The following is a 72,089-nucleotide window of genomic DNA, read 5'->3' on the forward strand; positions in this document are numbered from 1 at the left end:
AGTGAAATGGATTGCTCTTTATCATACTAACATATCTCATGAAGTTCCGTTAAGTTTTGTGTGATTGAAGTTTTCAAGTTTTGGGTGAGATGTCAATATGAGGAGAATAAGGAGTGACAAGACCCTAAGCTTGGGGATTCCCAAGGCACCCCAAGATTATATTCAAGGAAGATCCAAGCAACTAAGCTTGGGGATGCCCCGGAAGGCATCCCCTCTTTCGTCTCCAACATTATCGGTAACCTCACTTGGAACTATGTTTTCATTCATCACATGATATCTGTTTTGCTTGGAGCATCATTTAATTTTGTTAGGATTTGCTTGATGTTATTTAGAATAATTTTTTCATCTTTTATTTCAATAAAAGTGGCATTTATAGCCTTTACTATGCTTATTTTACAAGTGTACATGTTGCTGTTTGAAAACAGAAAGTTTATGGATGTTGCAAAAATTCCCTAGAAAAGTAAGAATGTGATAAAATGCTGAAATTTTTGCAAAATAAGCTCTGGTAAATTTTCTAAAGTTTGGTAATTTTTTTCAGAATTTTCGGAGTTAGGGAAGTATGATGAATATTGCATTCTTTACAGACTGTACTGTTTTGGCAGATTGCTGTTATGTTTGCATATGTTTGCTTGTTTAATGATTCTATTTGAGGATAGGAGTATTAATATGCAGAGGCATTTAGTATGCAATGTTGAATTATAATTTTAGTGATTTGCTACAGTACAGAATGATAATGTTTTTGCATTGGTTTATACTAACTTATCTCACGAGTTCTTGTTGAGTTTTGTGTGGATGAAGTTTTTAAGATTTAGGAAAACCGTGATATAAAAGGAATTAAGGAGACACAAAAGCTCAAGCTTGGGGATGCCCAAGGCACCCCAAAATAATATTTCAAGAAGTCTGAAGCATCTAAGCTTGGGGATACCCCGGTAAGCATCCCACCTTTCTTCTTCAACAATTATCGGTTAGTATCGGTTGAGCCTAAGTTTTTGCTTCTTCACATGAGTTGTGCTATCCTTGAAATGTCATTTTATTTTCATTTTGCTTGCTTTTTTAATATAATACTTAGATCTGAAAGTTTTAAATAAGAGAGAGTCCTCACATAGCTATCTATTTACTTAACTACTCATTTGATCTTCACTTATATCTTTTTGGAGTAGCTTGTCATTTACTCTTGTGCTTCACTTATATCCTACGAGTAAATTGTTGAATAAATTGAATGTCATGAAGTTGAAATCTGTCACGCCCGGATAATCATGCTACAGTAATCCCACGCTAATCATGCCACGTCACTTTGGTTACTGTTGCTAACCTCGCAATGATTCGAAAACGTTTCAAAATTTAAATTCAAAATAAGTCAAACAATTAAAGTTTTCAGAAGTGGAAACAAAAATGCTCGGGCGGTGCCGAATATTACAAAAATAATTATAGTAAAGAAAACACAAATTTATAAAATTCTTAAGTGCTGTAAAATTAAATAAAACAGAAAAGGAAAATAAACAAAAGAAATAAAAACAGAAAACAAGCAAATGCAAAAAAATAAAAAAGGGAACCCCCCGCCCCCCGCTAGGCCCTTTGGCCCAGCTGGCCATCCACGCGGGCCCCAGCCGCCCGAGTGGGCCGGCCCACCCCGCGCCCCCCACTCCCCTTATCCACTCCACCGACACCCCGTCGTCCCCCCCCCCACGTTCCCCACTCCTCTCCTCTCCTCCCCGCTGGATCTGGATCGAGAGGAGGCCGATCCCCTCGCCCCTCCACCACCGACGCCGCCTGGACCACGCCGGACCCCGCCGCTCGCCGGACCTCCCTCACCGGCCTGCCCCCCACTACGCACGTCGTCCCCGCCTTCCACCCCGAGCCCCGCTGCCCCAGACCCCGCCCCCCCCCCCCCGTGAGGACCCCCCTCCTTCTCCTCTTCCCCACGCCCCGCCAGTGCGTGCCCGCACGTGCCCGCCGTGGACGCGTCCGGCCACTGCACTCCGCCCCGCCCCTCCATCCCGTGCTCGCCCGCGACCGCCGTCGCCTCTGCCACTTTGCCCCGCCGCTCGCCCCGCCTCCGCCCGCCGTGGCCCTCGTGCCCCGCTACGGCAACCCCCCCCCCGCCATGGCCACGGCCCCGCCCTGCCCCGGGCAGGCTACGGGCGCCCGTCGCCCACGCCCACGCTTGTGCGCCCGCGCCCGCGCCGCACACACGCGTCGCGCCCGTGCCCGCCTGTGGCCCTTGGGCCACTGCCAGGTGGGGCCCCGCGCCCCTGAGCCACTGCCCCTGGGCCCGAACCCCCTATGGGCCACAGACAGGTGGGCCCCGCACCCAGAACGTAATTAAAAAAAGAAAAAAGGGAATTAAAAAGAATAATAATATATAAAGAAATAAAGAAATAAAGAAAATAAAAATAAAAATAATTAGTTAATTAGTTAATTAACCCTGTTTAGATTAATCTAATTTAATTAATTAGTTTAATTAATAGTTAATTAATTAGTTAACCCTAATTACCCTAATCAGTCTATGACATGTGGGGCCCACGTGTCAGATAACTGCTAACGTCAGCATGATGTCATGCTGATGTCATCGCAACACTGTTTCGGATAATGTATATATTAAATAATTAAATAAATTCTAGAAATTAATAAATTCTTTTAAAATCAATATAAAATAAACCGTTGCTCAGATGAAAATACTTTGTACATGAAAGTTGCTTAGAACGACGAGACGAATCCGGATCCGCAGCCCGTTCGTCCACCACACATCCCTAGCATAGCAAACGTGGAACATTTCACCTCCGGTTCATCTGTCCGAAAATGTGAAACACCGGGAATACTTTCCCGGATGTTTCCCCCCTTCGCCGGTATCACTTACTACCGCGTTAGGGCATACCTAGTACTGCGTATTGCCTCGTTATGTTTTGTGATGCTATGGTTGCTCTGTTATTTATTGTGTTCCCCCTCCGTTACTTCTTTCCAGTAGACCCCGAGACTGCCGGCGACCCCCGATCGACTACGGTGTTGACGAACCCTCATTCTCGGCTGAGCTTCCAGGCAAGGCCCCCCTTGATCACCAGATATCGCCTATTCTTCTCTATACTGCTTGCATTAGAGTAGTGTAGCATGTTACTGCTTTCCGTTAATCCTATCCTGATGCATAACCTGTCATTGTTGCTACAGTTGTTACCCTTACCTGCTATCCTACTGCTTAGTATAGGATGCTAGTGTTCCATCAGAGGCCCTACACTCTTGTCCGTCTGCCATGCTATACTACTGGGCCGTGATCACTTCGGGAGGTGATCACGGGTATATACTTATATACTCTATACATGACACATGTGGTGACTAAAGTCGGGTCGGCTCGTTGAGTACCCGCACGATGAGGGGGCTGAAAGGACAGGTGGCTCCATCCCGGTAGAGGTGGGCCTGGGTTCCTGACGGCCCCCGACTGTTACTTTGTGGCGGAGCGACAGGGCAGGTTGAGACCACTTAGGAGAGAGCTGGGCCTGGCCCTGGTCGGCGTTTGCGGATACTTAACACGCTTAACGAGATCTTGGTATTTGATCTGAGTCTGGCCATTTGGTCTATACGCACTAACCAACTACGCGGGAACAGTTATGGGCACTCGACGTCGTGGTATCAGCCGAAGCCTTCGTGACGTCAGCGAGTGAGTGGCGCGCGCCGGATTGGACTGGAACGCCACTAGGCTAGGTCTGCTTCCGGCCGCGTTCGCAACGTGCAGGTGTGCAATGGGCGATGGGCCCAGACCCCTGCGCCATAGGATTTAGACCGGCGTGCTGACCTCTCTGTTGTGCCTAGGTGGGGCTGTGACGTGTTGATCTTCCGCGGCCGGGCATGACCCAGAAAAGTGTGTCCGGCCAAATGGGATCGAGCGTGTTGGGTTATGTGGTGCACCCCTGCAGGGAAGTTTATCTATTCGAATAGCCGTGTCCCTCGGTAAAAGGACGACCCGGAGTTGTACCTTGACCTTATGACAACTAGAACTGGATACTTAATAAAACACACCCTTCCAAGTGCCAGATACAACCCGGTGATCGCTCTCTAACAGGGCGACGAGGAGGGGATCGCCGGGTAGGATTATGCTATACGATGCTACTTGGTGAACTTACCATCTACTCTCTCCTACATGCTGCAAGATGGAGGTGGCCAGAAGCGTAGTCTTCGACAGGATTAGCTATCCCCCTCTTATTCTGGCATTCTGCAGTTCAGTCCACCGATATGGCCCTTTACACATATACTCATGCATATGTAGTGTAGCTCCTTGCTTGCGAGTACTTTGGATCAGTACTCACGGTTGCTTTTCTCCCTCTTTTCCCCTTTCCATTCTACCTGGTTGTCGCAACCAGATGCTGGAGTCCAGGAGCTAGAGATCTCGAGGATGATTCTACATGGAGTTCGGCTTCGAGGAGTAGTTAGGAGGTCCCAGGCAGGAGGCCTTGCCTTTTCGATCGTTGTTACTTTTGTGCTAACCTTCTTAAGGCAAACTTGTTTAACTTATGTCTGTACTCAGATATTGTTGCTTCCGCTGACTCGTCTATGATCGAGCACTTGTATTCGAGCCCTCGAGGCCCCTGGCTTGTATTATGATGCTTGTATGACTTATTTATGTTGTAGAGTTGTGTTGTGATATCTTCCCGTGAGTCTCTGATCTTGATCGTACACATTTGCGTGCATGATTAGTGTACGGTCAAATCGGGGGGGGGGTCACAAAATCATACCATGCCTAGTGGTGGCTTCACATTGGATTTAGAAAGTGAAATCTTTTGAGGCTTGACAATCACAATATTGGTCATACAAGCAATTCACGAATGATAAGTATAAGAAGAGAACTTTCTTATGCAAATACAATATCTTGGAAATCTTTTGTGATTGTGAGCCCCCATCGAAATATTATATGCCAAAATTGTTGACGTTGGACAAGGAAGACAACATAATGATTTATGTTTGTTCATATTCACATAGAAGTTATATTGTCATAGATCCTTCAACATGTGGTGCTTACCCCCCATCTTTGCTAGCCAAAAAATCCGCACCAAGTAGAGATACTACTTGTGCATCCAAAAACCCTTAAACCCAATTCTTATTTTCAAGAGTCCACCATACCTACCTACGGATTGAATAAGATCCTTCAGGTAAGTTGTCATCGGTGCAATAAGGCAATAAAAATTGCTTCTAAAAGTATTAGATCATTTAGTGTAAGAGAAAATTGAGCGTTGTACGAACTTGTGATGGCAAAGAATAAAAGCGACAGACTGCATAATAAAGGTTGCTATCATAAGGGGCAATATAACGTGACATTCTTTTGCACTAAGGGGTTGAGCATACAAACAAATAAGCGCATGGCAACCTCTGCTTCCCTCAGCGAAGGGCATGTCTTTTACTTTTATGTATTTACTTTCAGGCAAAGAGTCAAAGTATTTCTCTCTATTCCTTTTTATTTTTCTCTTTTGGCAAGCATCATGTGGTGAGGAAAGATCTAGGCACATATATCCAGTTGGATGTGGGTAGCATAAGTTATTATTGTTGACATCACCCTGGAGGTGAATACGTTGGGAGGCGAAATTATAAGCCCCTATCTTTCTATGTGTCCGGTTGAAACATTTTGCTCATGTGTATGCAGTGAGTGTTAGAAATCATATAAGACTATATGATGGTTGAGTATATGGAGCTCTTACTTAAAATTTGTTGAGTAAGTTGAATTACAATTGCTTGGTGACTGAGAACATAGGTTGTCGAGTTTGAAGAGAATTCATTGTTTGAACCTTAACATGTGAATTGGTTGCTAATTTAACATGAGAACTTTCATAAGAAAGAATTGATGTTATGATGCTCGGAAAAGTGATTGAAATTATCATTGATCAAATTTGTGCACTTTGCTAGCATTCACACTTCATAAAAATTATTTCTTTTATCATTTACCTACTTGAGGACGAGTAGGAATTAAGCTTGGGGATGCTGATACATCTCCAATGTATCTATAATTTTTGAAGTATTCATGCTGTTTTATTATCATTCTTGGATGTTTTACAATCATTTTATAGAAACTTTATATCATTTTTGGGATTAATCTATTGTCCCAGTGCCCAGTGCCAGTTGCTGTTTTTTGCTTGTTTTTTACATCGCAGGAAATCAATATCAAACGGAGTCCAAACACCGCGAAACTTTTTGTCTATTTTTTATGGACCAGAAGACTCCCGATGGACCAGAGCAGCACCTGGGGGGTGCCCCGAGGGGGGCACAACCCACCAGGGCGCGCCCAGGTGGGTTGTGCCCACCTCGGTGGCCTCCCGCACCCCCTCTTTACCCTGTAAATTCCCAAATATTCCAAAAACCCTCGGGGTTAAACTAGATCAAAAGTTCCGCCCCCGCAAGGCTCTGTAGCCACCGAAAACCAATCTAGAACCCGTTCCGGCACCCTGCCGGAGGGGGAATCATCTCCGGTGGCCATCTTCATCATCCCGGCGGCCACCACGATGAGGAGGGAGTAGTCCACCCTCAGGGCTGAGGGTTTGTACCAGTAGCTACGTGTTTAATCTCTATCTCTCTCGTGTTCTTGAGATGTCACGATCTTGATGTATCGCGGGCTTTGTTACTATAGTCGGATCATATGGTGTTTTCCCCTCTCTACCTTGTTGTGATGAATTGAGTTTTTCCCTTTGAGATTTCGTTGTTATCGGATTGAATACTTTTATGGATTTGAGAGCACTTGATATATGTCTTGCATATGAATACTCATGGTGACAATGGGGTATCGTATTGATTCACTTGATATATGTTTTGGCACTCAACTCGCGGATTCCCGAGGTGACATTGGGGTAATGTACGCATAGGGCTTGATGCACGTTCTTGTCTTTGTTTCTCCGGTAGAAATCTTGGGGCACTCTTTGAGGTTCCTTGTGTTGGATTGAGTATTGTGAATCTGAAATTATTTGGTGTTATTTTAGTACGAACTCTTGGATAGATCAATCGGAAAGAATAGCTTCGAGGTGGTTTCGTACACTACAAATGATTTCTTCTTATGTTCTCCGCTAGATAGGAACTTTGGAGTGATTCTTCATCGCACTTTGAGGGGTGGTTATATGATCCAATTATATTAGCATTGTTGAGAGATTGCCCTAGTGAAAGTACGGACCCTAGGCCTCATTTTCAAGCATTGCAATGTCGTTTTTGTGCCAGTTTACTATATGCTACCTTGCTATATTTATATATTCAGATTATAAAAATATATTTCTACCATCAATATTACACTTTTATCACCATCTCTTCGCCGAACTAGTGCACCTATACAATTTTCCATTGTATTGGGTGTGTTGGGGACACAAGAGATTTCTTGTATTTGGTTGCAGGGTTGTTTGAGAGAGACCATGTTCATCCTACACCTCCCAGGGATTGATAAACCTTAGGTCATCCACTTGAGGAAAAATTGCTACTGTCCTACAAAACTCTACGCTTGGAAGCCCAACACGAGTCTACAAGAATAAAGTTGCGTAGTAGACATCAGCGCCGGGGCGGCGGGCGGCCTTGGGAGTCGGGGCGGTGGGGGTCAGGGGCGGCGGCGGCTCGGGGACGAGGGCGGCGCGGGTGAGGTGAGGGGAGAGAGAGGGGTGGGGCGCGGCGCTGAACGTTTTTTAGTTAGGTCAAAGCTCTTTGCCGTCTGCTAGCAGACGGCGATGAGCCTAGCTAGTGGGGTGGGGCCGGGGGAAACGGCCGTTAGGTTGGCCACTTTCTTTGCCGTTTGCTAGCAGACGGCAAAAAAAGTGGCCGTTAGGTCGTTCTCGTTAGTGGGCCACCCTTCCTCTTTGCCATCAGCTAGCAGACGACAAAGCTTCTATGCCGTCAGCTAGCAGACGGCTAAGAGCCAGCGGACGGCAAACATGATCTTTGCCGTCAGCTCATTCTTTGCCGTCAGTTTTCTGTAAGCTGATGGCAAAGACCTTCTTTGTCGTCAGCTAGCAGACGGCAAAGAGCTGGTTGACGGCAAAGATCCTGACTCCAGTAGTGAGTAGTAAAATTTATTGGAGATTGACAAACATAGCATTCGTCAATGATGCAATTCATGAAAGAATTACTAAGTGAAGAGAAGATTCACATGCAAATACACTATCTTGGACATCTTTTATGATTGTGAGCCCCATCAAAATATTATATGCCAAAATTGTTGACGTTGGACAAGGAAGACAACATAATGATTTATGTTTGTTCATATTCACATAGAAGTTATATTGTCATAGATCCTTTAACATGTGGTGCTTGCCCCCCATCTTTGCTAGCCAAAAATTCCGCACTAAGTAGAGATACTACTTGCGCATCCAAAACCCTTAACCCAAATCTTGTTTTGAGAGTCCACCATACCTACCTGTGGATTGAGTAAGATCCCTCAAGTAAGTTGTCATCGGTGCAATAAGGCAATAAAAATTTGTTCTAAATGTGTTAGGTCATCTAGTGTAAGAGAAAATTGAGCGTTGTATGAACTTGTGATGGCAAAATAATAAAGGCGACAGACTGCATAATAAAGGTTGCTATCATAAGGGGCAATATAACGTAACGTTCTTTTGCACTAAGAGATTGAGCATACAACCAAAAAGCGCATGGCAACCTATGCTTCCCTCCGCGAAGGGCCTATCTTTTACTTTTATGCAAGAGTTAAAGTATCTCTCTCTATTCCTTTTTCTTTTCTTTTTTGGCAAGCACCATGTGGTGAGGAAAGGTATAGGCACATATATCCAGTTGGATATGGGTGGGCATGAGTTATTATTATTGACATCACCCTTGAGGTGAATACGTTGGAAGGCGAAACTATAAGCCCCTATCTTTCTATGTGTCCGATTGAAACTTTTTGCTCATGTGTATGCGGTGAGTGTTAGCAATTATAGAAGACTATATGATGGTTGAGTATGTGGACTTGCCAAAAGGCTCCGATACGTGACCCTTCATGAAAAGATGATGAATTGTAGTTGCAAAGTTGACTGAGAACATAGTTTATTGGTTTTCAATAGAGTTTATGCTTTATACTTCGATGTTGTGATGAATTGTTACTTGTTCATGAGAAGTTTATGATAAAAGTTATGTGATAAAAGTTTTATAATGAATTTTGTTGTTGTTATAATAATATACATGATGCTTCTATGCCCGTATTTTGTTTTTATCGACACCTCTCTCTAAGCATGTGGACTTGTTTTTCGATTTTGGTTTTCGCTTGAGGACAAGCGAGGTCTAAGCTTGTGGGAGTTGATACGTCCATTTTGCATCATGTTTTCCTACTGTTATTTATGATGTTTTTATGCATAATAATGCTTTATGGAGTAATTCTAATGATTTTTCCCTCATAATATGCAAGGTTCACAGAAAGAGGGAGAATACCGGCAGCTGGAATTCTGGACCTAAAAAAGCTAAGTCAGGCCACATATGCTGCACAACTCCAAATGAGCTGAAACTTCACGGAGAATTTTATGGAATATTTAAGAATTATTAGAGCAAATAACTACCGGAGGGGGCCCACCAGGTGGGCACAACCCACCTAGACGCGTCAGGGCCCCCAAGCGCGCCTTGGTAGGTTGTGCCCTCCTCGGCCCACCTCCGGTGCCCCTCTTCTGGTGTATAAGTCATTTTGACCTTGAAAAAAATGAGGCGAGGACTTTCGGGATGATGCACCACCGTCTCGAGGCGGGACTTGGGCAGGAGCACTTTTGCCCTCCGGTGGAGCGATTCCGCCGGGGGAACTTCCCTCCCAAAGGGGAAAATCATCGTCATCATCATCACCAAGAACTCTCCTATCTTGGGGAGGGCAATCTCCATCAACATCTTCAACAGCACCATATCCTCTCAAACCCTGGTTCATCTCTTGTGTTTAATCTTTGTACCGGAATCTTAGATTGGTGCTTGTGGGTGACTAGTAGTGTTGATTACATCTTGTAGTTGATTACTATATGGTTTATTTGGTGGAAGATTATATGTTCAGATCCATTATTCTATTTAATATACCTCTGATCTTGAGCATGATTATCATTTGTGAGTATTTACTTTCGTTCTTGAGGTCACGAGAGAAATCTTGTTGCAAGTAATCATGTGAACTTGATATGTGTTTGATATTTTGATGGTATATATGTTGTGATTCCCTTAGTGGTGTCATGTGAACGTCGACTACATGGCACTTCACCTTATTAGGGCCTAAGGGAATGCATTGTGGAGTGGTTATTAGATGATGGGCTCCGAGAGTGACAGAAGCTTAAACCCTAGTTTATGCGCTACTTCATAAGGGACTGATTTGGATCCAAAAGTTTAATGTTATGGTTAGATTTTATCTTAATACTTTTCTCATAGTTGTGGATACTTGCGAGGGGGTTAATCATAAGTAGGAGGTTTGTTCAAGTAAGAACAACACCTAAGCACCGGTCCACCCACATATCAAATTATTAAAGTAGCGAACACGAATCAAACGAACATGATGAAAGTGACTAGATGAAATTCCTGTGTACCCTCAAGAACACTTTGCTTACCATAAGAGACCGTTTTGGCATATCCTTTGCCACAAAAGGATTGGGCTACCTTGCTGCATATTATTTATCGTTACCATTACCTGCTCGTTACAAATTATCTTGCTATCAAATTACTCGCTACTTATAATTTCAGTGCCTCCACACCGCTCCAAATGGAGATTAGCATCCGCAAGGGTGTGAACTTCGGGATACATCATCGTCTCCGCGTGCCTCGGTTATCTCTTACCCGAGCCCTTTACTTTGTGATAGTTATAGTGTTTCATGCTATATATATATATATATATATATATATATATATATATATATATATATATCTTGCTATCACCTAGTTGTTTATCTTGCTTGGCATAAGTTGTTGGTGCACATAGTTGTGCCTAGTCGTTCCAGGTTTTGTGCTTGACAAATTAAACGCTAGTTTTATTCCGCATTTGTTCAAGCCTAAACCGTAATTATTTTAAAGCGCCTATTCACCCCCTCCAGGCGGCATCCATGATCTTTCAGCGGTTCGTCACAATTCGAAGCCTATGATCCGTTATGGTCCATTGTTACCATGAGATAGGGAGAGGATGTTGAATCTGAACTACATCCACAACAGTAACAATGCAGAGGTTGTGAACATGCTCTGAATGCAAAGAGCACATTTGTAAAGCTTGTGGACACGTTTAGGGAGAAGGGGTTGCTACAAGGTAGCATACTCACCTCTTTGAAGAGTAAATAGCAATGTTCCTTCACGTTGGAGGTCATAACTAGAGGTTCAATGTGATTCACAACATTCACGAGATCCAATAACACAATTTCTCAATATTTCAAGTATGTCTTGTATGCGACTGGGGAGCTCCAAGGAGAGATGATCAAGGCACCAAATGGGCAAACTCCTTCGAAGATTCACATGGGTCCTAGATGATACCCATATTTCAAGGTGAGTAGTACTCTTAGTTCATGCCATAACATGCTTGTATTGTTGTGAGTGAGCCATAACAGTTTTTCCCTGCCATCACAGGATTGTATTGGTGCAATAGATGATGCTCATGTCACTTATAGATTGTTGAGGTCACATGTTGCATCATACAAGAGTGGAATGCACTACACAAAGCAAAATGTGCATACAAGAGTTGTTGATTTCGATCACATATGCGTTAGCTGGCTGGGGTGGATCAACCGATGATGCTAACATTCTGGCTAACAACATGTCTCGGTCAATATCCCTGATGGTAAGTTCTACCCAGAGATGCTGGATATGCATGTCGGCCATGTGTTCTTCCACCCTTCAGGAAAAACAGGTATCATCTCAACGAGTTATCTTCCAGGAACTATCTATGACTGTTGTCCAAATTTTCAATCTCGGACACTCTAGACTTAAGTTACAACTGAGGGCATTTGGTGTTTCTCGAAGAATATATTTAAAATCCACTTTGACGTTTCTAGTCGACACCTTTTCCACTGTGACGTTTGGCGCCATGTTTCGTGTTACAAGGGAAAAGGGAAACATGTTTCATGCCACATTTGTTTAAGCAGCCCTACACCATGTGTAGTGGTATTATTTGACCGTTCTGGAGCTCGGAACTCACCAAACCACCAAGTCAAGAACATCCGTCCCCTTAATCCAGGGCCACGCCGATTCCGGGACAAGAATTTACCACCTCGCGTCGCATTTCCTTTCCTCCTCGTGCTCGCTCGCTCGGCCCCTCGAGTATACACTTCTCTAGCCTTCCACACGCTAGACAACAAACGCGAACCCGCGCCCCCCCTCTGCTCTGCCTGCGCCCGCCCGCCCGCCCGCTCACAGGCGCTGCCTGGCAGTGCCATTACTGCCCCCACCCGTCTCTCCAGGCCCGAGCAGAGCACGCCAGGGGAACCGGGTTCCTCGTCATGGCCGGTGACCGCCGCGGCGGGTCGCCCACGGTGGAGCGCCGGCGGGGGATCCGGCGCCTCCTGCTGCCACGAGGGGAGGCCTCCTCCTCCTCCTCCTCGGCGCCGCTGCCTCCGCCGGCCGCGCCCGAGGTGGGGCGGAGGAAGGGCTTCGCCTCCGCGGCGCTGCGCGGGCTGGGCTGCACGTCGGCCGCGGCCTCGCAGGCGTACGCGCCAGGGGCGGGCTCCGCGGCTGCGGCGGCCGTACGGTCGTCCGCCGACTGGCACGGGCGGAGGAAGAAAGGGAAGGACAGGAGGAAGGAGAGGGGAGGAGGTGGAGGAGGCGGCCTTGTGGGCGGAGGGATCGGCGGCGACGTGTGGTGCGCCCCGGGGATACCGTTCGCCGCGGAGGCGTCCTCCGTGGACTGCGTGGTGGCGCGCCACCAGATGCTGGGGAGGGGGCGCGGCGGCGACTCCGAGAGGCCGCACAGAGAGGTGAGTGGCAGATGCTTCTTGGCTTGTTCGGATCTGTTGGTGCTCATGGCGTGTCCATTTCGTAGGATTGCTGCTTGTTCTTGGTGGGTGGTTATTCTCATCAGTTTTCTCATTTCTCATGTGTGTCCGTTTTTGTGCTTTTTTTGAACTCGTTTTTTGTCTGTTGTTGAAAAGAAAGCGTGTGTTCTTCTAAGTATTCAGATTTTCTGGTGGCTGTTTTGCTCCGAAATCTTTCGTTTCAATTTCACATTTGCGCCCTTCAAAATCCCGCTTCGCTGTTACGATTACTCTTTTAGCGATTATGAGCAGCCTTGAATGCGATGTTCTGTTTAAGCATCTGAAACAGTGCTCTCCACTACCACGTTTGATGCTATGCCTTCGGGGCAATACCGAATTCTCCGTATGCAAGTGGAATCTTTTGACATGTTCTGCCAGCCAGCTGACGCTGCGTTTCTCATGTGATGTCCACAGCGGCCCTGCCTGTCCCGGAGGGCGAGCATGCAGGAGCAGATGTCCTCGTCGTTCATGGAGTCGCCGCCGCCGCCGCCGCTGCATCACCTGGACGGCCCCTTCTTCGGCGCCGACCTGCTCCCCTCCGCGCGCCTCCGCCGGATGCGCGGGTACCGCCCCTCCCCCGGCGGCCTCGAAGAAGAGGTACGATACAGCACACTAGTCTCAGCACCAGTATTAAATACACTGCATCATACCAGTATCGCCTTGCGTTTGCTTGCACGCTTGAGCCGCATCTATGCCTTCTCCGCCTCGGCGTCCAGCGGTCGGTGCGCGATTACGTTACCATAAGATTCCCGTGCGTATGACAATAATAGTGTAGCCAGGGTTGTCATTGTGTGTGATCTGACAAATGTTCGTGCTGTAACCCCTGGGCGTTGGAGGTGGTTGACTTGCTTCTTTCGTGCGCTAAACGTGACGTGAGATCGTGGCCTTCTCGTTGGTTAACGAACCCATAATTAAGTGGCTCCGGCCACGGAGCTCCGCTACGCTGTGTGGCCATGGAGAGAGACCTCTCAACCATGGCATGCAGACGCAGACTACCAACACTTGCGCTGAGCTGAGCTGGGCCGGGCAGCCACGGCGCTGCTGATGGAATGGCCAGTCAAATGGCGTCCAAACTAGATATGCTGTTTCGGAGCTGGGGAAGAGGTGGTAGATGTGGAACACCTGAGCATGACAACCCATAATGCCACTTTATTTGTTCATTCATTCTCTTTTTGGCATGCTGTTCTAGCGGATCGTACAGTAGGTAGGGAATGGGGATGGGCATTCTGGTGGGTGAATGATGGCTTTCAGACTTTGCCTCGGTGCCCAGCTCTTCTGCCTGACTCGACTGCTCTTTTGCTGCTCAGGGGGACCGGGCACCCTCATGATTTGCCTGTTGCTTCAGTCATAATCAGATCTCATGTTGTTTGTGTATTTCGTGATCACCTAGCTGGTGAGGGCTCTTATCTTATTGTTGGATGTGAATATTGAGGGTTTCCTTGTCCCTGTAGTAGGCAACTATCAAAGATATGCAGACGGTGGGTGGGGCAATTTAACATCTCAAGTTGTAGTCCTAATTGGTTGGTTGGAGGAAACCTATTTCCTGGTCTTGCCCTTGACCCATGGGTCTAAGCGTGATGCAAAATGAGCCACCCACCTGAAGTATAACCTTAAAACCTGCTGTATGTAGTCTGGAAAGAAAATCGTAGACGATACAAATAAAAGTATGAAATAATCAACATATTATCCGTGGGCCTAAAAGTGACAATTTTTATAAGATGTTTACACAGTGCTCACTTCTTTATTCGTTCATGCTTGTTCATCTAAGGTGAACATTTTTAATGGAAGCATGCCCATGCATGGGTGCGCAATGATTTCTGTCTAATGAAATGCCAGCAGGGTACCAGTTTCGAATGCTTACCTTCTTTATATGTATGGCAGATCATGATGTTTCAGACAAGAGTGTTGTTGGGAGGAATGAATATGTATGATCGGTACCAGGATTGGCGCCTCGATGTCGACAACATGACTTATGAGGTATGTCTTCCTCCCTCCCTCCCGTGTAACAACACTTGGCATTATCATCGTGATGGACCAACTTTGTCTTACAGGAGTTGCTTGAGCTTGGAGAAAGAATAGGGCATGTCAACACAGGGCTACGCGAGGATGAGATAATTCGCAACCTCAGGAAGGTCAAGCCTGATTCATCATTCCGGTTTCCGACGGAAGTGGAGAAGAAATGCAGTATTTGTCAAGTATGCCCTCTCCCTCCTTCCTTGATAGTTATCCCCCGCTTCTCTATATATCAATCGCGAGAGTTTAAACCAGGTCTGTCTATTCTGGTGGATGTTGCAGGAAGAGTTTGAAGCAAATGACGAGATGGGGAGGCTGGGCTGCGGCCACAGCTACCATGTTTACTGCATCAAGCAGTGGCTTTCTCAGAAGAACGTTTGCCCGGTTTGCAAGACTGCTGTCACAAAGACTTGAACAAGTCGGGACTCCAGGCTACACCTATTGTGTACCTGGGTGGACCTGAAAAGCCTCTCTTTGTTGTGTCTTGTACAGTCCGTTACATGTATTATTATTGTCTAAACACAACATCCATTCTTTTGCATTTCCAGATAGAAATGCCATATTGCGGCGATCTTTTATCAAACATATGGGTTCTGGTATGCTCTTTCAAGATGGTGATGTGATGTCCAAGCGTTTTGCAGAACTGACTTAGGCTCAGGTTGTTGAATTATGCTGTAGTGCTTATTTTATTATTGTAGTGAAAAATTAGCCACAAAAGCAGACAAAGCGGATCAAGCATACAATGAAAATAGACAACGGTTGCTAATCCACTGTATTTCATCAAGCTTTATGGGCTATCCGCAAGCAATAGCAAAATATTACTCCCTCCGTCCCATAATATAAGAACGTTTTTGGAACTACACTAGTGTCAAAAACGTTCTTATATTATGGGACAGAGGGAGTATTTCCTCTCTTGCATGAATGTAAGAGCATCTACAGCCGCAACCTACAAATTTGGACCCATGCACGTCGATTATATGATGTGTAGTCCATGTTAGGCTGGCGGGACTGTTAATAAACACCAAATAAATAGTTCATACTTGAGATTTTCACATCCGTATTGGGTCAGCAGGTTTCAGATGTTTAGTCCAACCTCGCCACATGAGGAGCTAGTCGACCGGCTTAGCCGGGTCGTCCAGAAGCGATAAGCTTCACTCATCATTGCACCCTTAGTTAAAAAGATGAATTGTTACCAATAATGTTCTCCGCTTATCACAAAGAAGATTTATAGTCATGGTTCACAAACGGAGCATTGATGTTTGCACGGCTCTTTTTGAATCACAATGTGTCGCCGCGCCGTCGTTGCTGCACCGCCTGCATCTGCTGTCTTGCTGGGCTCCGGCTCCTCCGGCGCGGACGCGGCCCGTGTCATGGAGATGCAGCCTCTGCCGACCTTGCCGCTGGAGGCTGAACGTGGGCGCAGCGTCGCGCGACACCCCTCACCACGCGCTGCCCGGCGTCGGTCTCAGGAGAGCCTCACGCCACCAGTCTCGCCTCCGCTGTCGCCAACTACCGTCCTTCCGCCGTCTCCGAGGTCCATGAGGAATGAAGCCCGGTCGGCTGCGCTTGTGCCGAACATGCCAAGCCCGGCGCTGCTCAAGCTTTGCTCGCCCCAGATGCTGCTGCTGCCTGTTCCGTCGCCTTCCAGGCCGCCGGGGTTTGAGGCCTCCCCAACGCCACCCCTGTTGTCCAGTGGGCTGCTGCGCCGAACTCCTTCGCCTGTGCGGCATCGTAGGGCTGTTGTCGGTGCGGTCGGCCTCCAGTGCCTTGCACCCCTGTTTGAAGATCGCCAGGAAGCCATCCTGCCCACACCCACCCCTGCTCCAACGCCACCCCGAGCCCCTGCTGCACGCAGGAAAACCATGGCTGGTGTGACCATCTCCAGGGTTGGCGGTGCTCTTTCGCTGCACAAGACGTGGGCGGCAAGCCGCCCCAGGGCCACGCCGGTGGCTACAGCGGCAGAAATTCTGGTCTGTCGCTCCCTCGGCATCGTCAAGGATGGTGAGGACGTGACTGCTGCAGCCCTTGATGCCTTCGCGGAGCGCTTCAAAGCGCACCTGTCGTCGGAGGTGATCACGGCCATGAGGGGGCTTTTTAAGCTGGACGACGCGAATGCGCATGCTGTGGAGGAGGCCCTCCTGTCGCATGGTGGGGGTGGCGCGCTGGACCTGGAGAGGGCCGATGAGGAGGCCGAGCTCCAGCAGGCTGCAACCTAAGCAGTTTTGCTCAAAACTGGGGTTGATCTTGTTAAATGTTAGTACAACCAAATGCATGTCCTGGGGTGTCTATGTACTGGGTCCAAGGTATCTCTAAAGTAGAAGTTTGTGTGCGTCCTGGCTACATGCCTAGTTTCAAGTCTGTGGAGTTGCTGTTGCATCTCAGGGAGTCTGCTATTGTAACCGGGTGCAAGCAGTCTGTTGCTGCTCCTGCCATTATGCCAAGCGCTATTGTGGTCGTCCCAGCTCATGATACGTGCATATGCTCCAGGGATCTCATGTTTAATCATGTTAGCTCAACCGATCAACTTCTTGAGCTGGAATGTTAGGGGCCTTAACTGCCCGGATAGGCGGTCCACAGTTAACGCAACCATTGCTTCCTCGTCCTGCCATGTGGTATGTCTCCAGGAGACGAAGCTTGACAATATCGACCAGTTCACGGCCGCGTTTTTTGGGGGGGGGGGGGGGGCATAGGTTATGCAGCTTTGCGCAACGCCCGGCAAATGGCACGAGGGGAGGCATCCTCCTGCTTTGGGATGATCTCTTGCTGGAGATGTCCAACATCACCTTTACAACCTATTGCCTCTCAGCCATGGGTCGTGTCAGGGATTCGGGCGTGCGATTTAAGATCACAACCGTCTACGGCCCGACCAACCCTTCGCTCAAAGATGCGTTCTTTGCCGAGCTCATTAGCCAGAAGCCGCCTGTTGGGGTCGCTTGGATCGCCTCCGGGGATTTCAACCAGATTTATCGGGCAAGGGATAAAAACAAGCGGAACGTTAACACCAGTCGAATCAACCGGTTCCGTGCAACTCTCAATAGTTGTGAGCTTAAAGAAATCCACCTCCAGAATAGGAGGTTCACCTGGAGCAACGAGAGGGCAAACCCAACCCTGAGCAAGCTTGACTCCTTCTTTTGCAATGCGGACTGGGACACCACCTTCAACGACCACGTGCTCCATGCACTTTCTTCATCCCTATCCGACCATTGCCCGCTCCTGCTCGCCGATGATAAGGGTCCTAGGAGGCCTAAGACTTTCAAATTTGAGAACTTTTGGACTTCTATGCCCGGCTTCAGTGAGGTGGTCCAAAAGGCCTGGGTCGAGCCCGTTGAGCACACCGTGCCACACATTATCCTTTTCCACAAGCTAAAGAAAACGGCGATGCGCCTCTCACAGTGGAGTAGGGGTCTCTTCTCTAAACCTAAGGCCCATCTCCATGCCGCCCTCTTGGTGATCCTACGCCTCAACATTGCTCAGGAGAGAAGGCTGCTCTCCCCCGAGGAGCTCGACCTTCGGGCTAGGCTCAAGAGAAGGGTCATAAGCCTGGCTGTGCTCGAGAAAGCACGCAAGAAGCAATGTGCCAGAATTGCAAACATCAAAGAAGGTGATGCCAACACAAAGTTCTTTCAGCGCCGGGTTAATGCGCGGAGGAAAAACCACATTCACCGTATCATGAATGATCAAGGGTGGGTGACCGAGCACAACGCCAAGGAAAAAATAATACACGACCATTTCTCGCATATAATGAAAAGGGGAAGTGCAATGTAGCGACCTGACCCGAATGGATCAAGTCTCTGTGCTTAAGTGTCATCCCTGGATCGGTATGCTGACACACACAGTACTCGAGGATTTATAACAGAGGTAAATCACATGTATAAAGTAACGTAAATACTATTACCTCAATCCAAATAGCGGAAGTAACAAGGTTGTGGATTCCCATCAACACCAACGGCAAAGTTGAGTGTAGAAATCGTAACCCTAACGAATCACTTACTCGTCGTAAGATATCCTGCAACATGAAACGTTGCAGCCCGAAAACGGGCCAGCACATGGAATATGCTGGCAAATTCACACCATAGAGAAATGATGAACAAAGGCTATCACTACATGCATATATGGCTGGTGGAAAAGCTCTATGGTTATAATGTTTTTGCGAAAAGCCAATTTTTCCCTACTGCAAAGGAATAAATTTTATTTAACTACCATTGTGGTTGTGAAACATTGAGATGGTTGACAGCATCTCAATCCCAATTAAGAACGTGATTTAACCCAAATCAAATTTAAATTAAGTAACATGATGAGATCAACGGGATAATCCAAGAACTAGATACTCAAGATGTCCATAACCGGGGACACGGCTAATCATGATTAGTTTGTACACTCTGCAGAGGTTTGCGCACTTTTCCCCACAAGACTCGATCTCCTCCGTTGGATTTCTCGCACTACATGGTGTTTGAGAAACGGATGATCGAGACACAGTCTTTCAGAAGCATTTACTCTCTACTCCGGGCAGACCGTTACACCTACAATCCCCCTACATCTGCTAGTCCACCTCTTCAAGAGCTCACACAACTTACTCAACTATGCCAGAGCCCATAATGGCTTGTGGCTGCACACGGAAGTTTCTAGCATGAATAATCTTATGATCCCTTTGAGTCTGGGTGGCGGTCCTTATACAAACAGACAACACTGGGTTCTCCAGGTGCCTCAATCCACCCAGATGTGAGTTTTAGTTGCCACCTTAAGTAAACCATTATTAACAATCTCACATCTGTCATGAATATCTCTCAAACCCAATCCACGTCTACGAGCATAGCATGACAATATAATAGCAACGTAGAAGTAACTCCCAAGGGTTTGATTGTAAACAGGGCAATAGGTACTACCTCATCAACTACTTCCCAATACCCACATGTTAATTAGATCCTAATCATGCAATTGTTTGAGGGTTGAATCTAGTGCATAAAAAAACTGGGTATGAAAGGGGTATGATCAAAGTGTGAACTTGCCTGCAATGTTGATGAAGATGATTCGCACTCAAAACTATTGATAGATCTACTCGTCACACTCCGGTCAATCTATCGTAAGCAAGCAATAGTAACCACACATAAGCAATCACTCAAAAGATCGAGAAGAACGAAGAAGACACTTCGGAAAACATCAAAACCAAGCAAATAACTCTTGCAACATAAAACAATTTCTAATAGTACCAAAATTATGTGAATTTGGCCTTATCAGAAAGTTTAGGTCAAGAGCTTCGCTTTGCAAAAAGAATCAACTCAAACGGAGTTACGGAACTTAAGTTATGAACAAAAGAAGTTTGAATATGAATTTGAACAAATTTCGAAATTTGAAAATTTCAAAAAGTTGACGTGACAGGTTAACTGGATAGGTGAAAACAAGACGAAGCTATAGGCGCTAGTTTCATCTAATTTGGATGAACGAGTAAAAAGTTATGGCTATTTAAAAAATCAGGGCCAAGCTGTTTTGCAGAAGAAAAAAATAGCTACGGATAAAAGAATTCTAGATCTAACGTATAAAGACAGAGAACGAATAAATATACCTTTATAAGGTATAGAAAAGACGACTTCGGAGTATGGAGACAACTTCCAAAAGTCCCGCCGGAGAGGAGAAATATATTTTTAGCTGGTCAAACCAAAATATTGATTTAACTCGCAATGGATAATTTTTGGAGGCTCTATGGGTCTATATTTATAGGTGGAAAAGAGGTTTAGGGGTTAAAGGCTAGGCAATGTGGGACTAAACGTAGACGAAAAGACAAAAAGGGAGCGGCTCGCATGGGCCTAAAGGGTTCGGCCGGCCGCGCGGCAGTTTTTTTTTTTAGCAATTGAAAAGAAAGAAAAGAAAGAAAAAAAAACTATAGAAAAGAAATATGGGGAGGAATATGGCCGGCTGGACCTGGCCTATTTAACAGAAAGAAAAACAATGGGGCGCCAAAAGCTACTATACTGCGCATGAGGGCGACATATAGTCACAGAGTACGCGCATGTAGTTTTTTTTTATAAATAGAGACAGGAAAGGAAAAACTGAATAAAGAAAATAAAAATAAAACTTTATATAGGCATATTATATATCAAAATTTGCAGAAAAAGATTTCCTACAGCATGAACATTTTTGTAAAGTCAAATAAAATCCTCACAAATTTAAATAAAGCAAAGAGTGCTACTGCCTTAATAAAATTCAATAAAAATCATTTTAAAAATACCAAAATGTTTTCAAATTTATTTCTCTCCAATTTTCTGATGTAGGGAATCATGTTACCCTATTTTCTGTATATTTTTATTTTGGAGAAAAATAATTTGAATAAAACTCAAATAAGTCCAATATTGGAAAATAATTTCAATGGGGCTTTGAATTTAATCCTTTGAAACTCCCAACTCCTATTTCATATGTTTTGAAGAAGTCATTTTATCTTCTCTCGTGAAAAATCATTGAGTTGCATAAAGTTTCAGAATTGGAAAATATTTTCAAATGAAATTCAAATATTTTCAACACCCCTTGTCATTTAAATAAATGGAAGAAGTCATGTCATCTTCTCTCTAGGGTTTTGTGGTGAAAAGAATTTGAATTTACGGAGATCATAAAAGCAAAAATGAAAGTTTGGGAAAGTCCTCTTATTCCCTCTCATTTAACCTTCAAAAGTTTCGAATTTCACTCACTTTCAGTCAATCAATCACACAACAATCCAACAAACAATCAAATCTATCTATTTATTATAACATTCCAAAATTTAGAATTTTGGGATGTTACATGCAAGCACAAAGGACTTCAATTGGGAGGAACTTAACCTGGAGTCGCATGACCTACAGGAGCTTGACTCTCCCTTCTCCGAGGAGGAGGTCATCGAGGCAATAAATAGCATGCCTAGCGACAAGGCGCCTGGGCCGGATGGCTTCACCGACCTCTTCTTCAAGAAGTGTTGGGGCATCATCAAGCACGACCTCATGAGGGTGATTCAATGCTTTGACTCCCTCCACACAACAAATCTTCACTGGCTCAATTCTGCGAATGTTGTGCTGCTTCCCAAGAAGGATGGGGCGGAGAGCATCGTCGATTATAGACCCATCAGTCTCATTCATGGAATCGCCAAGATCATTGCAAAAGTGCTCTCCATAAGGCTTGGACCGCATATGTCCACCCTTGTCTCCAACGCTCAAAGTGCTTTCATCAAAACACGGAGCATCCACGACAACTTCATGTATGTTCGAAACCTCGCGCGGCGCCTTCACAAGAGCAAGACCCCCTCCCTGCTATTCAAGTTGGACATTCGCAAGGCCTTTGACTCTGTCAAATGGGAGTATTTGCTTGACCTCCTTCGGAGACGAGGTTTCCCAAGCAAATTTCGAGACTGGATTGCGGCACTCCTATGTTCCTCATCTTCGAGGATCCTCTTGAATGGAGTACCTGGTGCTCCCATCAAGCACGGCCAGGGGCTACGCCAAGGGGACCCCGTCTCTCCACTCTTGTTTGTCATAGCTATTGACCCCCTACAGCGTATCCTCGACATAGCGACAAAAAAGGGGCTGCTTCATAAGCTCCGAGGGAGAGGTGTCATGGTGCGTACCTCCCTCTATGCGGACGACGCAGCCGTGTTTGTAGCTCCGATTAAAAGTGATGTGGACAACCTTGCGACTATTCTGAGAGGCTTTGGGGATGTCACCGGTCTGTGCACCAATTTCCACAAGAGCTCGATGGTTCCGATCGGTGCGGTAACCTTGACTTGGGGCAAATCACCCAAGGGCTGCCGGCTGTTAGGGCCTCCTTCCCACTACGATATTTGGGCCTACCACTCTCTGTGTGGAAGCTAAAGATCGTTGACTTGCAATTCCTTGTGGACAAGGTGGCAAGCAGATTGACAACATATGAGGGCCAGAACATCACCACCATTGGGCGCGCGGCTCTTGTCAAGTCGGTGCTCGCTTCCCAAGTGATCTACTTCATCACGCCGCTTGTCATACAGCCCACCATCCTCCAAAACATCGACAAGCTTGAGAGGGCCTTCCTGTGGTCTGGGTCAGATAAGACAACCGGGGCAAAATGCAAGGTCAATTGGGACATTGTTTGTCGGCCGCTTGCTTATGGTGGGCTTGGGGTCCTAAACACCAATAAGTTCGCGCGGGCCTTGAGACTGCGGTGGCCTTGGTATGAATGGAAGGAGCCAACAAAATTGTGGGTTGGGAGAGGTAACCCGTGTGATGAGGAAGATCTCAACTTCTTCTATGCTAGCACCACAATCAAGGTCGGGAATGGGGCGAAGACACCCTTCTGGGAATCCCCTTGGCTTCTTGGGCGCAAGCCCAAGGACATTGCTCCTCTCATCTACGAGTCTTCATCACGGAAACATTGGAAGGTACGGGAGGCCCTCAAGGAAAACGCGTGGATCCTCAAAATCAGGCCACCTGCGGTTGTTTCCACCGAACACGTAGCACAATTCTTCACCCTTTGGATGCTTCTGCATGAGGTGCATCTTGATGAGCTTGCTGAGGACGACATAGTATGGAAACACGCGGACTCTGGGCATTACTCTGCGGCCTCTGCTTACAGGGCACAATTTTTGGGTTTGGTCCTCTCCCCCATGGACCAAATGGTTTGGAAGCCTTGGGCCCTACCGAAGGTCAAGTTCTTTGCTTGGCTCGCACTGCAAGATAGAATTTGGACCGCCGATAGACTGGCTAAGCGGGGTTGGCCAAATTGTGGCCCTTGCCCCTTGTGCAGGGGAATGCAAGAATGTGGAACACATCTATTCTTCAGATGCCGCTTCACGTTGAGGCTTTGGCATTTGGTTATTCAGAAATTTCTCATACACGACATGGACACGTCGGCGTGGAGCTCCTTCGACTCAGTCAAGACATGGTGGGCGAGCATGAGCGCCGTGGGCACCACCAACCGAAAAGCGAAGGCCTCGATCACCATGCTTGTGTCGTGGGTCATTTGGAATGAGAGAAACGCAAGAGTGTTCCGGCATAAGAGCAAGCCTCTGCCAACTCTACTCAACACCATCATCGACGAGGCAAACCTTTGGATCACCGCCGGGGCAAAGAAGTTAGGGTCTTTTCTATTGCTAGAATAATTGTCATGCTGTATTCTGGGGTGTGTGTTGTAACAAACTCTCCTCTCCTTATTTAATATATGAGGCAAATCTTTTGCCTCCTTTTCAAAAAAAAAAAAATGTGCCGACCGTGCTATCAACGTATATGAAATTCTTTTAAATCTCTTTTAAATCTCCTTCATTGTAGTAGGGCTTAAAATCTCTTTCATTGCAGTTGGGCTACACATATATGAACGAGATGAACTTAACACTCGATGTACACCACCGTCGAAGCAGAAGCGCACCAGAGCTTGCAACTCCGTTGCATCCTTCACGCTGTGCAAAGATGAGGAAGGGGCTTCGGATGGCTGCAGCCTGCAGGTGAGACCGCTATGACCTGGAGCAGGGTTGCCTGGTCGCCCCTACGTTTGGTCCCGATTTGAGGAGGGGTGCAGATCAGTTGTCTGAACGTTTAGGGACTAAATGAGAGGTCTGGTTGGATCAACTTTTTGACCAGGCAGACGTTGTGGGGTTTAGGGACTAAGTGAGGGGCACTAAGTGAGGGGGTCAGGCCGTAGGTGCTCTTAAGTGAGGGGTCAGGCCGTAGGTGCTCTAAATTCCAGCTTATGGCAAAAGACTGACATTTACACAAAGCACGTATGCTCTTATGCAGAAACGTGAGTATCTCGTGGAAATTAAAGCATACCACGAAAGTAGAAGCCAATTTGCCATCAGATTCCTGCCTTACAGACTCCGTCATATCATCGCACTTTTGCCAAAATAAATAAATCGTCGCACTAAGTAAAGAGGGTCACACATGAAAGTGTTCTGAAGAGATATAGAGAAGTAAATCACGATGTTTCGATTGCATATCCCGCAGACATGTCAAAGGCGTAAGAAATGCAACAGATAGTATCAATCCTGCCAGTATTGTACAGTCTAACATATCTGGCCAAAACATCATACAATTTTACGTGCTTTCATCAATACAAACATGATCGACAACATACTTTTTATTTAATTTTGCTAACAATTATCAAGCAAATTTAGTTGAATCATCTTCAATCCCTCCTTTTGGTAATGTACATAGCATTTACAGGCGACACACTACACTAACGATCAACGGTTCTGAAGAAACAAACTAGAAGCTTGGTCTGCGCAAAGGAGACAGGAAAAAACACCTCTGCTACTCATCACTTCACTGACATTTTGGTGATTACCGTGTCATCCGGTTCCAGTGTAGGATGACCATCGTGCAATGGCGTGTGGCAGTTCTGATGTATACAATGGCGTGTGGCAGTTCTGATGTATACGGGCAGTAAGAGTTTAAGAAGACACATCATCATGTTGAGAGAGGAACTCTATTATGCAAGGGTACACTTCATGGACAGCCTACACGATAGCACAGAGTAATGTAAGAATCAAAGACTGAACTGGGTCTCTTAAATACGCACATATGCACACATACCTTCCGCCCTCCAACCAGGTCATAATGTGCATAGTGAGGGCCTTCAGGTTTGCCAAAAACCTTATAGGTGACCAGATGCTGAGGAATTACTTTCACCGTTTCTGCAAATACAATGAAAGGTCAACTGTTAAAAGTAGATTTCCAACGAAATTCAGAAGCAACTCATAATCAAACAATGACAGTGTTATGGACATTAGGTCAAGGCCCAATGGCACCGCACTAAGCTAGGATTCGTCCCCAGGAATTACTGTTCACCTGATAAGTATCAGGTGAACAGTACATTGACCAACCATTTGAGGAGACAAGTATAGCAGGTTAAATAGTTAATAAAGGATATCTTTTTGGCAAGGCAAGTGCTGGGTGAATAGGAAGATAAGGATACTGTTCGTTAAGTTAGGATTGTATTCTTAGATACCAAGTTAAGACTCTTCCCTACAAGGGGGCACAACCCCATATGGATGATCTCTCCTCATCCCCAGCCCCATGGCTGGCCAACCCTCTCTCCTGGAGCAGTACCCCACCTTGTCACATTCATCTGTCTTAGGAGTTAGGACCGGTGCCTATCTTAAGCACGTGACAGATAGTCTACGTATAGTGTAAGACCACCACCCACTTGCGCAAGGTGCTACATTCTGAACACACCGTGGAACCTTGGTGACCCTAGGCTCCTGGCTTGTGAGCTTAATCCCAGTCCCAGCCCAAAAATTTGTCACTGGTCCTAATACGTTAAGTACTAGGTGACAAATGAGCTCTCATTGCAAAACAATACGTTAAAATGGAACTTCTTGCCATACCGTAAACAGCTTCTGGGGGGCAAATGAGATCCTCGTCTCCAGCAAGGGCAAGCACCGGAACTTTGATTTTCCCCAAATGCTCTTTGAAGAAAAAAGTACCAGCCCTGTTTCGCAGCCCACCGTCACGGAATGAGGTCGCCAACTGTAATAACACCTTTGCTGGTACTGTGCCTGAATATTACATCAATTGTCACAAGAAATGTGAGAGCTTTTGTAGTAAAACTAACTATACAAAGATGAATTATCATGGTCAATTTTGCTGTGGTGTTTGGTAAAATTCGCTTAAAGTCTGCAGCTGCCCTATTATCTTCTTTAAAAGATGATTATAACAGTCAAACTTGACAAGTTTAGTGCACAACATATGGGTAGCATCTAATGCCTTGAATCCATCACCTTGCACTAAGATGAAACTGTTAAGGAGATAACAACCTCACCAAATGCAGGTAATACAAGATAACAACTACACTCATGTGTGTAAACTATGCAACTTCTTGTGTTATCCAGGCCATATCATACGTTCATACTATACTTGTACGTATGGCAAGTTGGCGGCTTCCATAGAGAAGACAAATATAGGCCTCGACTTACAGAAGTTATTCAAGATGAGCTTTGAAAGCAGTTCAGGATCCATCATATCCTTGGCTGAAATTTGAGAGCGCAGCAGTGACAATATGTATGGTGCACGAGATGATATAGGATAAGTGGTTGATAGTAATGTTCCTAGTGGGACAGCAGGAACACGCAACATCTCAGCTGGATCTGCCTAATAAGAACAATGAAGATTAGGTTCCTGTCCATGTATTGAATATGTCAACCTGCTTGATGGTCAACTTACAAGAGGCACAAATAACTTGAGTGAGGAGTTGGATGTTGTGTAGTCAACTGATGAGGCCAGAGTAACAATCGCTGCCAGCTCTGGATCAGCCCCTTCGAATCCTTGTGAAGCAAAGAAAAAAAAAAGGAGAGATGGTACTTAGTGCCATGTATTGGTAATAAAATCTGATCTTCCGATACAAAAGCAAGCTTAGAAGAACAAAAAATTAAGACCATAGTAGTAAAAATCACAAGGGCATCTGTAATGGAAGAACATATAATAAAATATTCTATGTAAAACTCGTAAATCAGCTGGTAGGAAATAATGTAAATGTACTGGAAGTGTGTCCTGAAATGGAGAAGAAACTAAAACAAATAACTGGCTGCAACAAACTTAATTTTATATGGCGAAGTTATACCTCTTTAATTTTAAACGAAGGCAATATTATCATTGAATATGAACAGGAATTTATCACAAAATAAAAAGGAAGAAAAGAAAGCCTATATTCCCACGTAAGAGCGCCTATAATGGTATAACCCTAACACTGGTAGTGTGCCAATTACTAGCCTCATCCCTAATGTTGCACAGTTGGAAGTTGCTCAAGTTTTGGACAATCCTGAAACCGTTCTCTTCCCAAATCTACCATGAGACAAGCAAGAGTGCAAAACCAGGGTTGCTGGTACTACTGATCGCCAGCCATCATCCATGGACCCACCATCCAGCTAAACACTGGTAGTGTGCCAATTAGGGTGCGTTTGGTTCCTTGGCAAAAATTGTTTTTGCCTTGCTAGGCTAGGCTTGCCGTTTGGTAGCGCAAAAATATCCTAGCTTTTGGGGGCAGCTAGCCCCGCTCGGCCAGAAAATCCTCGCTCCGCGGGGAGAGCCGATTCGGCTCGCCCTCGACGGCAAAGCTGGAACGCGCGAAAAATTCTAGGCGGAACTCTCCGGATGGATAAGTCCGTCTGCAACAAATCCCTAAATCTACGTTCTCCACTCCGACCTCCTCCTCCACTTTCCCCTCCGGTTTTTCCTCATCCCAACAAAATCCTCCGAAGCTGCAGAGATAAATCGAGCGAGTTGGCCCAAGTTGCCCTCCACGATTAGCTGAAGGCGCATCAGATTTGACAGGGAAAGCTTACATCCGCCTTGCTCAAGTCTGCGTCCGCCCCCATCCGCCTTGCTCAGCTCTGTGTCCGCCTCATCTCTTGATTTCTCCTATGTATGCGTGTGCACTTTTCTTGGCAATAGATCAGATGGTTCAGGAATTGATTGGTACTAGAAGCAACAAATCGTAAATACTATCTTTCTATACTCCCCGTCATCTTATCCAAGGCTGGATTCTTGTTGGGTGACCTGGCTTTGGGATTAGATTGGTACGGCTAAGGTGATAGCAAACTGTAGTATAATGCCACTGTGGCGTTGGGGTTGGGAAGGATAATGTTGTTGGCAGGCACCCAGCTCTTGATTTTTATTCCAAACCAGACTCCAATTGAGTAGCTTATAGGAGTGCATGACAGGAATTGATTTTACTGGAACATGTATGATGCATCTCCATCTGAATCCTTAATTTGGTCTGTACTGAATATGCATACAGAGCTATCTACTTAGCAGGCATCTGAACTGATTCACTAGTTCTGCATATGTATTTTCTAAAAGAACAGAGCTTCCTCTGTTTTTTGTCTTGTGCCTGCATCTTATTTTGATTTATATCAACAAAGGTTTGTCTACAGTAGTCCTAGACTGTGTATATACTAACGACACCGTGTTGTGTGGGTTATTAATATTCGATCTTCTTTGATTTATTTGTAGATGGACGACAGTGCGCAAATTAACAGAAAAATTGCGTTCTTCAGTTCTTTTGTAGTGGCATATTGTTCATTGATCATATATCTAAGCAACACTAGTCACCCTACAAGATACTCATTATTAGAGAGAAATAAAGAAAGAATGGCATATCTACGAAAACTGTATTGCGGTGAGGAGAAACACTGCATTGGCGAATTGCGCATGGGAAAATCAGTGTTCTTCAAACTGTGTGATAAATTACGGAGTATGGGTCCACTTAAAGATACATGGCATTGTACTGTAGAGGAGCAAGTTGCCATGTTCCTCACTACAGTAGGGCATCATAAGAAAAATATCGACATTAGTTTCCATTTCACAAGGTCAGGTGAGACAGTGAGTCATTACTTCAACAGAGTTTTATTTGCAATTGGGAAACTTGGACCAGAAATGCTTAGGCATCAAACACTTGATACACCATCAAAGATTGAAGGCAACCCACGATTTGATCCGTATTTTAAGGTATAGTATAGTGTCCATCTAGTTACCCATAAATTTTAAAATAATTTCATAGTGCAGTAGGTGTATTACTAATTAGTTGTTACTTGGATGTTTAGGACTGTATTGGTGCTATTGATGGTACACATGTTCCATGTAACGTTCCATCTCGGTTAGTCGACAGATTTCGTGGCAGGAAACCATCCCCTACCCAAAATGTTCTTGCGGCGGTCGACTTTGATTTGTTATTCACTTATGTTTGTGCGGGCTGGGAGGGTTCGGCCCACGATTCAACTGTTTTACGACATTCTCTTGAGCATCCAAATGGCCATAAGAGTCCCTGAAGGTAGGCCCCTGCATTTGTTACATATGAACATAGAACATATAGAGTGAATGAGTGATTAATTGTTGATAATGTCACGTTAGGTAAATACTATCTTGCGGATGCGGGTTATGCAGCTAGGAGAGGATTCCTACCACCGTTCCGTCAAACTCGATATCATTTGCGTGAATGGAGGGGTAATAATAGACCCCGCACCCAGAATGAGCTATTCAACTTAAGGCACTCATCCCTTCATACTACTGTTGAAAGGGCCTTTGGAACATTAAAGAACCGTTTCAAAGTTCTGACAACTAGGCCTTATTATCCCTTTCCTTCACAAGTACGAGTCGTCATAGCATGTTGTATCCTTCACAACTGGATATTACTAAATGGGGGTCCTGATGAACTAGTCTACAGTGAGCAGAACTGGTTTGAGCAATATCCAAGATCAGCTGGCCATGTCCAACGGGATTTACGTGAGGAACAAAGGGAGGTGCTTAGAGATAGGGATACCATGGCAGCCAATATGTGGAGAAATAGGCATAATGTTAGACGTGGTTGATTTTTTTTCAAGCTTTCTGTATGAGTTTGTTGATTCTAAGTTGTATTACCACTTACAAGAACAACTTGTGTGTTTTCTTTTCTTCAACTTGTAACTATGATTTATTTCCCTTGGTACGAGTGACAATGCGATATGCATCTCAGAGGTGTTATTCTGTCTTTGAATTATAAAATTTAATTGATGCCACAGGGATATGGCAGGTAACAACGTGGTGTGGCAGCCCCAAGTTGTAGATGAAATGCTACGTTACTACAAAGAGAAGATTCAGTCTGAGGGAAAACAATTTGTCTTCAAAGAGACACATCATGAGGAGTGTGCAAAACAAATCAATGCAAAGTTTACCACCGCCTTCACACAAAGGCAAGTTTATCACAAGTTCCATAAGCTGAAAGGTCAGTGGAAGATCATACTAGAGGCGAAGAACTTAAGCGGTGCCAATTTTGATGATGTCAACAAGATAATATTATATGATGAGACTGAAGTTGTTCGGATGAAGAACATGAGCACTACTTCTAAATTTTGTCAAACTATATTTCCATCTTGTATTATGTTTTGTCTTTTATAACTAACATTTTCATGCTTCCTTCTCTCTTCCAGAACAAAGACAAAAGGGCAAAATATATCAATGTGCCTATTGCCAGCTTTGATGAGATGGAGTTCATATTTCAGGATAAGCATGCTACCGGGGAGTTCACGGTCCTTCAAACACCCTATGACCGTGTTCATGCTCGTGACAAGGATTTTATTGGTGACACCGAGAAGAGTGCGATTGATATTGAGATTGATCCTGCAACACAATATGATTCAGATTGTCTTCCTGACGACACCAATAATGAAAGCTCATCTTCGAAGCGTCCTAGAGGTGGCAAACGCGATAAAGGTAAGAGGGTGAAGTGTGAGGAGAGTGTAGTTCAAGACATGACGCGGTCTCTGCGTGATATGTCGGATACTATGCGTTTCACACACGTGACCAACCCGAATGAGAATTTATTCAAAATAATTGATGACATGGAAGAATACCCTCTCTTCGTCCGACTTGCACTACAGACATCTTTGGCCACCAATGAACAAGTGGCGTCCATGTTGAAAGGGAGGCCGATGACTGCTATTCAAGAGTTTGTGCGGCGCTGGGTCGGTGATAACTTTCCTGAACACGTTCATGTTGCTCCTGACGTGTGATTCATTTTGCTGTAAATTTTAGTATTTTTTTGTATGTCTTCCAGCGTCATCTCCTAAGGAAATAATGTCCATGCCTCATGCTTGCATGTAATGATGTCATTCAGTTTTTCATTCCTGGAAAATAAGCTTGTTACCCAGATTTTTTTTATCAGTCAGTGTGTTTGCAAAGTGTGTTAAATTTATAATCATAAAGTTGCGTTAAATTTTTGCATGACTATTTAGAACTTGATCTGCCTGTAGTCATTTCTCTGTTTCACTGATTTTTTTTCAACGATATTGTATTGTTGATGCATTTGTTATAAGCTAGATGTATTTAGATACTGTGAAGATGAGCTACTTTGCCCGCAGCACAACCAAACGACTAGCTGCTGGCCCTTGCTAGCAACGGCATTGAACCAAACGTGCAGCTAAGGCAAAGGTAACCCATCCGAGCTAAGCTAGCTAGGCTAGCTCAGCTATGGGCAAGCTGGGCAATACAACCAAACGCACCCTTACTAGCCTCATCCCTAATGTTGCACAGTTGGAAGTTGCTCAAGTTTTGGACAATCCTGAAACCGTTCTCTTTCCAAATCTACCATGAGACAAGCAAGAGTGCAAAACCAGGGTTGCTGGTACTACTGATCGCCAGCCATCATCCATGGACCCACCATCCCGCTAACCATAAGGAGGCTTTTACCCAGCAGGCCAGCACGGATGGCGGTTTAGTCTATGGCTACCTTCTTTTTGTGTATGTCGCTTTCATTTGAGACTATGCTTGTTGCCTGTAAGGGATGTGCGCATCTCGTTATGTAGAGGCCAGGAGTGAATTCACACAGCTGTATCACCTTGATGAGGCCGTCTATAAAAATCCCTTTATCGAAAAATCTTTCCAACCTTGACAAGATTTGACCAATGTCTGGATGATGGCAGTCCATTCAATTTTACCAAATATCCAGCAAGCTCTATTTAAAGGAAGCGCTAGCAGGAATAAGCCACCAAGGACTAGATAAAGCAGACACGACAGGTTGCCGTGATTTCTTAATACTATAGTGGAGTGTGTTCATGACTTAGAACTTTGCCTTTGCTTTAATACGCAATGGCCAAAAGCTATGGTGCAAGGGACAGTTCCTGAGAGGCTTCCAGACCCCCATATCAAACAAACAAACAAATAAAATTCAAAGGCATCCATGGATGCTTGTGCAAATAATTACAGTTAAAAATGAAAGTGTAATATTGGTGTGTTATACTTCAGCTATCCTAGCCTCACTACTAGTTGAAGATGTGAAATATTCAATTTGCTAAAACGAAAAAAGTTGTTTGCCCTGCTCTAAGAAAGATTAAAAGAAAACCCAAAAAGGCACAGGTTAATGAAACATACCACACTTCGAAACCATTGCATACAACAAGATTCCTCCCATAGAATGACCAATAGCAAGCAATTTTCCATCCTTGGGTACACTCTGCTGTTTTATATAATCTATCTGCACAAACAAAAAATCACCATACTTCTTACTAAGCAGTTCAAGGTACCTTCAATTAATCTCTCGACAGTAAAGAGTATGTCTACAAACCGCTGCAGGTACATCCTCCTCCAGGTAATGGTCAAAGTCCCAATCATAACTAATAATCAGCTCCAACTGCTTCTGGAGATCTTCTATGGTTGCAGAGAGGCGTTCTTGCCAGCCAAATAACCGAGGGGAAACATTTTGTTGACCTTCCCCAAGAATCTTCACAAGGCGCTGACTTAATTGGCTAATTTGATCATATATTGCTGATGTCTGTGGCAATTCCATCAACCCTAGAAATTTATCTGCAACCTCCTCAAGACTAGTTAATGAGGCATCAGGGACAAGTTCTGTCACTCGATCAAAAAAACTGTCAGTGATGCTTCTCAGTTGGCTATCTCTTACATAGCCTGAAAATGTTACACTCAATTGTGCCAAAGCATTTGCTAACTTTGTCACCAGTTGTGGTTCTTCTGATGTGTTTGTTTCTAGCACATTCGTGTCTGTTAGTACTGGAACTTCAGAACTTTGAGGTTCATTAGTCAACATATCCTTGGTAGGAGGAACAACATTTACTTTCTGTGTCAAAATTTTATCCACACCTGAATTAGAGGACATGTCAGACTTGGTGCTAGCTGCAGCTAATTCTGATCCACGTGTGCTGAGGCCTGCACCACGCAACTCAACAATCCATGTATCAAACCCTTGCATAGACATATGACGGGCAAAGGAAGCCTGTCATCATTTCATTTGTATCAATGGAAGTCCAGGGTAAAGGGGAAGCCATAAAAGAAATGCCTACAAACATGGCAACAATAACAAGGAAGACAGTAGATGTATAACTGTTTCTTTCTTGAGTGTAACATATATTAAATATAATACAAAAAAGACAGGTAATTATGGACCAACCATAAAATTCAGAGGCAGGAAATGTTTTTGAAATAGTTTGAGTCCTGTGATACAAGCACACCAGCAATTACACCTTTCATTTGACTCTTGAAGAGTGCACAAGCATAGTCTTAACTGCAATCTTCATAAGTTCTACAGATTCCCCTTCGTAAATCGTGTACAATAAGCCAACAACTTAGGCAAACATTCCTACAACAGTTACTGGAAAACTGAAGATACGGCTTTTGTTTTCCGTTAAATATGTGTTGTTTCCATATTTGTGCAAGAAAAGGTACTTCATTGCCGTCTAGCTGCATCCCAGTTATGCAAGTAAACCCCAATTGCGGCTCTAATAAATTTCATATTAGCAACATATGAATTCATAACTATCCGCAGTATAATTAAACACTATGTTTTGTTCACAATAAATTTCATAACAACTACTCCCCTGTCCCAAAATGTAAAGACCATTTTTGACACTATGATAGTTATACTATATTTTGGGATGGAGGGAGTACATGTAAGCGTTTTCAAATTTTGGTACTTCTAGGTCTGCTGATTGCTATATCCCTGGAGGTGTGCTAGGATGCATTTTACTGCAATTGCAATTAGCCAATTACAGTAAAACAATAAAGATGCCAATAAATATAATACAAACTTCTCTTGAAGAGTGGATTTCGTGTTTGTTTGTTCATAACACTCGGTTTACTCCATGATATGCTTATTGAACTTTCCTTTCTAAATTTTTGCTTATCTTATTTCCATACTTCTGTCGCCCCATCCGCGTATGGGTGGAGAACCCGTCGCTGTCTCTGCTGTGATACCGGAGGCTCTAGGGAAGTCGGAGGAGAGAGCACTCATCTCGGGGTGGGCTTACTACAATTAATTTCATTGTATTTACATTACAGAATACATCAAAATTAAAACTGAATTAAACTACAGGATAAACAGAGTAAAATGAACTAAAGGTCCACAAAAAATGGACGGAACCTCGTCAGAGGGCCGGGAGCTCCCGCAATTTCATTAAGAATAGAGTTGATCCACTTAATGAGGGAAACCGGATCCGAAAATCATACAACACTCGGTTTAAATAAGGAAACCCGAGTGAAAACCAAAAACAAACACAAAAGACACAAAAGAAACTAGAGCTTGAGGATGGGGGTTTAGATGGACAGGTCGAATCCTCATGATACGTGAGTCCAAGCTAAAAGATGGCTACCAGTTTGCATTTGCAACATCATTATACAAGCAATTTTACAAAGATTAATCGAACATCATATGGGTTTCTTCACAAAAAAAAACAGAATGTACTGTTTGCAGCGAGATTTATCGATAGCAGTAGCGTAGTTATGGATCAACTCACCCCAGGGGACAGGTCGAATCCCACCGCATTGGTGGCCACTCCGGAGAGCAGCATCAGTGGGTGGTTCCTCTTGGGCGCCTGCACGAACCAAGCGAGCACGAGATCAGCAACCAAACGAAGGCAAGCGTAACAAAGCCGCGACCACCGCCTAGCCGCATGCAGGATCAAGCACACACCTCAGGCGGCGGGCGGTACCTCCAAAGCGCGAGCCGCCACTCGGTGCCTGGCACGGGCGCGTAGTGCAGCTCGTCCGCCGTGCAGATCGCGGGCTTCGCCCCCTCCTCGCAGTCGCACGCCGCGGCCGCGGAGGCGAGGACACGCGAGGTGGAGGGCGAGGGCGAGGAGGGGGGCGGCGGCGGAGGTTCCGAGGCGCTGTGGGAGGCGAAGGCGCGGAGCCGCAGCGGCTGGGGAGGAGCGCACGGGGAGGCGCGCACGATGGGGAAGGAGGAGAGGTGAGCGACGGCGGCGCCGGCGAGGAGGGCCCGGAGGCTGGCGCCGTGGAGGAGCGGCATGGCGTTGGGCGGTCGGAGTGCTCGCTTTGTTTCTGGCGTCTTCTCCTTGCTTCTCTCCGTCTCCGATTTGGTTTTTACCACCCGGTCCGACACCGACCGACCGATTTGGTTTTTACCACCCGGTCGGGCAGCGGTGGTTCCATGTTGCGCCGGTAAATCCCCGCGGCCACGTTGGGTTTGACACGGTGGGTGGTCTTGCCGCTAGGGCCGAGAACGGACGGAACTGAACACTTATCAGTTGTCACATTTGTTTCTCAGTGTGTTTTGGCAGAAGCGAAAATGAACACTAAAATGACCGGAAGCGAAAATGAACACACAAAAACATGAACGGTCAGCTTGTTTGAACTGGAGTACTGGACAGTAAAGTTGTGATGCACAAATTAATTGACACGATAAATATGCATAACTTGCAGACCAATTCAAAACTACTGATGGTGTTTCAGATTAGGGGTCACTCACTAGTAACCATGTCGTCTTACGGCCACGTGGGCCGGGCCGAGGACCCCATCTACATGGTATCCACTTGGGTCGGGTGCGAGCTTGCCCAAATCTGCACCCGTCCCAATAATTTTTGCCCAAACCCGTACCCGCACCCCGGGTTTCATATTGTTCCCATACCTGTACCTGGCCGGGTGCGGGCAATACCGCGGGTGAAAATACCTATCTCGGCCACCTTTCATTTCATATTTTGGCATGCATTATTTCGGCATTTCAGTGTGTAAAACACAACATTTCAGCATTTCAGTATATAAACATAACATTCCAGGATGTGTTTGTCCACTGGAGCTCGAGGCATGGCGGAAGGAGGTGCTCTGGCAGCTTGGCGGTGCTCGCGTGGAGGAGATGGGATGGAGGACAGGCAATGGAGGGAGGAGATGGCTTGGTCTGTTGGTCACCTGGAGTGGAAGGAGGAGACGAGGAGATGAGGGAGGTGGCTGGTCGCATCACTGCATGCCTCGACCACGGCCGGTGGATCCTTCCCTAGGGTTTGTGACGGAAGAGAGATGGGGACAAAGGAGGTTTCTGTGGTGTGAGTGACAACGCGGGAGGTGTACGGGGAGGGATTTCGGGTCGAGGCTGCGGCTGAGTAAAGCGACGCTAGAGTTTTCACATTTTTAGTGAATTACATATAGGGCCTACCTGTCATAATGAATAAACATACAGGTATGCGAGTAAGGATATTACCTTCCCATGCACGTACCCGGCTTACCCAATGGGTATAATTTTTTCCTAATGAAAAACCAATGGGTAATTATTTACCCATATCCTATAGGATTGTTACCTGTTCAGGGTAACCGACACGTGGCAGCCACTGTAACGGGTTGTCGTTAAGCTGTCGGGTGTCGGTTTTGAATCCGATACCTGTTAATAGCCTAGATCAATGACGATTTTTCACGCGCCAATTTCTCATTCGCTGACGGAACCGGAACCACACGTCAGCTGTGACGCCCCCAATTCAATCGTACACTAATCATGCACGCAAATGTGTACGATCAAGATCAGGGACTCACGGGAAGATATCACAACACAACTCTACAACATAAATAAGTCATACAAGCATCATAATACAAGCCAGGGGCCTCGAGGGCTCGAATACACGTGCTCGATCATAGACGAGTCAGCGGAAGCAACAATATCTGAGTACAGACATAAGTTAAACAAGTTTGCCTTAAGAAGGCTAGCACAAAAGTAGCAACGATCGAAAAGGCAAGGCCTCCTGCCTGGGACCTCCTAACTACTCCTCGAAGCCGAACTCCATGTAGAATCATCCTCGGGATCTCTAGCTCCTGGACTCCAGCATCTGGTGGCGACAACCAGGTATAGAAAGGGGAAAAGAGGGAGAAAAGCAACCGTGAGTACTCATCCAAAGTACTCGCAAGCAAGGAGCTACACTACATATGCATGGGTATATGTGTAAAGGGTCATATCGGTGGACTGAACTGCAGAATGCCAGAATAAGAGGGGGGTAGCTAATCCTGTCGAAGACTACGCTTCTGGCAGCCTCCATCTTGCAGCATGTAGAAGAAAGTAGATGGTAAGTTCACCAAGTAGCATCGCATAGCATAAACCTACCCGGCGATCCCCTCCTCGTCGCCCTGTTAGAGAGCGATCACCGGGTTATATCTGGCACTTGGAAGGGTGTGTTTTATTAAGTATCCAGTTCTAGTTGTCATAAGGTCAAGGTACAACTCCGGGTCGTCCTTTTACCGAGGGACACGACTATTCGAATAGATAAACTTCCCTGCAGGGGTGCACCACATAACCCAACACGCTCGATCCCATTTGGCCGGACACACTTTTCTGGGTCATGCCCGGCCTCGGAAGATCAACACGTCGCAGCCCCACCTAGGCACAACAGAGAGGTCAGCACGCCGGTCTAAATCCTATGGCGCAGGGGTCTGGGCCCATCGCCCATTGCACACCTGCACGTTGCGAACGCGGCCGGAAGCAGACCTAGCCTAGCAGGCGTTCCAGTCCAATCCGGCGCGCGCCACTCAGTCGCTGACGTCACGAAGGCTTCGGCTGATACCATGACGTCGAGTGCCCATAACTGTTCCCGCGTAGTTGGTTAATGCGTATAGACCAAATGGCCAGACTCAGATCAAATACCAAGATCTCGTTAAGCGTGTTAAGTATCCGCGAACGCCGACCAGGGCCAGGCCCAGCTCTCTCCTAGGTGGTCTCAACCTGCCCTGTCGCTACGCCACAAAGTAACAGTCGGGGGCCGTCAGGAACCCAGGCCCACCTCTACCGGGATGGAGCCACCTGTCCTTTCAGCCCCTCATCAGAATCACTTGCGGGTACTTCTCGAGCCGACTCGACTTTAGTCACCACATGTGTCATGTATATAAAGTATATAGTATATACCCGTGATCACCTCCCGCAGTGATCACGGCCCAGTAGTATAGCATGGCAGACGGACAAGAATGTAGGGCCACTGATGGAAAAACTAGCATCCTATTCTAAGCAGTAGGATAGCAGGTAAGAGTAACAACTGTAGCAACAATGAGGGGCTATGCAACAGAATAGGATTAACCGAAATCAGTAACATGCTACACTACTCTAATGCAAGCAGTATAGAGAAGAATAGGCGATATCTGGTGATCAAGGGGGGGGGGCTTGCCTGGAAGCTCAGCCGAGAAGGAGGGGTCGTCAACACCGTAGTCGTACTGGGTAGTAGCGGCGTCGGTCTCGGGGTCTACCAGAGAAGAAGAGGGTGAAGAAACAGTAAATACGGAGCAAACAAAGCATCACAAAACATAACGAGGCAATACGCAGTGCTAGGTATGCCCTAACGCGGTAGTAGGTGATACCGACGAAGGGGGGAAACATCCGGGAAAGTATCCCCGGCGCTTCACGTTTTCGGACAGATGAACCGGAGGTGAAATGTTGAACGCTTGCTATGCTAGGGACATGTGGCTGATGAATGGGCTGCGTATTCAGATTCGTCTCGTCGTTCTGAGCAACTTTCATGTACAAAGTTTTTTCATCCGAGCTACGGTTTATTTTATATTAATTTTAAAAGATTTAAAATGCTTTTCTAATTTCTGGATTTAATTTAATCCGAAATTAAATTTGTATTTAGATGCTACGGGTACGCAGGAAGTGTACCCAGAGTGTGTCTAAGAGGCTGACAGGTGGGGCCCTGGTCAAATGTCCAGTCAGCGTTTGACTGGACCGTTGACTGGTCAAAAGGGCCCATGGGACCCGCATGTCATTGATACATGTTTTACTAAACAACATTTGATTAACTAATCTGGTTGATTAGGTTATTAAGCAGGTTATTTAAGTTAACTAATTAACTTACTAACTAACTAATTAATTAATTAACAATTATTATTTAATTAATCTTATTTTTTTGTTTTATTTTTGGGCGTGGGCCCCATCTGTCATAGGCACGGGGGCCTATCGGGCGTCGGGTTACGGGCGCGGGCGTCCAACCCGGGCGCGAGGCAGGCCCGAGCATCGGCCGCGAGGGCCACGGCGAGGCCAGCCGACGGCGGCGAGTAGTGGCCAGAACAGGGGAGATGCCAGAGTACGGCCACAGGCGGCCTTGGGACCGGGCGGCGCACGACGACAGGGGTTGGTGGCGCGGCCGAGCGGCAGTGCGCGCGTGCGCGACGGCGCGAGGAGCAGAGGCAGGATGCGGGGTGGCCACGGCAGAGCAGAGTAACTGGGGGCGTGGGGTGAGTGCGTGCGGGGCACGGCCACGGTGCGACGAGCGGGGTGGCCGGCGCCGGCAATAGAGAGGGGAAGGGAGGAAGCTCACGGTGGCCGTAGGGGTTAGGCAGCGGGGGTCGAGGAGGGTGACAGGGACGACGTTCCGGCGAGGAGAGGGACGAGGAGGCGAGGAGGCAGGCCGGCAACGTCGCGACCCTCCAACGAGCAGAGGACGACGCGGGGCGGTCGAGGATGGGGGAGGTCGAGGCGGAGACGAGGAAGACGACAGCGACGGCGGGGGCGGGGGGGCTCCGGGCAGCGAGATGACGGCGACGACAGCGGCGCTGCGTCGGGCGGCTTCGGGTCTTCGCCCCGATCTCGATCCACATCGGGGTAGCGAGTGGGGGGGGAGGGGGAGCGAGTGGGGAACGTGGGCTAGGGTTCGATGGGGGTGGGGGGTTAAGCAGGGGGCAGCGGGGGTGGGCCGGCCGACTGGTTGGTTAGCTGGGCCGGTTGGCCCAGCGGGGGGGTGTCTTTTTTTTCTTAGCTTTTTTTTATTTACTTTTCTTTTATTTATTATTTTCTGTTCTATTTTGGTTACACCTATTACAGTTTTTATAAAATACAAAACAAACTCCTAAAGTATCGTTATAATATAAGCCACTAGCTTGTTCATGTTTGGTGTAGTAATAATTACTTGATACATTTTTATTATTTAAAAGGTATTTAAATATATATTTTTTTAGCCACAATTTTCTTTACTTTAGTGCATCTAAATACTTTATAAGGGTGTGGTCTCTCCACCAACATGGTCTATGGATTATTTGACACATTAGGAACAATTTAGTTTTGACTTTTGAAAACTTTTACTGTTTGACTTTATTTTAAATTTGAATTTGAATCGGTTTCGAACTAACGCAAGACTAGCAACAGTAATCAAGGTGACGTGGCATCATTAGCAGAGGGCTACTGTAGCTTAATTATCCGGGCGTCACAATTCTCCTCCACTACAAGAAATCTCGTCCCGAGATTTAAGAGGGGAAGGGATTTGGTTACAAAATTCTAACGAGCGTTCTCGATCTTGGCTGCCCTTTCGAAGAGGTTGATCCCTTTCGTTGATGTCTTCATTTCTCTGTTTCAAGTCACCATGATCCCGTCGTCATCCTTTCTTCGGGATCTCCATCGTCCTACGAAGGCGACCAAGGGGGAAAACTCCGGAAGAACGCATATCCACAAAGCTGGGCATCTGACGGTGAACTCAATGGGAAATACAAAAGGTACCCCACGAGTTGTATTTCAGTGAATTCGTTGAGTGCAATATACGATGGTACCAAAGTTTCAAACGAGTAGGCAATCATTCGATGACTAGGACGAAGCTAGAATGGGGGTTTGAACAACGAGAATAACAATGTGTTTGATTCCAGGATGAATAATGGTATAGCATTCAGCTCGTGAATCACATACGTGTTGGGGAACGTAGCAGAAATTCAAAATTTTCTACGCATCACCAAGATCAATCTATGGAGTAATCTAGCAACAGGGGAAGGGGAGTGCATCTACATACCATTGTAGATCGCTAAGCGGAAGCGTTGCAAGAACGCGGATGAAGGAGTCGTACTCGTAGCGATTCAGATCGCGGTTGATTCCGATCTAAGCGCCGAACCACGGCGCCTCCGCGTTCAACACACGTGCAGCCCGGTGACGTCTCCCACGCCTTGATCCAGCAAGGAGAGAGGGAGAGGTTGGGGAAGACTCCGTCCAACAGCAGCACAACGGCATGGTGGTGATGGAGGAGCGTGGCACTCTAGCAGGGCTTCGCCAAGCACTGCGAGAGACGAGGAGGGAGAGGGGTAGGGCTGCACCAAAGAGAGAGGGAGTCTCATGTCCTTGGCAGCCCCAAAACCTCAAGTATATATAGGGGAAGAGGAGGGGCTGCGCCCCCACCTAGGGTTCCCTCCCTGGGGTTGGCGGCAGCCCCCAGATCCCATCTGGGTGGCGGCCAAGGGGGGGAGAGGGGGGGCGCACCTAGGGTGGGCCTTAGGGCCCATCTGCTCCTAGGGTTTGCCCCCTCTCCTCTTTAGGGCGCCTTGGGCCTTGGTGGGAGGCGCCCCAGCCCACCTAGGGGCTGGTCCCTTCCCACTATTGGCCCACGTAGGCCTCTGGGGCTGGTGGCCCCTCCCGTGGACCCCCGGACCCTTCCGGTGGTCCTGGTACATTACCGGTGACGCCCGAAACTCTTCCGGTGGCCAAAACGGGACTTCCCATATATAAATCTTTACCTCCGGACCATTCCGGAACTCCTCGTGACGTCCGGGATCTCATCCGGGACTCCGAACAACATTCGGTAACCACGTATATCTATTCCCTATAACCCTAGCGTCATCGAACCTTAAGTGTGTAGACCCTACGGGTTCGGGAACCATGCAGACATGACCGAGACGTTCTCCGGCCAATAACCAACAGCGGGATCTGGATACCCATGTTGGATCCCACATGTTCCACGATGATCTCATCGGATGAACCACGATGTCGGGGATTCAATCAATACTGTATACAATTCCCTTTGTCTATCGGTATGTTACTTGCCCGAGATTCGATCGTCGGTATCCCGATACCTTGTTCAATCTCGTTACCGGCAAGTCTCTTTACTCGTTCCATAACACATCATCCCGTGATCAACTCCTTGGTCACATTATGCACATTGTGATGATGTCCTACCGAGTGGGCCCAGAGATACCTCTCCGTTTACACGGAGTGACAAATCCCAGTCTCGATTCGTGCCAACCCAACAGACACTTTCGGAGATACCTGTAGTGCACCTTTATAGCCACCCAGTTACGTTGTGACGTTTGGTACACCCAAAGCATTCCTACGGTATCCGGGAGTTGCACAATCTCATGGTCTAAGGAAATGATACTTGACATTAGAAAAGCTCTTAGCAAACGAACTACATGATCTTGTGCTAGGCTTAGGATTGGGTCTTGTCCATCACATCATTCTCCTAATGATGTGATCCCGTTATCAACGACATCCAATGTCCATGGTCAGGAAACCGTAACCATCTATTGATCAACGAGCTAGTCAACTAGAGGCTTACTAGGGACATAGTGTTGTCTATGTATCCACACATGTATCTGAGTTTCCTATCAATACAATTTTAGCATGAACAATAGACAATTATCATGAACAAGGAAATATAATAATAACCATTTTATTATTGCCTCTAGGGCATATTTCCAACAGTCTCCCACTTGCACTAGAGTCAATAATCTATTTCACATCGCCATGTGATTAACATTCATAGTCCACATCGCCATGTGACTACACCCAAAGAGTTTACTAGGGTTTGATCATGTTCTGCTTGTGAGAGAGGTTTTAGTCAACGGGTCTGCAACATTCAGATCCGTGTGTGCTTTACAAATCTCTATGTCATCTTGTAGATGTACCTACCACGCGCTACTTGGAGCTATTCCAAATAACTGCTCTACTATACGAATCCGGTTTACAACTCAGAGTCATCCGGATTAGTGTCAAAGTTCGCATCGACGTAACCCTTTACGACGAACTCTTTTACCACCTCCATAATCGAGAAAAATTCCTTAGTCCGCTAGATACTAAGGATAAGTTCGACCGCTGTCATGTGATTCATTCCTGGATCACTCTTTTACCCCTTGACCAACTCATGGCAAGGCACACTTTAGGTGCGGTAAACAACATAGCATACTGTAGAGCCTACGTCTAAAGCATAGGGGACGACCTTCATCCTTTTTCTCTCTTCTGCTGTGGTCAGGTCTTGAGTCTTACTCAATACTCACACCTTGTAACACAGCCAAGAACTCCTTCTTTGCTGATTTTGAACTCCTTCAAAATCTTGTCACGGCATGTATTCATTTGAAAGTACTATTAAGCGGTTTTTGATCTATCCTTATAGATCTTGATGCTCAATGTTCAAGTAGCTTAATCCAGGTTTTCCATTGAAAAACACTTTTCAAATAACTCTGTATGCTTTCCAGAAAGTCTACATCATCTCTGATCAACAATATGTCAACAACATATACTCATCAGAAATTCTATAGTGCTCCCACTCACTTCTTTGGAAATACAAGTTTCTCATAAACTTTGTATAAACCCAAAATCTTTGATCATCTCATCAAAGCGTACATTCCAACTCCGAGATGCTTACTCCAGTCCTTAGAAGGATTGCTGGAGCTTTGCATACTTGTTAGCATCTTTCAGGATTGACAAAACCTTCCTGTCGTATCACATACAACCTTTCCTCAAGAAAACCGTCAAGGAAACAATGTTTTGACATCCTATCTGCAAGATTTCATAAATAATGCAGTAACTGCTAATATAATTCCAACAGACTCTTAGCATCGCTACGAGTGAGAAAATCTCATCGTAGTCAACTCCTTGAACTTGTCGGAAAACATCTTAACGACAAGCCGAGCTTTCTTAATGGTGACACTTACCATCATTGTCTGTCTTCCTTTTAAAATCCATCTCCACCCAACAGCCTTACGACCATCAAGTACATGGATCCTCTCTCGGATTTTATGGCCTCGAGCCATTCGTCGGAATCCGGGACCACCATCGCTTCTCCATAGCTCGTAGGTTCATTATTGTCTAGAAACATGACTTCCAAGACAGGATCACGTACCACTCTAAAGTAGTACGCATCCTCGTCGTCCTACAAGGTTTGGTAGTGAATTGATCCGAAGTTTCATGATCAATCATAAGCTTCCACTTCAATTGGTGTAGGTGCCACAGGAACAACTTCCCGTGCCCTGCTACACACTAGTTGAAGTTATGGTTCAATAACCTCATCAAGTCTCCACCATCCTCCCACTCAATTCTTTCGAGAGAAACTTTTTCTCGAGAAAGGACCCGTTTCTAGAAGCAATTACTTTTGCTTCCAGATCTGAAATAGGAGGTATACCCAACTGTTTTGGGTATTCTATGAAGATGCATTTATCCGCTTTGGGTTCGAGCTTATCAGCCTGAAACTTTTTCACATAAGCATCGCAGCCCCAAACTTTTAAGAAACGACAACTTAGGTTTCTCTAAACGGTGTCATCTCAACGGAATTGCGTGGTGCCCTATTTAAAGTGAATGCGGTTGTCTCTAATGCCTAACCCATAAACGATAGTGTAATTTGATAAGAGACATCATGGTATGCACCATATCCAATAGGGTGCAGTTATGATGTTCGGACACACCATCACACTATGGTGTTCCAGGCGGTATTAATTGTGAAACACTTTCCACAATGTCTTAATTGTGTGCCAAACTCGTAACTCAGATATCTCTATGATCATATCATAGACATTTTATCCTCTTGTCACGACGATCTTCAACTTCACTCTGAAATTACTTGAACCTTTCAATAATTCAGACTTGTGTTTCATCAAGTAAATATTCTCAGCATCTACTTAAATCATCTGTGAAGTAAGAACATATCGATATCCACTGCGTGCCTCAGCACTCATTGGACTGCACACATCAAATGTATTACTTCCAACAAATTGCTCTCTTGTTCCATCTTACTGAAAACGAGGCCTTTCAGTCATCTTGCCCATGTGGTATGATTTGCATGTCTCAAGTGATTCAAAATCAAGTGAGTCCAAACGATCCATCTGCATGGAGTTTCTTCATGCATGTATACCAATAGACATGGTTCGCATGTCTCAATCTTTTCAAAAACGAGTGAGTCCAAAGATCCATCTACATGGAGCTTCTTCATGCGTTCTATACCAATATGACTCGAATGGCAGTGCCACAAGTATGTGGTACTATCATTACTATTTTATATCTTTTGGCACGAACATGTGTATCACTGCGATCGAGATTCATTTTAGGTGCAAGACCATTGAAGGTATTATTCAAATAAACAGAGTAACCATTATTCTCCTTAAATGAATAACCGTATTGCGATAAACATAATACAATCATGTTTGTGCTCAACGCAAACGCCAAATAACAATTATTTAGGTTTAACACCAATCTCGATGGTAGAGGGAGCATGCGACGCTTGATCACATCAACCTTGGAAACACTTCCAACACATATCGTCATCTCACCTTTAGCTAGTCTCCGTTTATTCCGCAGCTTTTATTTCGAGTTACTAACACTTAGCAACCGAAGCGGTATCTAATACCCTGGTGCTGCTAGGAGTACTAGTAAAGTACACATTCATATAATGTATATCCAATATACTTCTTTTGACCTTGCCTGCCTTCTCATCTACCAAGTATCTAGGGTAGTTCTGCTTCAGTGACCGTTCCCCTCATTACAGAAGCACTTAGTCTCAGGTTTGGGTTCAACCTTGGGATTCTTCACTAGAGTAGCAAATGATTTGTTGTTTCATGAAGTATCCCTTTTTGCCCTTGCCCTTCTAGAAACTAGTGGTTTTACTAACCATCAACAATTGATGCTCCTATTTGATTTCTACTTTCGCGGTGTCAAACATCGCGAATAGCTCAAGGATCATCATATCTATCCCTGATATGTTATAGTTCATCACGAAGCTCTAATAGCTTGGTGGCAGTGACTATGGAGAACCATCACTATCTCATCTGGAAGATTAACTCCCACTCGGTTCAAGCGATTGTAGTACTCAGATAATCTAAGCACACGCTCAACGATTGAGCTTTTCTCCCTTAGTTTGTAGGCTTAAGAAACTTGTCGGAGGTCTCACACCTCTCGACGTGGGCACGAGCCTAAAATCCCAATTTCAGCTCTTGGAACATCTCATATGTTCCGCGACGTTTCAAAATGTCTTCGGTGCCTCAATTCTAAACCATTTAACATTACGCACTGAACTATCACGTAGTCATCAAAACGTGTATGTCAGATGTTCGCAACATCCACAAACGACGCTCGAGGTTCAGCACACCGAGCGGTGCATTAAGGACATAAGCCTTCTGTGCAGCAATGAGGACAATCCTCAGTTTACGGACCCAGTCCGCATAATTGCTACTATCAACTTTCAACTAAATTTTCTCTAGGAACATATCTTAGTAGAACTAAAGCGTAAGCTACGACATAATTTGCAAAGACCTTTTGACTATGTTCATGATAACTAAGTTCATCTAATTATTTAATGAACTCCCACTCAGATAGACATCCCTCTAGTCATCTAAGTGATACATGATCCGAGTCAAACTAGGCCGTGTCCGATCATCACGTGAGACGGACTAGTCATCATCGGTGAACATCTCCATGTTGATCGCATCTACTATATGACTCATGTTCGACCTTTCGATCTCTTGTGTTCCGAGGCCATGTCTGTACATGTTAGGCTCGTCAAGTCAACCTAAGTGTTTCGCATGTGTTCCAAGGCCATGTTTGTACATGCTAGGCTCATCAACACCCGTTGTATTCGAACGTTAGAATCTATCACACCCGATCATCACGTGGTGCTTCGAAACAATGAACCTTCGCAACGGTGCACAGTTAGGGGGAACACGTCTCTTGAAATTTTAGTGAGGGATCATCTTATTTATGCTACCGTCGTTCTAAGCAAATAAGATGTAAACATGACAAACATCACATGCAAATCATAAAGTGACGTGATATGGCCAATATCATCTTGCGCCTTTGATCTCCATCTTCGAGGCGCGGCATGACCACCTTCGTCACCGGCATGACACCATGATCTCCATCATCATGATCTCCATCATCGTGTCTTCATGAAGTTGTCTCACCAACTATTACTTCTACTACTATGGCTAACGGTTAGCAATAAAGTAAAGTAATTACATGGCGTTTTCATTGACACGCAGGTCATAAAATAAATTAAGACAACTCCTATGGCTCCTGCCGGTTGTCATACTCATCGACATGCAAGTCATGATTTTTATTACAAGAACATGATCAATCTCATACATCACATATATCATTCATCACATCCTTTTGGCCATATCACATCACATAGCATACCCTGCAAAAACAAGTTAGACGTCCTCTAATTGTTGTTGCATGTTTTACGTGGCTGCTATGGGTTTCTAGCAAGAACGTTTCTTACCTACGCAAAAGCCACAACGTGATATGCCGATTTCTATTTACCCTTCATAAGGACCCTTTTCATCGAATCCGATCCGACTAAAGTGGGAGAGACAGACACCCGCTAGCCACCTTATGCAACTAGTGCATGTCAGTCGGTGGAACCTGTCTCACGTAAGAGTACGTGTAAGGTCGGTCCGGGCCGCTTCATCCCACGATGCCGCCGAATCAAGATAAGACTAGTAACGGCAAGTAAATTGACAAAATTGACGCCCACAACTACTTTGTGTTCTACTCGTGCATAGAAACTACGCATAGACCTAGCTCATGATGCCACTGTTGGGGAACGTAGCAGAAATTCAAAATTTTCTACGCATCACCAAGATCAATCTATGGAGTAATCTAGCAACGAGGGGAAGGGGAGTGCATCTACATACTATTGAAGATCGCTAAGCGGAAGCGTTGCAAGAACGCGGATGAAGGAGTCGTACTCGTAGCAATTCAGATCGCGGTTGATTCCGATCTAAGCGCCGAACCACAGCGCCTCCGCGTTCAACACACGTGCAGCCCGGTGACGTCTCCCACGCCTTGATTCGGCAAGGAGAGAGGGAGAGGTTGGGGAAGACTCCGTCCAACAGCAGCACAATGGCATGGTGGTGATGGATGAGCGTGGCACTCTAGCAGGGCTTCGCCAAGCACTGCGAGAGACGAGGAGGGAGAGGGGTAGGGCTGCGCCAAAGAGAGAGGGAGTCTCATGTCCTTGGCAGCCCCAAAACCTCAAGTATATATAGGGGAAGAGGAGGGGCTGCGCCCCCACCTAGGGTTCCCTCCCTGGGGTTGGCGGAAGCCCCTAGATCCCATCTGGGTGGCGGCCAAGGGGGAGAGAGGGGGGCGCACCTAGGGTGGGCCTTAGGGCCCATCTGCTCCTAGGGTTTGCCCCCTCTCCTCTTGAGGGCGCCTTGGGCCTTGGTGGGAGGCGCCCCAGCCCACCTAGGGGCTGGTCCCTTCCCACTATTGGCCCACGTAGGCCTCTGGGGCTGGTGGCCCCTCCCGGTGGTCCCGGTACATTACCGGTGACGCCCGAAACTCTTCCGGTGGCCAAAACGGGACTTCCCATATATAAATCTTTACCTCCGGACCATTCCGGAACTCCTCGTGACGTCCGGGATCTCATCCGGGACTCCGAACAACATTCGGTAACCACGTATATCTATTCCCTATAACCCTAGCGTCATCGAACCTTAAGTGTGTAGACCCTACGGGTTCGGGAACCATGCAGACATGACCGAGACGTTCTCCGGCCAATAACCAACAGCGGGATCTGGATACCCATGTTGGCTCCCACATGTTCCATGATGATCTCATCGGATGAACCACGATGTCGGGGATTCAATCAATCCCATATACAATTCCCTTTGTCTATCGGTATGTTACTTGCCCGAGATTCGATCGTCGGTATCCCAATACCTTGTTCAATCTCGTTACCGGCAAGTCTCTTTACTCGTTCCGTAACACATCATCCCGTGATCAACTCCTTGGTCACATTGTGCACATTATGATGATGTCCTACCGAGTGGGCCCAGAGATACCTCTCCGTTTACACGGAGTGACAAATCCCAGTCTCGATTCGTGCCAACCCAACAGACACTTTCGGAGATACCTGTAGTGCACCTTTATAGCCACCCAGTTACGTTGTGACGTTTGGTACACCCAAAGCATTCCTACGGTATCCGGGAGTTGCACAATCTCATGGTCTAAGGAAATGATACTTGACATTAGAAAAGCTCTTAGCAAACGAACTACACGATCTTGTGCTAGGCTTAGGATTGGGTCTTGTCCATCACATCATTCTCCTAATGATGTGATCCCGTTATCAACGACATCCAATGTCCATGGTCAGGAAACCGTAACCATCTATTGATCAACGAGCTAGTCAACTAGAGGCTTACTAGGGACATAGTGTTGTCTATGTATCCACACATGTATCTGAGTTTCCTATCAATACAATTTTAGCATGAACAATAGACAATTATCATGAACAAGGAAATATAATAATAACCATTTTATTATTGCCTCTAGGGCATATTTCCAACAATACGAAGCCAGGTGCAAAGGATACATTAGAATCCGGGTTATAAAGAAGAGTCAGGTTTCGATCCAGTGGACCTGTGGGTTATGGGCCCACCATGTGGGTTAAAAGTAGAGGGAGCGGTGACATCTTGCATGGTCATGATAGCAAGGCAGGTCAGAGGGTAGCCTGTCGATTATGTCAGCAACAACGTCGGTACCAAGGGCGAGGGACGAAGAGAACCATTTTCCTGCTCGTTGAACGAGGCGGACCAATAGACAAAGTTCTCGTCCATCGGTGGCTACCGGAATGTCATTAACAATGGTAACAGGGTCTTGCTGACAGAATTGTACACCGAGGTGTTTACATAAGCAGGAGAACATTACTGCTTAGATCATATAGATCACAAGAAACATTAAACCAACCAATGGAAAGACAAATATGATTATCAAATTAAACAGAACAATGGAAAGGGAAATGTGTTTAAACACATATTTCAAGGGTATATCCTTCCCAAAGACAAGCAAAGCATGACATCCATGACATGATATTATGTAGAAAACTCTTTAGGCAGGGGAGAGAAATTTCATGACATTACCCATACAGCGGTGTTTGGATAATTGATAAGGAAATTTTTGCATTGTGCTTCAAATGTTCTTATTGATGATAGGAGTACCATAGACATGCTTCGAGATAGCATTGACATGGTCATCAGGTGAAGATCCGACTTTGGAAACACAAAGGATTCATCAAGAACAACTTATAGAATAAGTGTTACAATTTCCTCATGGAAGAATCGCTAAGCTTGCCAAAAAGAAAACTATAACAATAGGTCCTCCGGCCAGGTGTGCTAGGCATGACATCACCGTAACGGTTCATATAAAGACCAATGATATAACTCTTGGAAATATGTTCCAACCATCATATCCGACCGAGATTCAGATATGATTGGTGTCAGAATATCTCCAACTCAGGATGCCTGAGAAGAAAAGGTGCAACACAAATTGACGAGATGTCATTGTAAGATTCTCGGGAAATGAACTATGGAAGCAAGTTCCGGAACAAGAGTTCATCATTTAACCAAGGAAAGAATGAGGAGGTGGCTGATGAACTCTGTGACAATTCATTGAGATTTTTAAAAGATCGATTTCCACAATTATGTGAACAAGGAGATAACATTTGTCAGAGCAAATGATATAATGATGTAGGTTCGAGGAAAACATCCACAATTAAACATTGGCTGAAAAGGTGCACCCGAAATGTGGGCTTATAGTAGCATGATCAACGTTAGAATGGTGGTTCAGCAACCGATAGGCTAAGAATGAATTAACGATCATTAACTTCAAAGCAATAGGGTTGCTAGAAGTGCAGAATCCAAACAACACCGTTCACTTGTGGTTACCCCGGTTGGAATCAACAGGAGGACCAAGAAAGAATGGTGATGGTGAGAAGTATCATTATAGCAAGAATTCTTAAGAGGTGGAGCAATCCTCACAACATTCTTGACATCAAAGATGGTAATACTCCGCGGTAGAACATAACATAAGTTGGATAGCAAGGAACTCAAGGTACAACACAAAACAGGAACAAGTTTTGTGTTGGAGGGAATGCAATAATGTTGTGGATGATAACCCAAATCATCGAGGGCAACGGATGCTATTTCTCATCAAGAATTCGCTAGATATCTTGGAAGACCTCAAAATGTTGATGATGACCACGACACATTTGTCGAGAGGTTCCACGAAGAAGCAATCAAACAGCGACTGCATCAAGCAAAGGTACGGTTGTAGCGAAAGATATTGGATCCACGGATACAACACCAACTCGGGATCAAGCTTGTTGTTTGAGGTGGAACGATAAGATGAGGGAATCGACGTAAGCTTAGCTCATCATCGGAAGTTGTGCTCCGGGATTAAGGACCAGGTAGCACAGTTAAAATCAGCACGATAATGATATAGCCGACCAGGCTAGGAACGACTTGAAGGATTATTAAACTCATAAGCAACAAAAATTACTTAGAGTTATTGAATCGGAGTGCAGACTTGATTCACTAATCGGTGTTCTCGGTTGACGACAACCCAGAACCCGTAGAGTGATTATGACAAGGAAAGACATTACTTCAACAAGGTTAGTAAAATGTGGTGCAATGGCAAGACATCTCCGAGATACCAGGGGGTAATACTCGAAGGTAGAACATGATAGAAGTAGAACCGGGTCATTGACCTATGATAGTAGATACTTCAACCTTGCCAAAATTAGACGAGGCACTGGAATGAATTCCCATCAGATATATCAGATCAGGACAGCATGGTCGGAACCATAACTATAAGGAATCAATTTCAAGAATACCGAAAGAATCATACAGCTGGATAAACATTTTGCAAGAAGCTTCCGAGACGGTCTACATCATTTTCATGGGCATGAACACAAAGTTCAAGGTCGACTCCCACTTCGTTAATGCATATCATTTCATTCACCTCTCGCTTTGATATAACTGTAGTGTTGGAATTTTATCTGGTAGAACACCGGAAGAGTATGACTTGTGAAAACCTTCGGGTTCTCACATATTATGGAAGGCCTAGGTTCAACCCATTAGGGCATCGTGGAAACATATACCACAAGCTTCCATAGTAAATATCACCAGCTCGAAAGCAGAGCATGGTTGGCCAAATCAAGGAATAGGATTTACTAAAGGCATTATGTATCAGGGAAGGAACTTCCAAAGTGATTGAATATGAAGGACGTTGTCGGATAATAACCCAACAAGGGGTCTTGTGGTCTACAACGGAGCTGATGCGAGTATCGGTACTCTATCAGAGGAAGAAGGAACGAAAGGGCATCGGACTATAAAAACAACTGAGTAATTCAAAGCTCAAATACAAAGGAATTATCATTTCCAAATCAAGGGATCAGAAGCCAATGGTCTGATTATGAATGGATAAGTTTAATAGACTTAGGGGTACAATCGACGGCAATTTGATTGGTCGATAACCAGTTCACGTTTCAAATGACGTCTGAGCCGGAAGGATGAATTCTAGGCTCTGATTGAGGATTGCGAGCATTCACAACAAATTGAATCAACAGACTCAAAATGATAATGAAAAGAGATGCCAATAAGATTACGAGACTTAAGATTAATCATAATGCAAGTAAGCAAGAATTTCAAGAGCAAAAAGGCTCCTGAGGATTTTCGGAAGATCGAATGGTATTTTGAACACTTTTGTGAAATACTTGAATCAACTAGGGATGAGCGGATACTCGGTAAGTGCGAGAATTATCCGTAGGGGTATTCAGGTGACAAAGAACAGCAAGGCAGTAAGCTCAAAGGATTCTCGGAACAACAGAGAGAATTTCGGGGTATCTTGTAATAACAAGATCAACTGGGAAACATTGTATGAATGGCGGTTATACGTGGTTATCCATAGGAGTTTATCGATGAAAGGGAATTGCAAAAGCGATGAACACACGTTCTCGGGTTATCAACGGAGAGTATCTTCAGGGTCTTCACGTGCAGCAGACGATCATCAGTAATAAGGGGCTCTCCGGGTGAAAGTGATAACGAGATCCTAATGTTAGATTTAGCAAAATTCACTTAACCCGAATAGAAGAGAGATCAGAGTCCCAGAGTATAGATACGGAGTAAAAGATCCTAATACCACCCAATGACGACGTGGGCCCGTCAGCCACACAGTTATGTTAGTACAAGTTTTTCAATGGCTAGACTCGACTTCGGCCAAGGAGTATGGAAGGGGGATTCCTACAGGTAGTTGGCTCTGATACCAACTTGTGACGCCCCCGATTCAATCGTACACTAATCATGCACACAAATGTGTACGATCAAGATCAGGGACTCACGGGAAGATATCACAACACAACTCTACAACATAAATAAGTCATACAAGCATCATAATACAATCTAGGGGCCTCGAGGGCTCGAATACACGAGCTCGATCATAGACGAGTCAGCGGAAGCAACAATATCTGAGTACAGACATAAGTTAAACAAGTTTGCCTTAAGAAGGCTAGCACAAAAGTAGCAACGATCGAAAAGGCAAGGCCTCCTGCCTGGGACCTCCTAACTACTCCTCGAAGCCGAACTCCATGTAGAATCATCCTCGGGATCTCTAGCTCCTGGACTCCAGCATCTGGTGGCGACAACCAGGTATAGAAAGGGGAAAAGAGGGAGAAAAGCAACCGTGAGTACTCGTCCAAAGTACTCGCAAGCAAGTAGCTACACTACATATGCATGGGTATATGTGTAAAGGGTCATATCGGTGGACTGAACTGTAGAATGCCAGAATAAGAGGGGGATAGCTAATCCTGTCGAAGACTACGCTTCTGGCAGCCTCCATCTTGCAGCATGTAGAAGAGAGTAGATGGTAAGTTCACCAAGTAGCATCGCATAGCATAAACCTACCCGGCGATCCCCTCCTCGTCGCCCTGTTAGAGAGCGATCACCAGGTTATATCTGGCACTTGGAAGGGTGTGTTTTATTTATTAAGTATCCAGTTCTAGTTGTCATAAGGTCAAGGTACAACTTCGGGTCGTCCTTTTACCGAGGGACATGGCTATTCGAATAGATAAACTTCCCTGCAGGGGTGCACCACATAACCCAACACGCTCGATCCCATTTAGCCGGACACACTTTTCTGGGTCATGCCCGGCCTCGGAAGATCAACACGTCGCAGCCCCACCTAGGCACAACAGAGAGGTCAGCACGCCGGTCTAAATCCTATGGCGCAGAGGTCTGGGCCCATCGCCCATTGCACACCTTCACGTTGCGAACGCGGCCGGAAGCAGACCTAGCCTAGCAGGCGTTCCAGTCCAATCCGGCGCGCGCCACTCAGTCGCTGACGTCACGAAGGCTTCGGCTGATACCACGACGTCGAGTGCCCATAACTGTTCCCGAGTAGTTGGTTAGTGCATATAGACCAAATGGCCAGACTCAGATCAAATACCAAGATCTCGTTAAGCATGTTAAGTATCCGTGAACGCCGACCAGGGCCAGGCCCACCTCTCTCCTAGGTGGTCTCAACCTGCCATGTCGCTCCGCCACAAAGTAAAAGTCGAGGGCCGTCAGGAACCCAGGCCCACCTCTACCGCGATGGAGCCACCTGTCCTTTCAGCCCCCTCATCAGAATCACTTGCGGGTACTTCTCGAGCCGACCCGACTTTAGTCACCACATGTGTCATATATATAAAGTATATAGTATATACCCGTGATCACCTCCCGCAGTGATCACGGCCCAGTAGTATAGCATGGCAGACGGACAAGAATGTAGGGCCACTGATGGAAAAACTAGCATCCTATTCTAAGCAGTAGGATAGCAGGTAAGGGTAACAACTGTAGCAACAATGAGAGGCTATGCAACAGAATAGGATTAACCGAAATCAGTAACATGCTACACTACTTTAATGCAAGCAGTATAGAGAAGAATAGGCGATATCTGGTGATCAAGGGGGGGCTTGCCTGGAAGCTCAGCCGAGAAGGAGGGGTCGTCAACACCGTAGTCGTACTGGGTAGTAGCGGCGTCGGTCTCGGGGTCTACCGGAGAAGAAGAGGGGGAAGAAACAGTAAATACGGAGCAAACAAAGCATCACAAAACATAACGAGGCAATACGCGGTGCTAGGTATGCCCTAACGCGGTAGTAGGTGATACCGACGAAGGGGGGAAACATCCGGGAAAGTATCCCCGGCGTTTCGCGTTTTCGGACAGATGAACCGAAGGTGAAATGTTGCACGCTTGCTATGCTAGGGACATGTGGCTGACGAACGGGCTGCGTATTCGGATTCGTCTCGTCGTTCTGAGCAACTTTCATGTACAAAGTTTTTTCATCCGAGCTACGGTTTATTTTATATTAATTTTAAAAGATTTAAAATGATTTTCTAATTTCTGGATTTAATTTAATTCGAAATTAAATTTGTATTTAGATGCTACGGGTACGCAGGAAGTGTACCCAGAGTGTGTCTAAGAGGCTGACAGGTGGGGCCCTGGTCAAATGTCTAGTGAGCGTTTGACTGGACCGTTGACTGGTCAAAAGGGCCCATGGGACCCGCATGTCATTGATACATGTTTTACTAAACAACATTTGATTAACTAATCTGGTTGATTAGGTTATTAAGCAGGTTATTTAAGTTAACTAATTAACTTACTAACTAACTAATTAATTAATTAACAATTATTATTTAATTAATCTTATTTTTTGTTTTATTTTTGGGCGTGAGCCCCATCTGTCATAGGCACGGGGGCCTATCGGGCGTCGGGTTACGGGCGCGGGCGTCCGACCCGGGCGCGAGGCAGGCCCGAGCATCGGCCGCGAGGGCCATGGCGAGGCCAGCCGACGGCGGCGAGTAGTGGCCAGAACAGGGGAGATGCCGGAGTACGGCCACGGGCGGCCTTGGGACCGGGCGGCGCATGACGACAGGGGTTGGTGGCGCGGCCGAGCGGCAGTGCGCGCGTGCGCGACGGCGCGAGGAGCAGAGGCAGGATGTGGGGTGGCCACGACAGAGCAGAGTAACTGGGGGCGCGGGGTGAGCGCGTGCGGGGCACGGCCACGGTGCGACGAGCGGGGTGGCCGGCGCCGGCAATAGAGAGGGGAAGGGAGGAAGCTCACGGTGGCCGTAGGGGTTAGGCAGCGGGGGTCGAGGAGGGTGACGGGGACGACGTTCCGGTGAGGAGAGGGACGAGGAGGCGAGGAGGCAGGCCGGCAACGTCGCGACCCTCCAACGAGCAGAGGACGACGCGGGGCGGTCGAGGCGGAGACGAGGAAGACGACGGCAACGGCGGGGGGGGGGGGGGGGGAGGGCTTCGGGCAGTGAGATGACGGCGATGACAGCGGCGCTGCGTCGGGCGGCTTCGGTTCTTCGCCCCGATCTCGATCGAGATCGGGGTAGCGAGTGGGGGGGGAGGGGGAGCGAGTGGGGAACGTGGGCTAGGGTTCGGTGGGGGTGGGGGATTAAGCAGGGGGCAGCGGGGGTGGGCCGGCCGGCTGGTTGGTTAGCTGGGCCGGTTGGCCCAGCGGGGGGGGTGTCTTTTATTTTTTTTCTTAGCTTTGTTTTTATTTACTTTTCTTTTATTTATTATTTTCTGTTCTATTTTGGTTACACCTATTACAGTTTTTATAAAATACAAAACAAACTCCTAAAGTATCGTTATAATATAAGCCACTAGCTTGTTCATGTTTGGTGTAGTAATAATTACTTGATACATTTTTATTATTTAAAAGGTATTTAAATATATATTTTTTTAGCCACAATTTTCTTTACTTTAGTGCATCTAAATACTTTATAAGGGTGTGGTCTCTCCACCAACATGGTCTATGGATTATTTGACACATTAGGAACAATTTAGTTTTGACTTTTGAAAACTTTTACTGTTTGACTTTATTTTAAATTTGAATTTGAATCGGTTTCGAACTAACGCAAGACTAGCAACAGTAATCAAGGTGACGTGGCATCATTAGCAGAGGACTACTGTAGCTTAATTATCCGGGCGTGACATCAGCTCTACGCGAGGTAGCAGGTATGTGTTGCCATATTGAGGAACCCATGGCGCATAGAAGGAATATTTTTCGAAGACTTAACACATAATCCAAGACTTAATGTCGTCTACAACACATGTTACCTTATTCCCTCCATTCCTCTATGTAGTGCGCCTTATTTTTCTAGCAAAGTTCCACAATGTAGTGCACGGTTGGAGTTTTGGATGAAAATACCCCTGGCTGGGTTGGAAGTGTGCCTGGGAAGTTTCCATCGTTGGGCACATGCATGTGGACATACTTGGTGGAGGGGATCAACCTATGAGGATCCAAAGTACACATGCCACCACACTCCTTGGTATTGTAGTCAGGACGAAACACACACTATATAAAGGTACAGAGTGAGTACTTAGTCGACCTTGTTGTAACCCAACCCCCAGTACCTATATGAACCAGGGGGTGGGATTCGTAGATTACATCATCGATCTCGTGATAGATCAACATGTACTTTGTACTCCATCCCAAATTAATACAACACAAGCAGGATGTACGGTTTTATCTCTTCGGATTTGGGTAAAACCTCGTGTCTCCATCACCATCGTATCAAGGCTACTAGCTTGGGACCCTCTACCCGAGATTTATCGGAATTGACTCCGTCAATAGGGACTACCTTTTCTTCTCATGCAACTTTAGCATCGGGATATGTAACTGTTTGAAGATTAGCCGGGGAGTTGGTACCTCCATTAGAGAGGGATTTTGGTCATCCATTTACTTTTTGCGAAACACATCATAGATACAGACACTCTCACGCACATACACTCGCATATATGAACGCATGCACGCACATCCTATCTCTATGAGCACTTCGAGAGATGGTAGCTGAGGCGCCTCGCTGTCAACGAGCATGTTCCTCCCCACCGAAAAAATAAATTCATTAAATCCAGGAAAGTGAGCACCCATGCCAAGTCTAATACTTGAACCCAAGTGGGCAAGTTTCCCCACAAGGAACCTGACTATCTAAGCTACACTCAGGTCACGCCATCCCTACTTCTTTGAAGTGGCCATTTCTGTTGCTTGAAACATCTGGCTCATTAGAAATAGAAGATTTTTTGTTGGGAGAAGCCATCCTTCCTTTCTTGGAAATGTCAATTTGTACATGATATCTCTCCCCCCTCCCTTAGGGTTAAGGCTTCTGTAAAGCCCAAGCTTCTGGGTTGGATCGATGGACTCCATTAGTTTTTAGGTAAGGATAGCATGTATATATTTAGATCCCCTCCCTTTCTCTTTGTTTTTCATTGTAGCTTTGTAAACTTTTCGGGACTTGCAATTAGACCTTTTGCAAGAAAGATTGCGGGGCTTTTGCACATTATAGTTAGTTAAAAAAGTACACATGTGTAAAACTTGCTTCATTGTACTTGTACAAGTTGATGTTGATCATTACTTGTCGTTAACCGTGAATAACCATTCTTTAGCTATTCGTAACATTGCAACATCTAAAAACCATGGAAAGCTATTATTGATAATTGTACACCATTATGGTGGCAATTCTTCACGAGTAACATAACAATTATATTAACAAAATCTAGCAACTGGTGGTGGCGAATAAATTCATCAAAATATGACAACATGAAATCTTGTTTTGAAGCCCTCGTTGGGATGAACTCACCGGTGAAGACATATCATTAATTGGATTAGGTTTGTGATTAATATGATGGTGTCAACATAAACTCGAGATCTTGCAAGTGTGTATGTGCTCTTTCTATAAGGAGAAAAATCTCATGAAAGTGATAGCACGAAAAGACTTACATGCATACGGTATGCAGACCCCCCCCCCCAAAGTGCCACAATATAATCATCTATTATACTACTCCATCGTTCTAGAATGTAGCGCATATATAGTTCTTGAAAAGTTGGATAGAGTTCTTATGTCTCTATCTTTTGAAACTATCTTTCCTTTGATGTTTCTTAGACCCTACCTAGAATACTATTTGATCATGCTCCTTTGTTGATGGATTTTGGTTTAAATTTGCCCAAGATTGTTAAACCTTTTAAGTTTGAGTTGTGTTGGTTCCTTAGAGAGGATTTGGATGCTGCAACGAGGAGTATTTAGTGTGATGTTTATCCTGGAAAACACATAAGGACAAATGGCACACCAGAAAAAGAATCCTTAGAAGAAAACTTCAAGGATGGAATCCAAATTATGTATGGTTGTATAAAAAACACAAAGTTTTCCTTACTAGTAAGATAGATGAAATAGATAGGGATAGTGAGGTTTTTGGCTTAACTAGAGATAAATATATGGAAAGGAAAAGCTTTAAGGGGTTTTTAAATAAGATTAATAAAGAGGAAGAGATCTAAGAAGAATTAGTTGTTGGAAGGAGATGCTTTAACTTCTTACTTTATTTCTAAGGCTAGCAGTAGGAAGAGGAAGAACATAATTATTTCTCTTAATACTGATGACAATGAAACTATTCAAGGGGATAAAGACCTTCTTCTTTATGCTACTTCTTTTAATAAGAATTTGTTTTGGTCCCACCACTCATATGCTAGATATTTCTCTTGATATTGACATGCCAACATTATGAGATGAGGTAGATAGGACAAAGTGGGATAGAGCTTTCACTTTAGATGAAATTAAAACTGCTGTTTTTGAGATGAAACACAGTAAGACACCAGGACCTGATGGTTTGCCTATGGAGTTTTACTAGAAGTATTGGCACATCATGGGACCTTATTTGTTGGACCTATTCAGTGATTTTAAGAAGGAAAGTTAGATTTAGCCAGATTTAACTATGGAGCCTTAGCATTTATTCCAAAATGTGGGGATGTTGAGACTCTTTAACAATATATGCCAATTTGTCTTCTTAATGCAAGCTTTAAGATTTCCACTAAAGTATTGAATAATCTATCTACTACCCCTATCAAAGCACGAAGTGCGGAGATCCAATGCAACATCCTATCCATCCACCGATTTCTGTACGGTCCGGATATGCTCACTAAAACGTGTTTGATCCAAAACATGCGTTTAGCAACCGCCAGCGTGCCGCGCAAAACAAATTTTCCAGTAGCTGCCCACGGCGCACCCCAAATGCATCTCCCGCAACCTCCAGTCGCCGCACACCCCGACGCCCAACTCTCCAACCTCCCTCCCCGCACTTGCGTGATGTCTACTACACAACCTTCATCCCATAGACGTTGTTGGCCTCCAAGTGCAGAGGTTTGTAGGACAGTAGCAAATTTCCCTCAAGTGGATGACCTAAGGTTTATCAATCCGTGGGAGGCGTAGGATGAAGATGGTCTCTCTCAAACAACCCTGCAACCAAATAACAAAGAGTCTCTTGTGTCCCCAACACACCCAATACAATGGTAAATTGTATAGGTGCACTAGTTCGGCGAAGAGATGGTGATACAAGTGCAATATGGATGGTAGATATAGGTTTTTGTAATCTGAAAATATAAAAACAGCAAGGTAACTAATGATAAAAGTGAGCACAAACGGCATTGCAATGCTTCAAAACAAGGCCTAGGGTTCATACTTTCACTAGTGCAAGTTCTCTCAACAAGGATAACGTAATTAGATCATATAACAATCCCTCAACATGCAACAAAGAGTCGCTCCAAAGTCACTAATAGCGGAGAACAAACGAAGAGATTATTGTAGGGTACGAAACTGTTGGGGAACGCAGTAATTTCAAAAAAAATCCTACGCACATGCAAGATCCATCTAGGTGATGCATAGCAACGAGAGGGGAGAGTGTTGTCCACGTACCCTCGTAGACCGAAAGCGGAAGCGTTATGACAACGCGGTTGATGTAGTCGTACATCTTCACGATCCGACCGATCCTAGTACCGAAAGTATGGCACCTCCACAATCTGCACACGTTCAGCTCGGTGACGTCCCACGAACTATAGATCCAGTTGAGTGTCGAGGGAGAGCTTTGTCAGCACGACGGCGTGATGACGGTGATGATGAAGTTATCGACGCAGGGCTTCGCCTAAGCACTACAACGATATGACCGAGGTGGAAATCTGTGGAGGGGGGCACCGCACACGGCTAAACAATCAACTTGTGTCTCTATGGGGTGCCCTCTCCCCCGTATATAAAGGAGTGGAGGAGGGGAGGGCCGGCCCTCTCTATGGCGCGCCCTAGGGGAGTCCTACTCCCACCGGGAGTAGGATTCCCCCCTTTCCCTAGTTGGAGTAGGAGAGGAAGGAAGGAGGAGAGAGGGAGAAGGAAAGGGGGTGCCGGCCCCTTCCCAATTCGGATTGGGCTTGGGGAGGGCGCGCCCCCACCTTGGCCACCTCCTCCTCTCTCCCACTAAGGCCCAATAAGGCCCATATACTCCCCGGAGGGTTCCGGTAACCTCCCGATACTCCGGTAAATGCCCGAACTCACCCGGAACCCTTCCGATGTCCAAACATAGCATTCCAATATATCGATCTTTATGTCTCGACCATTTCGAGACTCCTCGTCATGTCCGTGATCTCATCCGGGACTCCGAACAACCTTCGGTACATCAAAACACATAAACTCATAATGCCGATCATCACCGAACGTTAAGCGTGCGGACCCTACGGGTTCGAGAACTATGTAGACATGACCGAGACTCGTCTCCGGTCAATAAACAATAGCGGAACCTGGATGCTCATATTGGTTCCTATATATTCTACGAAGATCTTTATCGGTCAAACCGCATAACAACATACGTTGTTCCCTTTGTCATCGGTATGTTACTTGCTCGAGATTCGATCGTCGGTATCTCAATACCTAGTTCAATCTCGTTACCGGCAAGTCCCTTTACTTGTTCTGTAAGGCATCATCCCGCAACTAACTCATTAGTCACATTGCTTGCAAGGCTTATAGTGATGTGCATTACCGAGAGGGCCCAGAGATACCTCTCCGACAATCGGAGTGACAAATCCTAATCTCGATCTATGCCAACTCAACAAACACCATCGGAGACACCTGTAGAGCATCTTATAATCACCCAGTTACGTTGTGACGTTTGATAGCACACAAGGTGTTCCTCCGGTATTCGGGAGTTGCATAATCTCATAGTCATAGGAACATGTATAAGTCATGAAGAAAGCCATAGCAACAAACTAAATGATCATCGTGCTAAGCTAACGGATGGGTCTTGTCAATCACATCATTCTCTAATGATGTGATCCCGTTCATCAAATGACAACTCATGTCTATGGTTAGGAAACTTAACCATCTTTGATTAACGAGCTAGTCAAGTAGAGGCATACTAGTGACACTCTGTCTGTCTATGTATTCACACATGTACTAAGTTTCTGGTTAATACAATTCTAGCATGAATAATAAACATTTATCATGAAATAAGGAAATAAATAATAACTTTATTATTGCCTCTAGGGCATATTTCCTTCTGTCTCCCACTTGCACTAGAGTCAATAATCTAGTTCAGGTCGCCATGTGATTCAACACCTATAGTTCACATCACCATGTGATTAACACCCATAGTTCACATCGCCATGTGACCAACACTCAAAGGGTTTACTAAGTCAATAATCTAGTTCACATCGCTATGTGATTAACACCCAAAGAGTACTAAGGTGTGATCATGTTTTGCTTGTGAGAGAGGTTTAGTCAATGGGTCTGCCACATTCAGATCCATATGTATTTTGCAAATTTCTATGTCTACAATGCTCTGCATGGAGCTACTCTAGCTAAATGCTCCCACTTTCAATATGTATCTAGATCGAGACTCAAGAGTCATCCAGATCGGTGTCAAAGCTTGCATCGTCGTAACTCTTTGCGACGAACTCTCACCACCTCCATAACCGAGAAATATTTCCTTAGACCTCTAAGGATAATTTTGACCAATGTCCAGTGATCTACTCCTAGATCACTATTGTACTCCCTTGACAAACTCAGGGCAGGGTATACAATAGGTCTGGTACACATCATGGCATACTTTATAGAACCTATGACTGAGGCATAGGGAATGACTTTTCGTTCTCTTTCTATTCTCTGTCGTGGTCGGGTTTTGAGTCTTACTCAACTTCACACCTTGCAACATAGGCAAGAACTCCTTCTTTGACTGTTCCATTTTGAACTACTTCAAAATCTTGTCAAGGTATGTATTCATTGAAAAATCTTATCAAGCGTCTTGATCTATCTCTATAGATCTTGATGCTCTATATGTAAGCAGCTTCACCGAGGTCTTTCTTTGAAAAACTCCTTTCAAACACTCCTTTATGCTTTCCAGAAAATTCTACATCATTTCCGATCAACAATATGTCATTCACATATACTTATCAGAAAGGCTGTAGTGCTGCCACTCACTTTCTTGTAAATACAGGCTTCACCACAAGTCTGTATAAAACCATATGCTTTGATCACACTATCAAAGCGTATATTCCAACTCCGAGAGGCTTGCACCAGTCCATAAATGGATCGCTGGAGCTTGCACACTTTGTTAGCACCTTTAGGATCGACAAAACCTTCTGGTTGCATCATATACAACTCTTCTTTGAGATATCCATTAAGGAATGCAGTTTTGACATCCATTTGCCAAATTTCATAAAATGCGGCAATTGCTAACATGATTCGGACAGACTCTAAGCATCGATACGAGTGAGAAAATCTCATCGTAGTCAACACCTTGAACTTGTCGAAAACCTTTTCGTGACAATTCGAGCTTTATAGATAGTAACACTACTATTAGCGTCCGTCTTCCTCTTAAAGATCCATTTATTCTCAATGGCTCACCGATCATCGGGCAAGTCAATCAAAGTCCATACTTTGTTCTCATACATGGATCCCATCTCAGATTTCATGGCCTCAAACCATTTTGCGGAATCTGGGCTCATCATCGCTTCCTCATAGTTTGTAGGTTCGTCATGGTCTAGTAACATGATTCCCAGAATAGGATTACCGTACCACTCTGGTGTGGAACATATTCTGTTTGACCTACGAGGTTTGTTAGTAACTTGATCTGAAGTTTCATGATCATCGTCTTTAACTTCCTCACCAATTGGTGTAGGCATCACTGGAACTAATTTCTGTGATGAACTACTTTCCAATTTGGGAGAAGGTACAATTACCTCATCAAGTTTTACTTTCCTCCCACTCACTTCTTTCGAGAGAAACTCCTTCTCTAGAAAGGATCCATTCTTAGCAACGAATATCTTGCCTTCGGATCTGTGATAGTAGGTGTACCCAACAGTTTCCTTTGGGTATCCTACGAAGACGCATTTCTCCGATTTGGGTTTGAGCTTATCAGGTTGAAGCTTTTTCACATAAGCATCGCAGCCCCAAATTTTAATAAACGACAACTTGGGTTTCTTGCCAAACCACAGTTCATAAGGTGTCGTCTCAACGGATTTAGATGGTGCCCTATTTAACGTGAATGCAGCCGTCTCTAAAGCATAACCCCAAAACGATAGCGGTAAATCAGTAAGAGACATCATAGATCGCACCATATCCAATAAAGTATGGTTACGACGTTCGGACACACCATTACGCTGTGGTGTTCCAGGTGGCATGAGTTGCAAAACTATTCCGCATTGTTTCAAATGAAGACCAAACTCGTAACTCAAATATTCTCCTCCACGATTAGATCGTAGAAACTTTATTTTCTTGTTACAATGATTTTCCACTTCGCTCTGAAATTCTTTGAACTTTTCAAATGTTTCAGACTTATGTTTCATCAAGTAGATATACCTATATCTGCTCAAATCGTCTGTGAAGGTCAGAAAATAACGATACCCGCCGCGAGCCTCAACACTCATTGGACCGCATACATCAGTATGTATTATTTCCAATAAGTCCGTTGCTCGCTCCATTGTTCCTGAGAACGGAGTCTCGGTCATCTTGCCCATGAGGCATGGTTCGCAAGCATCAAATGATTCATAATCAAGTGATTCCAAAAGTCCATCCGCATGGAGTTTCTTCATGCGCTTTACACCAATATGACCTAAACAGTAGTGCCACAAGTATGTTGCACTATCATTATCAACTTTGCATGTTTTGGCATCAATATTATGTGTATCACTACGATCGAGATTCAATAAACCATTTATACTAAGTGTATGACCATAGAAGGTTTTATTCATGTAAATAGAACAAAATTATTCTTTGACTTAAATGAATAACCGTATTGCAATAAACATGATCCAATCATATTCATGCTCAACGCAAACACCAAATAACATTTATTTTAGGTTCAACACTAATCCCGAAGGTAAAGGGAGTGTGTGATGGTGATCTTATCAACCTTGGAATCACTTCCAACTCACATCATCACCTCGCCCTTAACTAGTCTCTGTTTATTTTGTAACTCCTGTTTCAAGTTACTAATCATAGCAACTGAACCAGTATCAAATACCCAGGGGCTACTATGAACACTAGTAAATCACACACCAATAACATGTATATCATATATACTTTTGTTCACTTTGCCATCCTTCTTATCCGCCAAGTATTTGGGGTAGTTCTGCTTCCAGTGACCATTTCCTTTGCAGTAGAAGCACTCAGTTTCAGGCTTGGGTCTAGCTTTGGGCTTCTTCATGGGAGTGGCAACTTGCTTGCCATTCTTCTTGAAGTTCCCTTTCTTTCCCTTGCCCTTTTACTTGAAACTAGTGGTATTGTCAACCATCAACATTTGATGCTTTTCTTGATTTCTACCTTCGTCGATTTCAGCATCACGAAGAGCTCGGGAATCGTTTTCGTCAACCCTTGCATATTATAGTTCATCACGAAGTTCCAGTAACTTGGTGATAGTGACTAGAGAACTCTGTCAATCACTATTTTATCTGGAAGATTAACTCCTACTTGATTAAGCGATTGTAGTACTCAGACAATCTGAGCACATGCTCACTGGTTGAGCTATTCTCCTCCATCTTGTAGGCAAAGTACTTGCCAGAGGTCTCATACCTCTCGACTCGGGCATGAGTCTGAAATACCAATTTCAACTCTTAGAACATCTTATATGCTCCGTGGCGTTCAAAACGTTTTTGAAGTCCCGATTCTAAGCCGTAAAGCATGGTGCACTAAACTATTAAGTAGTCATCATACCGAGCTTTGTCAAACGTTCATAACGTGTGCAACTGCTCCTGCAATAGGTCTGTCACCTAGCGGTGCATCAAGGACATAATTCTTCTGTGCAGCAATGAGGATAATCCTCAGATCACGGACCAAGTCTGCATCTTTGCTACTATCGTCTTTCAACTTATTTGTCTCTAGGAACATATCAAAAATAAACGGGGAGCTACATCGCGAGCTATTGATCTACAACATAGTTATGCAAATACTACCAGGACTAAGTTCATGATAAATTAAAGTTCAGTTAATCATATTACTTAAGAACTCCCACTTAGATAGACATCCCTCTAATCATCTAAGTGATCACGTGATCCAAATCAACTAAACCATGTCTGATCATCACGTGAGATGGAGTAGTTTTCAATGGTGAACATCACTATGTTGATCATATCTACTATATGTTTCACGCTCGACCTTTCGGTCTCAGTGTTCCGAGGCCATATCTGCATATGCTAGGCTCGTCAAGTTTAACCCGAGTATTCTGCGTGTGCAAAACTGGCTTGCACCCATTGTATGTGAACGTAGAGCTTATCACACCCGATCATCACGTGGTGTCTCGGCACGACAAACTTTCGCAACGGTGCATACTCAGGGAGAACACTTGTACCTTGAAATTTAGTGAGAGATCATCTTATAATGCTACCGCCGTACTAAGCAAAATAAGATGCATAAAGGATAAACATCACATGCAATCAATATAAGTGATATGATATGGCCGTCATCATCTTGTGCCTTTGATCTCCATCTTCAAAGCACCGTCATGATCACCATCGTCACCGGCTTGACACCTTGATCTCCATCAAAGCATCGTTGTCGTCTCGCCAACTATTGCTTCTATGACTATCGCTACTGCTTAGTGATAAAGTAAAGCAATTACATGGCGATTGCATTTCATACAATAAAGCGACAACCATATGGCTCCTGCCAGTTGCCGATAACTGTTACAAAACATGATCATCTCATACAACAATTTATATATCATCACGTCTTGACCATATCACATCACAACATGCCCTGCAAAAACAAGTTAGACGTCCTCTACTTTGTTGTTGCAAGTTTTACGTGGCTGCTACGGGCTGAGCAAGAACCGTTCTTACCTACGCATCAAAACCGCAACGATTTTTCGTCAAGTGTGCTGTTTTAACCTTCAACAAGGACCGGGCGTAGCCACACTCGATTCAACTAAAGTTGGAGAAACTGACACCCTCCAGCCACCTGTGTGCAAAGCACGTCGGTAGAACCAGTCTCGTGTAAGCGTACGCATAATGTCGATCTGGGCCGCTTCATCCAACAATACCGCCGAATCAAAGAATGGCATGCTAGTAAGCAGTATGACTATTATCGCCCACAACTCTTTGTGTTCTACTCGTGCATATAACATCTACGCATAGACCTGGCTCGGATGCCACTGTTGGGGAACGCGGTAATTTCAAAAAATTCCTACGCACACGCAAGATCCATCTAGGTGATGCATAGCAACAAGAGGGGAGAGTGTTGTCCACGTACCCTCATAGACCGAAAGCGGAAGCGTTATGACAACGCGGTTGATGTAGTCGTACATCTTCATGATCCGACGGATCCTAGTACCGAAAGTACAGCACCTCCCCGATCTGCACACGTTCAGCTCGGTGACGTCCCACGAACTCTAGATCCAGCTGAGTGTCGAGGGAGAGCTTCGTCAGCATGACGGCGTGGTGACGGTGATGATGAAGTTACCGACGCAGGGCTTCGCCTAAGCACTACAACCATATGACCGAGGTGGAAATCTGTGGAGGGGGGCACCGCACACGGCTAAACAATCAACTTGTGTCTCTATGGGGTGCCCCTCCCCCGTATATAAAGGAGTGGAGGAGGGGAGGGCCGGCCCTCTCTATGGCGCGCCCTAGGGGAGTCCTACTCCCACCGGGAGTAGGATTCCCCCCCTTCCCTAGTTGGAGTAGGAGAGGAAGGAAGGAGGAGAGAGGGAGAAGGAAAGGGGGTGCCGGCCCCCTTCCCAATTCGGATTGGGCTTGGGGAGGGCGCGCCCCCACCTTGGCCGCCTCCTCCTCTCTCCCACTAAGGCCCAATAAGGCCCATATACTCCCCGGAGGGTTCCGGTAACCTCCCGGTACTCCGGTAAATGCCCGAACTAACACGGAACCCTTCCGATGTCCAAACATAGCATTCCAATATATCTATCTTTATGTCTCGACCATTTCGAGACTCCTCGTCATGTTCGTGATCTCATACGGGACTCCGAAAAACCTTCGGTACATCAAAACACATAAACTCATAATACCGATCGTCACCGAACGTTAAGCGTGCGGACCCTACGGGTTCGAGAACTATGTAGACATGACCGAGACACATCTCCGGTCAATAACCAATAGCGGAACCTGGATGCTCAAATTGGTTCCTACATATTCTACGAAGATCTTTATCGGTCAAACCACATAACAACATACGTTGTTCCCTTTGTCATCGGTATGTTACTTGCCTGAGATTCGATCGTCGATATCACAATACCTAGTTCAATCTCGTTACCGGCAAGTCTCTTTACTCGTTCCGTAATGCCTCATCCCGCAACTAACTCATTAGTCACATTGCTTGCAAGGCTTATGGTGATGTGCATTATCGAGAGGGCCCAGAGATACCTCTCCGACAATCGGAGTGACAAATCCTAATCTCGATCTATGCCAACTCAACAAACACCATCAGAGACACCTATAGAGCATCTTTATAATCACCCAGTTACGTTGTGATGTTTGATAGCACACAAGGTGTTCCTACGATATTCGGGAGTTGCATAATCTCATAGTCATAGGAACATGCATAAGTCATGAAGAAAGCAATAGCAACAAACTAAACAATCATCGTGCTAAGCTAACAGATGGGTCTTGTCAATCACATCATTCTCTAATGATGTGATCCCGTTCATCAAATGACAACTCATGTCTATGGTTAGGAAACTTAACCATCTTTGATTAACGAGCTAGTCAAGTAGAGGCATACTAGTGACACTCTGTTTGTCTATGTATTCACACATGTACTAAGTTTCCGGTTAATACAATTCTAGCATGAATAATAAACATTTGTCATGGAATAAGGAAATAAATAATAACTTTATTATTGCCTCTAGGGCATATTTCCTTCAGAAACCACCTCAAAGTTATTCTTTCCGATCAATCCATTGGGCTATTCCTATAAGTTTCACAAACAACCCTAGAGTTCGTAGTAAAATAACACCTTAAGACACAAATCAACCAAAACCCTAAGGTCACCTATATACTCCAATGTCACCTCATGTATCCGCGGGTATGATTATACGATATGCATCACACAATCTCAGATTCATCTATTCAACCAACACAAAGAACTTCAAAGAGTGCCCCAAAGTTTCTACCGGAGAGTCAAGATGAAAACATGTGCCAACCCCTATGCATAGTTCCCAAGGTCACGGAACCCGCAAGTTGATCACCAAAACATACATCAAGTGAATCAATAGAATACCCCATTGTCACCACGGATATCCCACGCAAGACATACATCAAGTGTTCTCAAATCCTTAAAGACTCAATCTGATAGGATAACTTCGAAGGGAAAACTTAATCCATTACAAGAGAGTAGAGGGGGATAAACATCATAAGATCCAACTATAATAGCAAAGCTCACGGTACATCAAGATCGTGCCAAATCAAGAACACGAGAGAGAGAGAGATCAAACACATAGCTACTGGTACATACCCTCAGCCCCGAGGGTGAACTACTCCCTCCTCGTCATGGAGAGCGCCGGGATGATGAAGATGGCCACCGGTGATGATTCCCCCCTCCGGCAGGGTGCCGGAACAGGGTCCCGATTGGTTTTTGGTGGCTACAGAGGTTTGCGGCGGAACTCCCGATCTAGGTTTCTTTCTGGGGGTTTCTGTATTTATAGGAATTTTTGGTGTCGGTCTCACGTCAGGGGGGTCTCCGAGTCATCCACGAGATAGGGGGCGTGCCCTCCACCCTCGTGGATGGCTCGATACTCTTCTGGCCCAACTCTTTTACTCCGGAGGCTTCTTTTGGTCCATAAAAATCATCAAAAATTGGCACGTCAATTGGACTCCGTTTGGTATTCCTTTTCCGTAAAACTCAAAAACAAGGAAAAAACAGAAACTGGCACCGGGCTCTAGGTTAACAGGTTAGTCCCAAAAATCATATAAAATAGCATATAAATGCATATAAAACATCCAAGATGGATAATATAATAGCATGGAACAATAAAAAATTATAGATACGTTGGAGACGTATCAAGCATCCCCAAGCTTAATTCCTGCTCGTCCTCGAGTAGGTAAATGATAAAAACAGAATTTTTAATGTGGAATGCTACCTAACATATTTATCAATGTAATCTTCTTTATTGTTGCAAGAACATTCAGATCCATAAGATTCAAAACAAAAGTTTAATATTGACATGAAAACAATAATACTTCAAGCATACTAACAAAGCAATCATGTCTTCTCAAAATAACATGGCCAAAGCAAGCTATCCCTACAAGATCATATAGTCTGGCTATGCTCTATCTTCGTCACACAAAATATTTAAATCATGCACAACCCCGGTTTCAGCCAAGTAATTGTTTCATACTTTAGTATTTTCAAACTTTTTCAATCTTCACGCAATACATGAGCGTGGGCCATGGACATAGCACTATAGTGGAATAGAATGGTGGTTGTGGAGAAGACAAAAAGGAGAAGATAGTCTCACATCAACTAGGCGTATCAACGGGCTATGGAGGTGCCCATCAATAGATATCAATGTGAGTGAGTAGGGATTGCCATGTAACGGATGCACTAGAGCGATAAGTGTATGAAAGCTCAAAAAGAAACTAAGTGGGTGTGCATCCAACTCGCTTGCTCATGAAGACCTAGGGCAATTGGAGGAAGCCCATCATTGGAATATACAAGCCAAGTTCTAAAATGAAAAATTCCCACTAGTATATGAAAGTGACAACATAGGAGACTCTCTATCATGAAGATCATGGTGCTACTTTGAAGCACAAGTGTGATAAAAGGATAGTAGCATTGCCCCTTCTCCCTTTTTCTCTCATTTTTTTATTTGGGCCTTTCTCATTTTTTTGGCCTCTTTTTTTTATTTTTTTATTTTTCGTCCGGAGTCTCATCCCGACTTGTGGGGGAATCATAGTCTCCATCATCCTTTCCTCACTGGGACAATGCTCTAATAATGATGATCATCACACTTTTATTTACTTACAACTCAAGAATTACAACTCGATACTTAGAACAAAATATGACTCTATATCAATGCCTCCGGCGGTGTACCGGGATGTGCAATGATTCAAGAGTGACATGTATGATAGAATTATGAAAGGTGGCTTTGCCACAAATATGATGTCAACTACATGATCATGCAAAGCAATATGACAATGATGAAGCGTGTCATAATAAATGGAACGGTGGAAAGTTGCATGGCAATATATCTCGGAATGGCTATGGAAATGACATAATAGGTAGGTATGGTGGCTGTTTTGAGGAAGGTAATGGTGGGTGTTATGGTACCGGCGAAAGTTGTGCGGCACAAGAGAGGCTAGCAATGGTGGAAGGTTGAGAGTGCGTATAATCCATGGACTCAACATTAGTCATAAAGAACTCACATACTTATTGCAAAAATCTATTAGTCATCGAAACCAAGCACTACGCG

The 72,089-nt window shown here is 45.2% G+C and overlaps 4 protein-coding genes across 5 annotated transcripts; 3 read left to right on the top strand and 1 right to left on the bottom strand.

Annotated features, from left to right (window-relative positions):
* The first annotated feature begins 12,115 nt into the window (after positions 1-12,115).
* Positions 12,116-15,522, top strand: LOC109764826 (uncharacterized). Its single transcript, XM_020323609.4, has 5 exons — positions 12,116-12,842; positions 13,314-13,496; positions 14,781-14,876; positions 14,951-15,094; positions 15,195-15,522. Exons 1-5 carry the CDS (start codon positions 12,369-12,371, stop codon positions 15,324-15,326), a joined length of 1,029 nt encoding a protein of 342 aa, XP_020179198.1. The 5' UTR covers positions 12,116-12,368; the 3' UTR covers positions 15,327-15,522.
* Positions 15,523-16,195: 673 nt separating this feature from the next.
* Positions 16,196-17,128, top strand: LOC109764827 (uncharacterized). The gene has a single exon (XM_020323610.3). The coding sequence runs from the start codon at positions 16,196-16,198 to the stop codon at positions 17,126-17,128; it is 933 nt and encodes a 310-aa protein (XP_020179199.1).
* A 6,986-nt stretch (positions 17,129-24,114) lies between these two features.
* LOC141042417 (uncharacterized) lies at positions 24,115-31,501 on the top strand. Its single transcript, XM_073510626.1, has 3 exons — positions 24,115-24,339; positions 30,388-30,697; positions 30,799-31,501. The coding sequence occupies exons 1-3, from the start codon at positions 24,209-24,211 to the stop codon at positions 31,375-31,377; spliced, it is 1,020 nt and encodes a 339-aa protein (XP_073366727.1). The 5' UTR covers positions 24,115-24,208; the 3' UTR covers positions 31,378-31,501.
* Positions 24,937-35,707, bottom strand: LOC109764825 (uncharacterized). 2 transcript variants are annotated; one of them, XM_020323607.4, is made up of 10 exons: positions 35,289-35,707; positions 35,113-35,190; positions 33,464-33,596; positions 32,928-33,166; positions 32,735-32,837; positions 27,056-27,156; positions 26,809-26,983; positions 26,221-26,391; positions 25,427-25,527; positions 24,937-25,350 (listed from the first exon to the last, which is right to left on the bottom strand). In XM_020323607.4, the coding sequence occupies exons 1-10, from the start codon at positions 35,622-35,624 to the stop codon at positions 25,285-25,287; spliced, it is 1,503 nt and encodes a 500-aa protein (XP_020179196.1). In that variant the 5' UTR covers positions 35,625-35,707; the 3' UTR covers positions 24,937-25,284. The 2 variants fall into 2 exon arrangements, with proteins under 2 accessions (XP_020179196.1, XP_020179195.1); XM_020323606.4 differs by having other exon boundaries at positions 32,928-33,596.
* Between the last annotated feature and the right edge of the window lie 36,382 nt (positions 35,708-72,089).

The sequence above is a fragment of the Aegilops tauschii genome, chromosome 3 (assembly GCF_002575655.3).
Source record: "Aegilops tauschii subsp. strangulata cultivar AL8/78 chromosome 3, Aet v6.0, whole genome shotgun sequence".
Taxonomy (NCBI): Eukaryota; Viridiplantae; Streptophyta; class Magnoliopsida; order Poales; family Poaceae; genus Aegilops; species Aegilops tauschii.

Coding starts and splice junctions, on each gene's coding strand:
- LOC109764825 (XM_020323606.4), bottom strand. CDS start 35,624: ATGCCGCTCCTCCACGGCGCCAGCCTCCGGGCCCTCCTCGCCGGCGCC. Junction 26,984..27,055: donor TCAAGTTATTTGTGCCTCTT/GTAAGTTGACCA, acceptor TGTTCTTATTAG/GCAGATCCAGCTGAGATGTT. Junction 25,528..26,220: donor CCCCCCAGAAGCTGTTTACG/GTATGGCAAGAA, acceptor TTGTATTTGCAG/AAACGGTGAAAGTAATTCCT.
- LOC109764827 (XM_020323610.3), top strand. CDS start 16,196: ATGTGTCGCCGCGCCGTCGTTGCTGCACCGCCTGCATCTGCTGTCTTG.
- LOC141042417 (XM_073510626.1), top strand. CDS start 24,209: ATGAACGAGATGAACTTAACACTCGATGTACACCACCGTCGAAGCAGA. Junction 24,340..30,387: donor CGGATGGCTGCAGCCTGCAG/GTGAGACCGCTA, acceptor TTGATGCCACAG/GGATATGGCAGGTAACAACG. Junction 30,698..30,798: donor AAGTTGTTCGGATGAAGAAC/ATGAGCACTACT, acceptor CTCTTCCAGAAC/AAAGACAAAAGGGCAAAATA.
- LOC109764826 (XM_020323609.4), top strand. CDS start 12,369: ATGGCCGGTGACCGCCGCGGCGGGTCGCCCACGGTGGAGCGCCGGCGG. Junction 12,843..13,313: donor CCGAGAGGCCGCACAGAGAG/GTGAGTGGCAGA, acceptor TGATGTCCACAG/CGGCCCTGCCTGTCCCGGAG. Junction 14,877..14,950: donor TCGACAACATGACTTATGAG/GTATGTCTTCCT, acceptor TTTGTCTTACAG/GAGTTGCTTGAGCTTGGAGA.